This window comes from Mercenaria mercenaria, unplaced genomic scaffold, assembly GCF_021730395.1.
Source record: "Mercenaria mercenaria strain notata unplaced genomic scaffold, MADL_Memer_1 contig_4417, whole genome shotgun sequence".
Classification (NCBI taxonomy): Eukaryota; Metazoa; Mollusca; class Bivalvia; order Venerida; family Veneridae; genus Mercenaria; species Mercenaria mercenaria.
In genome coordinates this window covers 1-68,999 of record NW_026462644.1, presented here as the reverse complement: position 1 = coordinate 68,999, position 68,999 = coordinate 1, and the positions used below count along the sequence as shown (strand labels likewise).

Here is a 68,999-nt window from a genome sequence, read left to right as displayed (position 1 = left end):
CATTTACCAAACGCGCAAGACAGTTGCCCTGCGCATATAAGAAATATATAAGGTTGCCCAATTTACAAATCGTTGCGCAGATAACAAATTGGTTATTTGCGCTGCGCGATTTACCAAATGCGCAGATTGGCTATATGCGCGTAACATTACTACTGTGAGGAGACGTGCCAGACATTGTCTGAGATTGTGACACACTGCAAAATATTCCATAGTAGCCAAACAAGGAAATTCAGAGAAATTATGTTAGATGAAATGTCTGGTAAATATGGATACAGGACTAAACTATTTGATATCATTCCGGAACAGATAACACATCAGAAAAAAGAAGTAACTGTTCAAAATGATATGGTTGTTGTTAAAATAAGAGCTGAAATAAGACTTTTCTCGAAACACATCACAATTAGTCTTAATAGTCATAAATCGATTGTATATGTTATAAAATGATGTTTTCAATGCAAAATAATCATTAAATTTGAAAAAAAGAATTTTGACCATATTTTGAGTAGATGCGCCTATTTCTGCAGCAATTTCTGCAATGTTTTGTCTCCAGAATGTGTGAAAATGCACAAAATGCATCCATTTGAGTCATATTCATGACGGCATGAATGATATTTGAGAATCAAAGTGAAAAATAATGCATACCAAAATTTACAATGAAGCGACCATAGAGCCTAAATTTAGCCCAGAAAATGGGTAGGGGGTGGCCTCATTCAAATGTCTATATTTCTCTAAAATCTCGAATTTTCACAATGAAACTTGTTAACATGTTCGGTATTACATCTTTCTTGAAAATAGGGATGAAAATGTTATGAAATTTGATAAAAGATATTTCTCATAAGTTATAATGCAGTAATTCGGTCAAAAATGTGCTTCCAGAAAGAAGTCCCTAATAAATAAATCCTTATTTTTCCATTTTTCGAGCATTTGCGCGTAAATCGGGGGCCAAATGAGCATTATTTCGCTCGTGGAATGAATTTTACATAAAATAGAACACTTTACATGCTAATATTCGCATTTTCGAGTTGTTTACTTGAAAACAAAAGTAGGGTGTTTATTCTGCGGACCGCTTTCTGAAATGCGGTAATATGAGGATACCTGACTTCAGTTGACTTGCATTTCACTGCATACTACTCAACACCTCTTTTTCTTTTCGTTTTCTTGAAGCAAATGTATGGTTATCTTGTGGAAAATAGGTCTACGACGGAGTGAAAATCTAGAAACTTTAACAAAATTGTTCTGAAGTAGCTGAATTTTATATGAAACAAAGAACAATTTATTTTATTGGTATATAGCCTACAAACAAGGATAGTTCTGTTGCTACAATTAAGACACCAGTGAAACACAAACAAGATACATGTAATACTGCAAATAATTGTATTTTTGAAACGCCAAGGAATCCGAAATACATGTGTTCTTACTTCAGCACATATAAAGCTGGTGTGTGTTTTGAAAATTCAAAATTTCACGGGGTGTTGTAAAGAACTTTGTCCGCGCGTTGTACTACTTTACGACGTAAATATTTATTACGTGACCAAAACCAATAACACATGGTTCCGATTCAGCGCTACATTTCTCCATACATGCGCCGTAAAAGTGGTTCAATACTTACATGGAATAAAAAGATATGAGAGTAAACAGATCGATGCAATTTATTTTAGATATCCTTAGGACAGCGGGCACATTTCTTGCCAGGCATATATATGTTTTGACAACACAGAAAATGAAGTCACTCGACCTTCAGCTATTTGCAGAAGAAAAGACTGAAAGTAGATATGCTGAACTTGAAAACAAAAGACGCCTTTGGATTGGTCGATAGTCAGGGGTCACGCTTAGGGATCACCCCGTCAAAATGTATGCGCGTGGACTTTTTTTTTTTTTTTTTTTTTTGGCTTATGGGGAGTCAATTTTCAGCAGTTTCTAACAATTTGAAATTACCTGGGCTTTAGCACGACATGATAGCTTTTCATCTACGAAAACATATTGGAGCTCGGGATAAACACAAATCCCACAGGAGTTCATAACGGAGAAAGGGTACATAGAGATTTTTGGAACTTCGTCAAATCGCTCAAAAGGTCCTTTTTGATGTTGTCTGAAAGTGTCAGTATATGCCTCGGATGTAAGATATTTCCGTATTGGATAGCTGCAGACCTAGACATTTTAGAAATATTTTCAAAATGAATTTCGTTTAATAAAATGTTGATTCTACGGAAGCGTGAAAGGGCCATCAGACGCTAATACGTTTAATTACGTTTCAGATGCGGAAAGGTTATGCAATAAATGTGAACACTAATTAATTTTTAAATAAAAAAAAATGTGGTTTTGATCGCATACACTTGTAAATTTTTGTCTACGCGTTGAACTACTTTAATCAAGCGGTAAATATTTGTCATGTGACCAAGGCGAATGACAAACGGAAAACTACATTAATCCGATAAAAATGTAAGTCGTCAGATGCACCAATTTTTATAACGTGAAAATCAAGGATATAGATTTTTTTATGAAGTATTTGCAAAAAAAAGTAGTCACTCATAATTAAAAATACCATTAAGGCTCTTTTCTTATATATTACTGATATAATGCTAGTCTTGCCAACCCTCTTGTGGTATTTAGTTGATATGCTGCTAGTCTGGCCCAATTATTTTCAAGTGCGCACACAGTACTATTAAGTGAATCAGTTGGATTTCACGACATGTAGAAAATATTGAGCCTTCAACATACTGAATTTTTAATCTCACATTGATTTTTTTTTTTGTAAGATTTTTAAAAATGTGGTACACACTTTTGTAAGATTTTCAAACATTTGTTACACAGGTTTGTAAGATTTCTAAACATTTGTTACACAGTTTAGAAAATAAATATTTAACATTTTGTCTGTTTGTTATCTTTATTTTATGCATTGACATCTCACTTTGGAAGATCCTGCCATGATTGTCTATCGAACCTGCTTTCAGTCTATTGATTTGATTTAGAACCTTGCCAAAGACAAAAAAAAAAAAAAACTATTGATTTTGGTGTCGAGGTCAAAGCGACCTTTAAAGCCTTTGTCTGCTTTTACTGATGATCAGACTTCATATATACAGACACTGGTTTCCTATAAGATTATGATTTGAGTAACCTTTACTGACTTTTGTCTGGATGTTGGTTACATATTTGGTTCATTGAGTTTAAAAAAAACAACTGGAAGCATTTAGTGAAATATTGCAAAATGATAGAATCTTTTCTTGCCTGGCTTCTCCATTAAAATGCATACTGGTTCAGCTACGCTTCCCTACAGTCCTCTCAGGGCTTTGATTTCAAAACGTGGATTTTTAAAGGGTATCAAATACATCACTTTAATATGTGTACAACGGTATGTAAGAAAATTTGATATATCACGGCGTTGAAAACACTTGTAGCGAATAAAAGTAAATAGTAATACAGACTAGGAAAATGGAATAAATAACATTTTGGGTTTTGATTTCTATTTTAAGAACTGACGACTGTAAATTATATATTTTTAATAGAAAAATATTAAATACAATAAGCAAGTTATACATGAACAACCAAGTATTTAACAATAGCTGATCGCAGACACTATACCATTTTCTGTGAAGTATATTTAGCAACACCTGAAAGAGAGTATGGTATGGAACAAACATATTAAACAAAGTTATATATATCATGCGTTTAATACAATCTATCTTAGCAGCAGCAGCAACAGCAGCAGCAGTTCGCATATGACAGACATTGGTCAAGTTGTCCTTAAAACCTAAATTTTCCAACAACAACAACAACGAAAACAACAAGAACAATTTCCTTCATTTTAGTCAGGTATCATAATGAACAGAATAAAATAGAGCAACCATAAGCATTTCCCGTACAATTAGCATAGTTAACTTTAATGATCACGGGAACAGTTATGTACAACAAAACAAATCTGTAATGCAAATTTATGATGAATACAAATAATAGAAGAAATACAACTGAACTTTGCCTAGCTGCATGTATATCTGCGTGCTTGAGATGTCAGTAAAGCATCTGTAAGACGCGCATCTGTAAGACGCGCATTTCATTCGTCAGGTAATTAAAATTACCTAAGACGCCATTCATCTGAGTTCAGATATGTTTACATATAATGTACGTAATACTACTGTTATGACCTCTTGAGAAAAAAAGCAACAGAATAATGTGTGTGAAGGATACCATAGCCTTGGTATAAAAGTCTAACATAGATTAAGCTGTTTCCCAGTTACCTCGGGTAAAATAATCATCTGTCAAACCTTGTGTCAATGTATTTTGAAGCTTAGAGTGTACATCAAAGAAGAAACTAACATATATTCTTACCTGTAGTTTTAAATAAATGTTTGTACTGCAAACATTACAACACGCACATTATTATTTTGGGTTATATTGTACGTATGAGAGCGAGGATTCAAACTCACACTTGCATGGTTACACTGCCAAGTTGCTAGATGATTTCCCTTTAATAGATCGGTTCCGAACAATCCTCACACAAGATACCATAAATATTATATTCTTCATCAAGTGATGTCAATAATTTTTAGAGGTTCTGACTTCAAGTGCGAGTGCCAGTTCACATTACCATTGCAGTAAAAACAGATCTATTTTATAATTTAATTTCATAATTCTTTACAATATAATTGTAAAATTGTTAGTCATATACATTTTCCTGCAATAAATATTTGCAGTATGTCAAGTATAGAATGGACAGTCCTTTTTCTGAACTTTTCTTTGGGCTATATAATTAATGTCTGAAGGTTGGTCATTTATCCAACAGTGATGGTCTGTGGGCCAGTTTCTGTAAGTCCTCTATTTCGTAACCCAGACATTAGGCAAAGACATTAGGTTCATCCACTTCAGCCATTAATACATTCATTCCGGGATTGTTTAAGACCGGATGTCGCTTTTTACCGTATGTCGAGTAAACCTTGTGTATGAAAAATGTGGAATTCTCTCTCTTTGAAAGTTTTATTGGTTTTAGTAGATTGTTTCAATACTGACTTTCAGATATGTTAGCGTTTGGCTTATGTAACTGTTTTAAATCAATTAAAGGCTCTCTGTAACAATTTATTCCAAATTTAGACGATTTCTACCAAAATTTAGTGGTTAAAATACCCCACCCACCCGAGCTACATTTTCGCCAGCTTTAATAACTCATAAAATTATCATAATAACTGTATTTTTATTAAGACATCATCAAATAATTGTGTTAAGATTCACAATTTTTTTTTTTGAGAAAATAATGTTATAATACTTTGCAATCAGTTTAGGTTATAGACAACGTGCATACAAATGTAATACATATAAATCACATGCTGTTTTTTGATAAATCGAGCCTATTTATGTTTCATTCAGAAAGATTTGGGGTACCAATAGTTTGCTTTTATTTCAGATGTCAAAGTAAGCTTACTTGTATAATTTTGCCTTTTGTTGATAAAGATACTTTAAAATGTATTATACGTAACTGCCGCCACTCAAAATTTCCACCTTGAAGACTTAGCAACATTGAAACCATTCCAACAATTGCATTTGTATGCTTTTAATTTGAATAAACCATGTTTACTGATCATGCACACATGACCGTTAAACTTTTGTTGGACTTAAACCTGTTACTATAGTATGTCGACAAACTACAGTAAAACAATGATGCCTCTTTCATCACTGTAAAGATAGCATGGATTAGCAATTTTTATGGCTACTGCTTCAAACATAGATAGCATATTGATGTGGTACAGTATGTGCACAGTCTGGATATGTTTGACTTTCATTCAAAAGAAATACAGAACATGAGAGTATCTAAGAATCAAATTTACGTTACCTAGGGTTTAAAGGTCACCTATTCAATTTTATATTTCATATATTATTATGCCAGGCTAATGCATAAATCATGCGTAATGGCATTGCAAAGCACCTACTCAGTCAGTTTTTATAGCATTACAAAGATGAAAAGAAACATACATTATGAAACATACGTTACCAAGATTACACAGAACATTAAAGCTAGATGGTTTTTGGGTTTCGATGGACTGTGATGGCTTCAAAACAGAGGTTATTATATTTCAATGTGTTTGTATTTTGATATTTATCGAAGGTAAGCTTGTATTCATTACTGAAATTATCAGTTTAATATTATGTGTTCAAAGTTGCTGATGTAATTCCTGATGTAAATAAACATTGCCCATTTTGAAGTTATAGAACATCATACATATACAGTACAACATGAGTAGTGAAACAAATGTCACTTTTGGTAAAACATGTTTTTTCAAATAGTCCTGTTTCATTGACCATAGTGATTTTCAAATATCACTTATACTGCGGGACGGAATTACTGAACTACGCAATTATATTTTTCAAATTGTGGTTGTGGTATCATTTGTCAATTCTGAGTTCTTACTAAAATTCAGTATTCTACTTTTAAAACTATTAACAAATACAAACAAACTAGTTCATTCAAAAGATGATGTATTTCAACGGTTACATATAGATTACCTCAGTATGGAACTATGTTTAAAACATTAAGTCTGGTAACTACCTTTATCTAATTTCGGTAACGTATGTTTCAGAACTACACAAGAGGACACATTATAACATCAATGAACACCATGTAACAGAAATATACTCTAAAATTTGATGTGAGAGGTTGCGAGAATAAGTTCATCATACATGCATAGATACATACAATGTATGTGCATACTTACAGAGTCTACACCATTTGTATTGGACACGCCAGTGGTGCATTGATGTCTTTAAGACATATTTGTAAAAACTATTTTTAGTAAAGTGCTTTATTCCGTAAAAAAATATCATTAAGCTACATCCTAAAATGGATTAAAATATACGTTACTTTGAATATCAATTACAACAATACTAATTAGCATTACTCATACGATCATACAACAGACAGATACGATACACGACTTCTTTATTCAAGGACTTGCTCAATATATAGCTGTGAAGCTCTGTACTACCTGTTCATAATGTCAAGCAAATGCATGACTATAGATGTGCACCACCAAAAGGTACATCAATATATATGTATCATACACTGCTTTGATAGGTTTAAAACTGCATATGGTCGTTTCCGTTAATGTAATCAGATAGGGCTTTGTCCTCTTAAAAGAGGTCGTAAATACTTAGCTGAATTGTGACAGAAAAATGCAATTTGCAGTTAAACATAAACTTTATAAATCCTTTCAAATGTTTAAAAAAGCATAACTATTAAAATTTGTATAATGATCTTTTTTACTTGACTTTTAAAAGAAAGTGACAATTTGATTATATGTTCCATTCTCCATTTCTCATTATTTCACTGTAGTTATAACATCTATCAGGCAGCCATTCTGATACAAATTGATATTACATTGTAGCTACATTCAAAATCTTTTAAATGAAAATTGAGAGTAACATGTTTATTTTTAAAGAAAAAAAAGCAGCATTTGAATTATTGTAACGTCTCGAACGGTATGCATTTTGAAAATGGCGCCGTCGTGATTAAAACAAGAGAAGTAGTTCATATTGGTAATATAGTTTTCAAACAAGTACTGATATAATGAAAGATCGTAGGTGCAATAGAAAAAATATTGTTTGTAAGAACTTATTGATGAAACATATACTTTGAAATGACCATGTATATTGTATGAATGTTTTGTACAACGAGGTACCTGTATATGTGTACAAGTTGAATAAACTATATTCTGTTCTGTTCTGTTCTGTTTATTAGATTTATCTGAAACTTATTTGATTTGTTTTATAATACTGAATATTTGAACAGTAGTAGCTCATCAATATTTGTACGTGTAACCGATTCATTTTGTGAGCGGTAAAATCCTCTGTAACATGTTTAAATCAATGGCAGGTGATTTCTGTCATAGCTTTGACTTTTGAAGATCTATACGTCTTCCATATGTACATGTTTGATCTAATTTAAGGCAGTTATTTGGAAATTTGGAAAAATGATGGCCATCTTAATTTGAATAGTCTGTGTAACTAAATAACCTATTTTGTTGGTAGCTTAACAAACTTAAATTTGGGTGATTTAATTACTACGTATAAAAACAACACAGCACTTAACACCCGCTGTTGTGAAGTAAATATAATCTGAAAAGTAGATCCCTCGGAAGCACCGAGAACAATGCAAACAGTGAAAATTGCAGACTCGGTTTGGTTGAGTCTGTTCATGAGCAGTAATGGAAAATGCAACACTGCTCACGCCCCCTAGCACCGGCTTAAGCAGTATTCAATCTTCAAATCTATATGAGTTGAAATCAATGATCCCGAAGGACCAGAAAATATAACAACACTGAGATGAAGTCGGGGCGACTTTTTACGGCCGCCACACAGCACTTAACACCCGCTGTTGTGAAGTAAAGACTTATATTGACTTATTATTCATTCATTTTATTTTCTTTATTGTAAATATGAGGATTCAGTTCCTTTATAAAGGATTAGAAGTTCTTAAGATTCCTCGCGTAAGTATATGTACTAATGTGGTGGGTGGCGTACATCAACCCCATTTTTTACATCTTATTCGGTATATAATACATAGCTTAGCATTATTTGACAACCAAAATAAATTATTGATTATTCCAGGCATTAAAAGATAAGATTTATTATAAGAAATGTCACATAAATTTCTTTTTACCATCCAAATCAGCGTTATCCCTATTCAATCAATAGACACCAACATTTTTAAAATCGTCATTAAATTTTACTGACATGTTGCTCAGACATCCACCCTTAAAAGTTTCCTGAATGAAAGTATAACATCATGGTGTAGCTCAACCTTTGCCTAATTTCTAGGTTACTACTTTCATTTTTTTTTTTGCCTTGGCCCACGGACCATGATACAGATCTGCTCTTCCGTGATTTAAAATGTTTGAATTATTTTTTTGGATGAACTTGTGATGAACTGAAACGCTCTGTATTATCGATTCAATAAGTTAACTAATTTTGAAACATCCTCAGTTAGATATAGTTCTAGAGATCAATCAATGACACAAATAATAATCCTACCTTGCGTTTACCTATACACCTGTATAACACAAGTTAAATGGGACAATGAAATAACTGTATGGTTAAAAAATAACGGTAAATCATTTCATTGTAATGCCAATTTTCATGGTAATTACTGAAGAGTTTTTTCTTCTTTTTATATATGATGTGTTATCTGATACAAATAACATTAATATATCTTAATTTCAGCTTTAATAGTGAATCTGAATTTATTTTATTAGACTTGAAACATTTTCTGCTGACATATAATATGCATCTATCTGACAACTTTTTTGCACTGAGATAATTCCTTCACGCAATTATCCAGTTATAATTGGGGAATGGCTTGATAGGTAGGACTATCTGCAAGAGTGGCTATATGGAAATTAAAAAGGACTTTCTTAAAATCTTAAATAATATGCCTCAAGACTTAAGTATTATACTCGGTCTTAAATGTTATATATCAACAACCTGTGTTAATTCTTTCGTTGGCTTTTATAATTAAAATTTTAGGTACTATCTCTATATCTACAAAAATGGAAGGTATCAAATGATAACATATGGCTGCAGCCATATCAACAAACTGGTAGTTTAGAAAGAAAGGACGATTGTCTTGTCACACTGACGGCTAGTTTCTAAAATCAGGAGCGTCTGATAGCTCCTTGGAGACCATAAAAGTTCATTGATTGTCACAGTCTATTAGCTATGCAAGACATGTCTTGCTGTGGTTAGTTTTGCATTTATCAATACATCACGCTATCGGGATGATATTGTTACGGCATTTTCCTGTATTACGTAAATTCTCTTATGTTTGCGATACAAGTCTAAAACACCGAATATGAAGTATGGAAAGCAATTATTCATTTTGCAGCACAGCTTTTAATCACCTACAAAATGTGCCAATACTATTCATAATATCAATCTCATGAAAGTATCTAATATTGTTTTAGCATCAACAGCTCCAGAACATAATCAGAATAAGAACCAGAATACCAAATAAGAACTCAAGCATTCTAAGTTTTTATGCCCTTATTGCCGCGCATTAGGTTCGTTTGCAAAAATGTGATAGAGTGGTGTGCAAAATGTTTGCACTGTGCAACTTTTGCGCTACGCGACCTTTGTACCGCGCAACATTTGTGTAGCGCGATCTTTATGCCACGCAAGCTTTGTGTAGCGCGATCTTCACGCAAAATTTATTTTAACATATTTGCGCAAAGACTTTGCGCACGCGACCCGGTTGCAGACAGTGTCTACGTTGCATCTTAAAAACTGAGTAATGTAGCAATACTACTACTACTACAAGTTCTTTGTAATTATACTAATTAGTGCATTGCACTTTAAATTATAAATTAACGGGTATAGTTTCATGTACTTGAATACAAATTTTACAAAGAATACGTTACTGATAAAGGAACTGTATCAGCTTTTTCCCAACCTTCGGGACAGCTTGGATAAAAAACCTCGCTAACGCTCGGTTTTTCATTTCACACTATCCCTCGGATAGGAAAAAAACCCCGTCTTACACAGGCAGACATGTAAGATCCTTATAACATTTCACGTTGACATCGATAATTTGTTAAATAAAATAATTCAGCAAATGCCTCTTACATTTTTGATATTTCTGCATGGTTTTATTCCTTTAATCAACAGAAAATAAAGTTTTCATCATTATGTTAGTTTTTTTGTTGTTTTTTTTTTTGTCAAGTTCTATCGTTTGGTTTTTACATGAGACAAGATGAAAGCAAACGTTTTATTCAAAGCTCAACGTCATATTTGCCTCTCTGACTTTTAATAGCACAAATCTACGGTGTTCCGTTTGGACAATAGTGACTTTTTATCTAATACTAAACCGCGATGCACGATGGTACGATGACGAAAACGCTATTGCGATGGCACGATGATGAAACAACGATGGTACGATGGTGAAAACGCGATGGCACGATGATGAAATCGCGATGGTGCGATGGTACGATGGTGAAATGTCGATGTAATATCGCGTTTTCATCATCGTGCCATCGCGTTTTCATCATCGTACCATCGTGTCATCGCGTTTTCACCATCGTATCGTCGCGTTTTCACCATCGTGCCATCGCGTTATCATCATCGTACCATCGTGGTTTCACTATCGTACCATCGCGTTTTCACCATCGTACCATCGCGTTTTCACCATCGTGCCATCGCGTTATCACCATCGTACCATCGTGGTTTCACCATCATACCATCGCGTTTTCACCATCGTACCATCGCGTTTTCACCATCGTACCATCGCCTTCCGGTTAGAAATGGTAGTCCCGTACACTTGTATTTTTGTCAACAATAGATGAATGTATCTCAATGTATTTTGTGAGACGAAATTTACCATTTAGATTCTGCTGTTTTGCAAAATGTTTTACAAAATGTTCAGTGCTCAGTTCATTAAAACAGTAAAATCTTCAAGGCCACGTCCTTTGTATTTTATGTATGCATGGAAGTAAATAAAAAAATGGGTGTAATAGTCACATGGTATTATTCAAACTCAGCTTATTCTTGTTAGGATGTAGAAGGTACATAGTGCAATGCGAAAATGAGATTATATCAAGCCTGTATTTTACTGACACATATACTTTACCACTGCGCATGACCACCGGAAGGCGATGGTACGATGGTGAAAATGCGATGGTACGACGGTGACAACGCGATGGTACGATGATGAAAACGCGATGACACGATGGTGAAAACGCGATGGTACGATGATGAAAACGAGATGACACGATGGTGAAAAAGCGATGGTACGATGATGAAAACGCGATGGTACGATGATACGATGGTGGAAACGCGATGGTACGATGATGAAAACGTGATATTACATCGACATTTCACCATCGTACCATCGCGATTTCATCATCGTGCCATCGCGTTTTCACCATCGTACCATCCTTGTTTCATCATCGTGCCATCGCGCCATCGCATTTTCGTCATCGTACCATCGTGCATCGCGGTTTAGTATTAAATAAAAAGCCACGATTGTCCAAACGGAACACCGTACGTAGTATCTCAATGTATTTTGTGAGAAGAAATCTACCATTTAGATTCTGCTGTTTTGCAAAATGTTTTACAAAATGTTCAGTGCTCACTTCATTCAAACTGTAAAATCTTCAAGGCCACGTCCTTTGTATTTTATGTATGCATGAAAGTAAATAAAAAGGTGGGTGTAATAAACACATGGTATTATTCAAACTCAGCTTATTTTTGTTAGGATGTAGAAGGTACATAGTGCAATGTGGAAAATCATACACCATTTTTAAACACATTTTTAGACATAGTACCAGACATCAATCAATGACAAGAATAATAACCCTACCTTCCATTTACCTGTACACCTGTATGACACAAGACTTTAGTTAAAAGGAAAATGGTTAAAAAAATAGTGATAAGTCATTTCATTGTAATGTGAAATTTCATAATAAATACTGAAGAGTTTTTTTCTTGTTTTTTTTTTGTTAGTGTTGTTTATAATGTGTGATATTGTACAAATAACATTATATCTAAATTTCAGCTTAAAACAGTGGATCTGAATTTATTTTATTAGGCTTAAAACATTTTCTGATGTCATACAATGATCATCATGTATTTGACAACTTTTGTCATTTAAAGATAAGATCTTCCCGCAATAATCCAGGTATAATTGGGGATTAAATATTGTTCAATGACTTGACAGGTAGGACTGTCTGCATGAGAGGCTATATAGAAATTAAGTAAGAAGTTTCAGATAATCTTAAACAGCCTGCTTCAAATGATCAAATCAATACTTAAGTATTATATTTGGTATTAAATGTTATATATTGGCAACCCACATTATTTTTGTTTTTGTTTTCGCAATTTCAAATTTAAGGTACAATCTCTTAAATGTATGTCTTTATTAGGAATGTATATCTCTGTGAAAGCATTTGTAAGTAATTCTGGATCTTTGACCGAATACCTCAACTGGGAAATAAAAAAAAATGGGAGAGAACCTTATGATAATAGTGATACAGACAAAATTCGATGAAGATCCATCAAGTTGTTCGTGCGATTAAGCAGATAAAAGATATTTCTGTTTCTAGCTCTAGTGGACCCTAAAAGCGGCCAAGTGAAAGCACCCCCCCCCCCCCCCCCCCCACCTCTCCCCCACAATGATGTTACAGACCAAGTCAAGTTGATGAAAATCCATCAAGCGATCGATAGAAAGAAGTCGTTTAAAGGTATTTCTGTTTTTAGCGCTAAGGGACCCTGAAAAACACTAAGTGCATCTGAACAGAATTGAGAGAGGACCTTAAAATGATGTTACAGACCAGGTCTGATGAATGTCAAAAGAGGTCTATGAAAAGATGTTGTTTTAAAGGTTTTTCTATTTTTAGCTCTAGTGGCCCTTTTTAGGGCTCCCCTTAAAAATGGGACAGGATCTTACTACAGACCAAGTGTGATGCAGATCCATAAAACACTGTATAAGAAAAAGTTGTTTATAGAGTTTCATTATTTTTAGCTCTAGCCACCCCTAAAAGGGGACAAGCTGAGTTATTTAAACAAATCTTTGAGAGGGCTACAGACCAAGTTCATAGTAATGCAGACCAGTAGTTTCAGAGATCTTCAAGTTAAACTTTTGACACAGGATGACGGATGGATGCCGGACCATCCACCTATACTAATAACTTACCCATAGTTTGCTTTAGTTTGTTATTTACATTAATTAATCTGTTAAAAACTTTACACACATACGATTACATATGACTATTACCCAGAATTCTTCGATTATGAATGCATGTATTAATAAGATACTAGTAATGCAATTATATTTGGATCTGTTTTTCACTAATTTCAGGCAGTAATGTGCAAAATATATATCATTTGTATTACTGGTAGCCTTTCATTTCATTTTTTGTTTGTTTTGTGTATTTCAGTAAAACATGGTATTATTTATGTACTGTTACAACGTCAGATGAATTCATTAGAATGTGTTAATACCATCAGACTAAAGACTTGTTTAAAACTTAGGCGTAAATGCTATATTTGGCACAAGCTGAGTTTGATAACCTACAATTGTAACTATAGTCTAACTACTGTGGCATCGGAGTGTTCCAGTCAATAGTTTTGTTAACCTCACCATTTAAGTTGAATTGTTTATATTTACAATGGCCAGAAGCATTTTGTAAATAACATTGTTGTAAAAAGCATGTAATTTTGATGTAATGACCTAAATTGTGCAAAGAAGTCTCACTTGGTATACTGTTGAGACACTGAACAATTGCAGAACCAAGAGCACTTCTAGTGGAATAGTGTTTGCATGAGAGCATTTTCTTTAGCAAAGGAAACAGGAAAAGGTCAAAGGGACGTAGGTAAAAAGACTAAGGTAGGTACTCGACATAAATAATCTTCTCGTACTAAAACTGTACAGTTTGATTTTTGTGGACAGACACATTGTTAGAAATAAGCTGTATGCCTTTATGCCTTTAAACCTAATCACTTTTGCATTGATTTTGATAGAATTTTTTTTTGACAACTGTAAGTACTTTTTTTTGTTGACCTTGCCTGTGATAGTTTTACTCTCTTTGAAAGAAATGTGTACAATGGGGCTACTAGAAATGACAAAACAATATACAAACCTTTCTTGATTGACACTTTTTGTCCATTTTGCATTGATCGGCCTTGTCCGACTTACTCAGCCATTGTTTGTTCTTTATGTGTTTCAGGGGCTCAAAATAATGAAAAATTCGGAAACTGTCTTGCGATTACAATTTTTCAAGCAGTTATTTTGCACAATTTGAACACTTAGACTTTCATCAAGTCCGACCAGGAAGCCCTTTGTCTTCTGGAACGATTGGGGAGAAAATGGCAGATGAGGTTTCATTAATGGATATATCAGGATAACCATGTATGCACCAATGTGAGATATAGACGATACAACGAATACATTCTAAGAGGGCATGCTATTGAGACAGTTGACAGTGCCAAATACTTCCAAATCAGTTCGGATCTGTCATGAAAACACATATCGATAAGACAGCCAAAAAAACTCTTTAAGACCTTTGGATTTTCACTGAGGAGCCTAAACAGCTGCACAAAGGTAGTGCGGGAAAGAATGCTGAACAGATTAGTCCTCTTGAGCTTCACGTTCTACCACAGACCGGATAAAGACCATTGGTTTATCTGTAACAACTACTGGGACCTTACACTTGGTTATATCGCTACAATGCTCAACAACCTAGGCTGACAGTCTGTAAAAGAACTGATCTATCTATCTCTGTAAGCATAATACATCCACTATGGATATCAGGCACACCAGCTGTCATGAACACTAATATCGGCCTCATGCTGTTCATATACGTTTAAATTTAGTGCAAATTTGTTACTATATTTGGTAACATATGCAATAACAAGATGGGTGGATAAGGTGTCGGCCGCTCAATCCAGGGGTCGTGGGTTCGAGCCCCATTGGGGTCACGACCATAACTTCTCATATGACACCAGTACAGGTTTTTCCAGGAAGCGGACTCGAGCGTGGTTCCAATAAGCTTCAAGCTTTCATCACAATCGAGCTAAAACAAATTAGTATAAAATATGTGCATGAACTTAGCCAGAGCAGCCAGAGTTAGGGTAAGTGTTAGGGTTGGTTTCTGGCTACTCTGGCTGTTCTGATTGCTCTGGCTAAATTCCCACACCTGTATAAAATAATAACATTTATTTCAGAAATGTATCAATGGCGGAAATTTATATCAAGTTACGTATGTTTTCGTATTTATATATTTTTTCGCGAAGTTTCAAATTTGATTGATTTTTCCTAAGTTGTTCATTTTTCTGTGTGACAAATTTCAGAAAACTGGCCATTTAGATAACATTGAATATTGATAATCGTGCTGATTAACTAAAACACTAGCAAAAGGATTATATTACAACAAGGGGAAACAAAACCAGGTTTAGAAATGAGCTAACAACGCAGGGGTAGAATTATTACCTGAATATTGAAACATCGACACTTGATTCAAGCCTACACTGAACGGTAACCAGGGGTATCAGTTGTGCCTGCCGCGACCAACATAAAATCTTAGTTCAGGGGCAATGAAAGACTTTCAAACTGACGGATAGTTTCGTCTGATCATTTCAGTGTGGCAGATACTTGGAAGTCATAAAAGTTTGCTTTTGATTAGTTTCATGTCATACTGCATCGGTTATGGGTTCATTTGACTGATATGCAAAGACATACTATACATTGCGAGCTATTACGCAGTAAACATTAAAAAGCAGTAAAGTTATCTCCAATGTAAACATCAAAATATATAGGTTGGCAGGACAAACGGAAACTGATTTGTCAAGTTGACAAAAAGCTGATTGTAAACTTTGGCAGACAATGTATTAGTGCCGTTAATTTTAGACATTAGTAGTTCAGCATTGTGTTAAACATGTGTTTCTTTGTTTTCTTAAGACACTGATTTGAAGAAATATACTGTCCCAAGCTTGGTAGAAAGCCTGATTAATATACATGATCTTATACATTTATATTGCATGTTCAGGGATGTCAAGGTAATCTTTTGGTTTTTCATAAACATTATTTGATATCGTTCAGTTTTAGGTCAAAGTTCCTATAAGCATTTATTATCTGAGGACACAAATGCAACATTTGTTATTTTCAGTGTTTCATAATCTGTTTGACATAGATTAAGCTTCAGGTACAAAACACTCTGCAAACATGTAAAGGCAGGTCATGATAAGACATAACTTTTATCTGGTACAAGAGGACAAAATATATAGGCTACACCAAATATCCTGATAAAAAAGCCTTCCTCGCAGAAAAAAAAAGATTCTAAAATCCAGTATGCTGTTTGCTCTTTTCCTTCTTCTGCTAAAAGTTAAAAAAATTACAAAGGTTAAATGAGATGGACATTTTAAAACGAATATTTCCAAACGATACTGTCATGCTTTCAAAACGGAATGCAAAATATACATTATGTCCATAACCCTCTACATGACGTAATGATTGTCAAAAAAATTCTTCCTTCTGGTTAACCTAACAACATTAGAGCCTGTTAATTTCTTTTAATACATTTTCTTGAACTTGGCAGGTAACAGCAAGGACCTGAGTAGATTTACGACCCTTGATAATTATCATAGGTAATGACAAGAAGGTAATATAACATGGTGGAAAGCTAATATTGTCAATGAAAGTTGAATGAAAATTAATACCAACTAACCTTCCTTTAGCAATATGGTTCAAGTGTCAATGCCCTATGATATAAATTATAATGCCCCTCATAATAAGTTTAATTTTTTATCATTCATGTGTAATAAGGACCACTAGTAGTATCTTATGGATTTTTTAGTTAATATCTTGACTCACACAATTAAAATAAATTGTCTTGTCATTACGTGGTGACAGTTACTAACGTGGGCATTTGTCACAACACAAAAACAGTTAGTTAGTTTCACAACAATTGTGTACTTTAAACTTAGGGCTGGGTACCGCCTTGAAAAAAATACCACGGTACACCACGGTTTTTTCCTAATTACCGCGGTATATACCACGGTATATCACCATATTTATCGTAAGACTTACAGCTATGGTAGTGGTCATAAAAATATTGAAAAACTCTCAGAAATACTTTATTTACTATGAGCAACAACAAAGACTAGTTACTTGACTAGAATTAAAGAAAAAAATACACTGGAATATTAACTTGACTAGTTTGATTAATGACCATTTAGTTAGTATTTTACTACATATTTTTACTAGCGTGTATTCGTCAGAAGACGCCATATTGTCTCTAGGGAAGCAATGGGTCACACCTGTTGTGAAATTTTTTACTCCTGTCTTTATTAGAACAGAACAGAACAAAAATTCTGTTCCTGTCTTTATTAGACTGTCAATGGAGTGATTGACACCTAATTTAATTATCAAAGTGACTTTCTTTAATGTCCGAGTTTGTAAATTTCCATGTATATAGGTCGCGCTTGTTTGAAGTTTGATTCGTGCACCCGTTTGATAAACCAGTAACGTTTATGAAGGCTTCGTCAGGTCGTTTTCAAGCAAAAAATAATAAATTTAGACTCAACATTTTCCATTCTATTTATTTCTTTTTTAATAAGTGCAAATAATACAAGAAGTCGGGACTCGCCGAATTTACCAGACTCAAAGTAAAAACAAGTGCGCCCATGACGTCATTCATCTATACGGAATAATTTGGAGGTTTTCGAAGGTTTTGATTGGGGATCACGCGGTCGATCATTCATGTTTAATTGCACCATTGGGTGGTTATTTTTGGAAACTAATAATAGTAGCATGGGAATTCCAGAGATATAAATCGGAAAATCATTCATGGTGTCAATTGCTGTTACGGAAGGCTATATACACAATGTAAATTAAAAATAAACAGAAGTAGGGATAATGTTGTTAAAATACCGGTATTCCCCGATGGTACCGCGGTATCGTACCACGGAAAGATGATACCACGGTTACCGGTATACCGGTAATACCGCGCACCTCTATTTAAACTACTTTTATATACATGCGTATAAGTTTTAAGAAATGAGAAGACACCGTTGAAATTGTCTATATTTGACTAATATTTGGGTACTATATTTCTGTAAGAAATATGCCACAATAATTTCACTTGAATATTTTACTAAGAATCTGTAACTTAAATTTGAGTGATTTCCGATTACATACTTATAACGCATTTACAGCAACGTTGTTTATGTGAAAGGTAACTCATCACGTGTAAACTGCACGATTATCTCGCATTCAGCAGACTGATCGGTTTAGCAGTGCGAGTTGGCAGCGGTCTATGAATACTGCCGGAAATGGTGTCACTTGAGGAACCTGTTATTTCTCGGAATACATTTTCCTCGCCAAGCAAGCACCTTAATCCAAGGAAAGCGAATATTAGCGCCTCTTTGAAATTGATCGTATCCTCATCTGCTTTTTCCACTTTAAACCCTTTACCCTCTAACTTTTCGTTGATTAATTCAATTAGAAATTTATTCAGCGCTCCTCCTCCTGTAAAAAGAACGCTTGGGACGCTGACGTTGTTAGGCATTAGCTCTTTGGCATCAATGCATGCTTCGGCAACCTTTAATGCCACGTGTTCTGTGCATGTGCGCAACAAATCTTCTATTTTGTATTGCTCCCTCTGAAGTAAAACAATACAGTACATTTAGTCATGTATAGTATCTTCGACCTGAAGGTAGAATATTACAGTAAAGCAAAAGTAGCAATGAAATGCATATAATAACTACAGCAGCTGAATGCTTATCAATAGCAACTCAATGCATGTAACAATAGCGGCTGAATGCATGTAACAATAGCGGCTGAATGCATGTAACAATAGCGGCTTAAAGCTTGTAACAATTGCGGCTAAATGCATGGAACAATAAAAGCTGAATGCATGTAACAATGGCGGCTGATGCATGTAAAAATATCGGCTAAATGCATGTAACTACAGCAGCTGAATGCATGTAAAAAAGCGGCTGAATGCATGTATGCAATAATTTATAATACCAATTTAGAAAAATGCGAAACAATATATATGTGCTGATATTGCCGTTTACAGAACTAAGTTGAAAGAAATGTTAGCGATGAAAAAAGGAACATACTAATTAAAGTCAATTTCTGGTCATCAACCAATCAAAATAAAGAACGATTTGGGTCATAAAACGACTAAAGAGACAAGAATGTAATTACATCAGGAACAGACTTTCAGCTTCTATACTGACTTTAAATAACCAAACGATTTCAGTCATTAGAAAGTCGACTTTACAGTTAAACTATAATGCACAAAATGGATGCAGCGTATATCTACTTACATTTAATAGCGGATATACTTCTTTTTCAATGTAATCTCTCCACAGAGATTTTGGAGGCGGCTGTCTGAAATAGGACAAGTCATTCAGTTTTTCAAGAACCTCACCAACAACTTCTCCACTCCGTGCTAGCTGACCGTCTTTGTCAAAAAGGAATTTGCCATTTATCTGCGAAGCGAGACGGTTAAGCACGATATTGCACGTGGAAACGTCGTAACCGCTGTGTCCTTTGATACCGATATTTGCTATTCCTCCTAAATTGACACACATCTCATTGTTTGTAAATAAGAAACGTTCTCCGCACGGGACAAGTGGTGCCCCTTGACCACCAAGACAAACATCTTTGGTACGAAAGTCGCAGACATATGGAATTGTAAAATGCGTTGATGTCGTCTGCCCATCACCAAGTTGAAAAGTAAATCCGTCAGTAGGCTGATGGAAAACTGAATGTCCGTGTGATGAAACAAACTGAACGTTCGCTAAATTGTTCTTTTCTATAAATTCTGATACAGTTCGCCCAACAAATTGCCCGTAATCCACGTGCAGTTTAATGAGATCCGCGCCTGAAAGTTTTGCAGCATCTCTAAGCCTGTCAGTCCACTCTGTGGTATATGGTACAGTCTCGGCAGTCAGTATACGATAGCCCCACAAATCGGAGCAGACGTCACCCGTGAACTCAACGCAGCAAATATCCAAACCATCTAGGGACGATCCAGACATACAACCTATCCCGACAAATGTCGCCATCCTGCGATTAACTGTTACCTAAAATATTTTCGTTTTCAATGACATTCGCAAGGCCACTCACATTTAACACATTTATCATTCTACTCCTCAAAAGTACACATACACCGTATTCGTAGTATGCCTTCACAGTGATTAAAATAAATATGGCGCGTAGATATTATCCATCCGCATTATATATAAATGTATGTTTACAAGAAAGTAATTGGTTTTCCCTTTGACTTTGAATAAAACAACAGCTGCCTGTGGGCTCAGCCGTTAGTGTACGTGTCACTTGACAGTTGTAATTTTCAATCCGAGTCACTGTTCGCTATGTCATGTATTATAAACCATCTTTTTTTCTTATCACGCGTGACCTTATACTTGTATATAGATATAGCTCTAATCTATTTAGAACAGTTAAAATCTATTTCCTGTTCTAGCTATATCAAATTCCGTCATTAGTATACAGTGATTATGTTATACAATACATACTAGTATCTGACTTGAAAATGACTATATCCTATGTTAACTTTTAGTTAATTTGGTTGTTCTGTATGGAAAATCTAGTTGAAAATCGATCGAATTATACGTCGATGTAAAGTTCCCTCCAAAAGTTTTACAGTATAGTTTATGACTTTATCAACGATCCAATGAATTATCAACACTTTAGGAGAAATCATTCACATATGGTAATTAAATAAGATAATGAAAAAGAAATTAAATATAAGTGTTATCATTTGGAAAAAAATCTTCACCATCGAGTATTTGAATAGCAACTTTTATATCTTGTTTTTTTTTTTGTTTTTTCTCAATGGTTTATATTTCAATGGTTTGATATTTGAAACGTTCACTGGTTCATACAGTAGGATTTTCATTTTATTATACCGTTACGGAACTACACTTGATCGCGAAAGAATATGAATTGTGTATATAATGCAGGGGCGTAGCTGGACCGAAATGAAGAATATAGAAACCGTAGCTAGTGAGTCCGGGGAATGCTTCCCCGTATTTTTAAGCTATATAGCCGTAGGTGTTTTTGGTGATTTTATCGATATTTTCCTCTCAATAATGGGTTTTATGTTGCATATTGTGCGTAATAAACCAGTTTAATTTTCATAGACCATTGTTCCAACAAGCACTGTATCATGTCGCATATTTCTGAAAGATCGTTCAGCATTTGCAGAGGACACAGGCATGATTAGCTCAGTTGGTAGAGCATCTGACTTGCAAGCAGAAGGTCGCAGGTTCAAGTCCTGTATCGTGCTGCACATTTTTCCGCTCCTATTACATTGGTGTCAGAAGTGGGATTGCACATGATTTAATTAACTTTTAGTCTGCAACTTTCAGAAACTACAAGGAGACCATGCCAGAGGCAAAATCATTTTATTGATTTTATTAATACAATTTATTTCATCGTGTTGTTTTACAACAACTTAAGTTTGTCTTTCCAGATGCTGACCATTCAATCACACAAATAATATTGTTGATTGGATATTATTATAAACCTTATTTCGGGTGACTTTTGCTGCCTGCCTTCCGGAGTGATCATTCTTAAAACAGAAAGGAAGAGACCTCATACATTTTACATTATTTCAATATTGTGTTAATTCCATTGTTAATAAAGTGTTGATAAAAAGCCACTAGTTATAAAATATTACACTTACAGATGGCTGAAAACCAGATACAGGTGGACGCCTAGGTCCTCCAGATTAATGGACCAGACAATTATGACACTTTGTCTCAAAATTCAGACTATTCAAGACCTAGTTCTCCTATTGATGACGTTACTGATACTGTATCTAGAATGTTCAGAATTGTAGAGCAAATGAAAGAAGCTATTATCTCTATGGGAGAGGCTGTAGAACAAAGACTAACTAGTATCGAGACCAGACAAGACGTTCAGACCATGGTTACAATCAAATACCAGTTCAACGTAGCTCAGGTAATAATGTAGTAAACGTAAAACCATCTACCTTTGACGGTACTGATGACTTGAATGAGTTCTTGATTTCGTTTCAAATTTTAGTGATTTAAACAACTGGGATACCCGATCCAAGGGATTATGTCTTGCAAGTTGTGTTAAGGGAGACGCACGTTCCATGTTGACTAAACTTGAGACTGAAGACCGCTGTGATTTCAAACTTTTAATAGACCTGTTAACCCAACGATATGGTCCTGGATATTGAGGCTTGTTTGGGAAGCAGACCCCGACTGCGTTTCAACTTTGTGTAGACATGTTGTCACATTTGGATGTAGTTCTCTGCAAGTAAGAGCTAGAGCATCACCTATTGTGCTGGGTGTCTCAATATCCGCAGACATAGTGTGTCGAACATTGTCTCTTAAATTTCTCAAAATTCTGCCGCAAATACATTATATTTTGTCACAACTTGCTGATCTGTAAGCTGACCCAATTTTCTTGACGGTATAAGATATTGAGCACTGATCTGTCACCATCCTCAATTAGTATATCTACAGTTTCATCGACAGATGGTCAATAAACAGAATGTTCATATTCTTTTTCCAGTAATCGGAAATGGACTCACCTGGTCCGTTTTGCCGATATTAATGGAGGAGATTGTTTCGTTCTCTGGGTCTGTCAGGCTCTACATCAACCGTTTATTATATTATATATATTATATTATACCAAATTTATATAGCGCGCCCTTTTCATGATTAACATGTTCAAAGGCGCTTTACAAAGCTCAAAGGCAGCCACTAAGGGTGCCAAATTTATCATCTACTAGTACAGACACGGAGCAATATCTGACCAGAGGGACAGAGTGACGACAAAGCCCACAGAACAGAGAGAGAGAGAGAGAGATCATTTTAGATACAGGCCTGTCCGGCTCGGCTAACTTATCCTAGCTCTTTGCGAATAGACAGTCTGGTTCTTTTACGTGCCCGGTGTATAGCACTGATACACGCGAAGCCGTCTTTCCTTGAAAGAACCAGTACTGGCCTCTTAGTTAGGTGGGAGACACTCAAGAGCATCTCAAAAATTTCATGTGCCTGGACCGGGAGTCGAACCTCTGTCCTCTGGATTTACAGTCGAGAGTGTTACCACTAGACCACCGGGCCATGGTTCCATATCCGATTCCAATGGATAATTACGTTCTTCCGTTACACGGTGAGCAACAAACCTGCACGACTTCTCCTTTCGCAGCCTCGACTAAGTCACAAGATTTGTTCTGCAAATTTGTGACAATGGCACCAGCCCAAACAACCCATGTTCATTTGTCACAACACTTATCCTAATTGGGTGTGCTAGTTGTAAGAACTTGCCTTGGTATTTAAAAATGATAAAAATAAATGTATAAAATTGTTACAAATTATGCTGAGTCTTAACAGAAACATGTATCATACACAAAAATATGCAAAGACCCTCATAAAGACATATATTCATTTATAACAAGAAATATCTTTAAAAATGATGGTCGGCGAATTGTAATAAGGAAAGAAGTTTATGAATTTTTCATCTAACATTCATCTTTCATCTAACATTTTTCAAATTCCAAAACTAAACACTGCACTTTAACAATTTAAATGGTTCTATTTTAATTTTTCGCAAAGGTTTCATAGGATTGCAATTTTGTTTCGTTTATCCTTAGACGAATAATTACAGCAGTAGTTTGATGAAGATTCATGAAGCGGTTCATGAGAAGAGGTCATTAAACGTGTTTATATTTTTAGCTAAATTGGTCCTTATCCCCATTTGTAACAAAATAGCAGGAGACCTTACGATATTGTTACACATCGAGTTTGATAAAAATACATTACATTTTAGTGGTTAATGCGAAGAAAGGCATATCTACTTCTAGCTATAGTGGTCCCTAATAGGGCCCAAGTTCCTATATAAATAAATTTGGAAGAGGACCTTATAATGATGCTCCAGACCAAGTATGACAAAGATCCACCAAGCTGTTCATGAGACGCTGTATAAAGGCATTTCTAGTTTTAGCTCTAGCAGCCCCTAAAAGAGGTTAAATGTCCCAGCTGAACAAAGTTGGCTGCGGGCCTAATAAAGATGCTACAAATCAAGTTTGATTAGAATACATGAGAAAAATCAATTAAAGGATTTTTTATTTATTATTTTTATTTATTTCTAAAATAGGCCAACTGATCCCTCTTTAACAAATGCATATTCGCTATTCATGAATCTTTGGACAATGACGTCACACCTATAAAAAAGTGAAGGTCAAGCAAAACATACAATTGTAATTATTTCAATATTTCTGTTTCATAAGCAAAGTTTGACCGTAGTCCTATCACATAGATAAACTGTATGCAGCGTACCTTCATTTCAGAGTAATGAGATTCAGTCGTTATATAGCATATATATAATAAAACAGATTTCAACTGAGTTCAATATTTGCATACCATACTAAAGAAAAATATTCATATATAATAAATCAGTTAAATAATTTATAACAAATATATCAAAGCAACAATACTCATTTTAATATGCAATCTGAATAAGTCACAAAAGCAAGAAACCTTTTCATATACAGACGACAATTGTAACAAGGAAAATCTTTTAAAAAGCACTTCTCTACATAAAAGACTCTTATCACACCCTTATTCATGTGATACGCAGACCGTATTCAGCTCTTTCTTTAATTTGATATATGTTGGTATTTAAACAGGTTTTTATTATATTTATTAAACTTACTTATCATTTTGAGATATATCAATATTCTTGCTAAATATACTGAGCCAAAGTTAGCTTTAAAACTGTGAACAGCGTCGTTTAGGATAAACGCTTTGTCTACATTTCACTCAGCGTAGCACAATCAACAGAGTGAAAGAAATTGACACTCTCGTCCAATCAGGCAGAGTGTTGCATAAATCTTCCATTTTGATAAATTATCTATAATGCGTTATCAAGTAGTTTGATTTGCAAACTGAAGTCACGTGGCATAGGTAACGAAAACGAATTTAGACGGCGTCGCCGAAAAAAATTACGGTTAATCTATTTCCTTATTTATTGTCCGGAAAATAATTATGATGTGATTTCGGTGTGCATTTATGACAACTTAAGGTGGGCCGATGGTCTAGTGGTAACACGCTTGACTGTCAATCCAGAGGTCCGGGGTTCGAATCCCGGTCCAGGCACTGGAAATTTCTGAGATGCTCTTGAGTGGCTCCCGCCTAACTAGAGGCCTGTACTGGTTCTTCCCAGGAAAGACGGCTTCGCGTGTATCGGTGCTATACACCGGGCACGTTAAAGAACCGGACTACCTATTCGAAAGAGCTAGGCTAACTTAGCCGGACACGTCTGTATCTGAAAAAAAGTTCTCTCTGTCTGTTCTGGGGGCTTTATCTCACTCTGTCCCTCTGGTCAGATCGCTCTGTGTCTATACTAGTAGAGGATGATTTCGCGCCCTGTGTGGCTGCAGTATATGTAAAGCGCCTTTGAACGTGTTTATCATGAATAGGGCGCTATATAAATCTGGTATAATAATAATAATAATAAATAATAAGAAATGATTCAGATATAAACTTCTTAAAAGACTAAAATTGGACTAAACTCCTACAAAGACGCAGTCTCAAAGACATGCAATCTGGAATCACATTATAATTATATTCGGGCAATAGATAAGAAAATTATTTGTATAACTTAAATTTCTGTATTTTTATGTCTTGAGTGCCGATACATATCTCTCTTGAGATTCAGCACAATTTTTGACAATTTGCATCGCCCCTCTTCGGAACCATGGCCACATAGTCAGCGACGGTAAAGCTAACGCGGAGATCCTGATAAACCAGTTCCAGTCAATTTTCAAGAAGGACGACAACGACCAGCCATCCCCTCTACTCTCCAACCACATAGACAAGAGCATACCCACACTGCATATCGGGGAAAAGTGGGTACTGAAGCCACTGAAGCAAATCAACATTAGAAAGGCAACGGGCCCAGACGAGATCCCTAATAGAGTTCTCCAGGCTTGCGCAACAGAAGCCACCCCAGCCATCACCGCCATCTTCCAAATGCCAGTCGACATCGGCGAGCTACCCAAGGACTGGAGAAGCGCCAACATTGCGCCGGTCTTCAAAAAAGGAGATCGCCATACTCCAGAGAATTACCGCCCATTGTCCCTCACCTGTGACCTCTCCAAACTACTGGAACATATTATCTGCCACCATATGCTTGACCATCTAGACAAACACAGTGTCCTCACTCACCTTAATCATGGCTTGCGTTCAGGCTATACCTGCGAAACACAACTAGTCGTCACTGCTCACGATCTCCTAGGCTACTATGACAAGAACAAACATGTCGACACAATGATACTGGGTTTCAGCAAGGCATTTGACACCGTCCCCCACCAACGACTTCTCCTAAAGCTCAAGAACTATGGTATCCGTGGCCCTCTCCTTGACTGGATTGCCAACTTCCTCCAACAGCGTGAAATGTGCGTGGTAGTAGAAGGTGAGAAGTCCCGACATGTCCCAGTAGGATCCTGTGTACCCCAAGGCACGGTGTTAGGGCCCCAGCTGTTTCTCTGCCACATCAACGACCTGCCCGAGAGGGTGAAGTCTCACATACGCCTGTTCGCAGATGACTGTCTGTTATACAGAACCATTAACCCCTTCAAAGACCACGAACTCCTTCAACTTGACCTCAGAAATCTTCAACAATGGGCACAAGCCTGGGGCATGAAGTTCAACGCCAAGAAATGCTATCTCCTCAGCACCAAACAGAAGTCCAGCTATTTTTATACCAGCGACGGCGAAATTCTAAAGCAAGTTCAAGAAAACCCCTACCTCGGTATTACATTCTCTGATGATCTGGGCATCCCGATGATCTGAAATGGAATAGAAAAAGTGAAAACTCCACAGGTCGCTCAACACGACAAAAACGAAAATGTTGCAGGCTTGGTTTGATTGAGCCTGTTCATGGACGGTAGTGGAAATGCATGCTACCGTCCACGCCCTCTAGCCCCGGGTTGAGCAGAACTCAACATTTACACATGCTACAAGTACAAAAATAATTAAGAGACATCCGCAGATGTGTTCATACGGCGGTGCACATGGAACATTCTATGATACACTTGCATGTAATTCCATGAAAAGCGGCGTATGGTCCCCAGTTAAAATAATGGGTTTGCCCTAAACGAGAAAACAATGAGCAGAACTAAACAAACTGGAATTAAGAAAGGAGATCAGATGTTATGGAGCGTGCATATCACAGGAACTGCCAAAAGACAAAATTAAAAAGCAGGCACCATATCCAAGGGGTGATTATACAATACCCAAAGCTATGAAAGCGGAAGTACTGGAACCACCCAGGCCGAAATGTACAGGCTGAGAAACTAAACAGTACCAAAAACACTCACATATCCAAAATCACCAAACGCGCCTACTCTACCCTCGGATTCATGAGAAGAAACCTTAGGCACTGTCCTTCTAACTGCCGGAAGAATGCCTACCTAGGCCTGATTCACTCCAAACTGGAATATGGGTGTGTAATTTGGGACTCCTACTATCAAGGCGAAATCGACAGGCTAGAGCGCATACAGCGATCATCCGCACGCTTCATCAAGAAGGACAGATCCAGACAAGATGGATGCGTGTCCGCTATGCTGAAAGACCTGGAACTGGTCCCACTACAAGAGAGACGACGCCACTTGTGGCTGACGTTCTTATACAAGGTGTTGGAAGGGCACGTACCAGCTATCAATATTGAACACTATTTTAAACCCCTTAGACCTAAACCAACAATTAGAGCAATACGAGGAGTATGTACATAAAAACATGATTGCAAACCAGGTGAAAATAAAACAAAGTGCTTCCAAATAATCCAGGAAAAAAGTGACAATTTCAAAAACTCTTTCTTTCCAAGAACAGTGATTGATTAGAATAAACTCAGTGACAATATTGTGAACCAGAAGACCATTGAAAGCTTCAAACGTGAACTAACATGATCAGTCTAATTTTCGCGCACACCTCCCCGTTGAATAAAAGCCAGTATTGGTTACTTCGGCGTATCAACTCAGATTCAGATTCAGATTTCATTATTTTTATTTATATGTCTTTGTGTCTGTCTTTGCATGTCTTTGTGTGCCTTTGCATGTCTTAGCAGTGTTTAGTATGACTGCTATATATAGACTACAGTTAATGGATTTTAAGAAAACATATGCTTTATTTCTTTCAAATCTCGGTGTTTACTTGATTTCTGCTGAACCTAAGGAAGGCGGTCTCTGACCGTCTTGGGAAAAGTCCAGAATTTGGCATCTGCTACCTAAAGGTAGTTTAGTAAATTTCACGATATATATTCCTTATGATGTTGAGTGAGGCGCCCCCTACTTCCTGTAACCATCGAAACATTTTCTAACTGTATTTTGTGAACACTGTATCAGTCTTGGAGTTCCATAGAATATTTTAGGAAGGAAAAGGTGAAAAACTCGAAGTCCATTCTATCAGCCTTTTTCTTGAAATTAAGTTATTTTTCCGAAATTCTACTAGGGAAAGATTGTCACTTTCTGTTTGGTGCCTGCGAATAGAATTTCCTTTGAAAAATAAAAATCCTTTGACAGATAGAGAAAAATAATGATTAAAAGTTGAAATGATACACTAATTGCAGGGTTTTCCCTTGGAAATTTTGATAGTGGGTCATAATGACCCCTTCATGTTTGACTTTGGGGGTCATTTTCAATTTCAAGGGGTCATTTTTGTAACGTGTTTAAAAAATTTAACAGATCATGAAATAAAAAAATCCAAGAGAAAACACTGTAATTGTGTAACATGTTGCTGAGTTTTTTGTCACTACTATTATTCAACTTGTCTTTTATAATTTCAGCTTTTTTTCCCACATATTTCTTAAAATCGGACTAGTTTCAACCATTTGCGTGACTGCCGAGTAAGAGTAGTTTTGAGAAAATTTTCGCAGCCCAATACGTGTGATAAGCTAGCAAGACATTTCGACCCCAAGACATTTCAACCCCAAGAGACAATTCGACCCCAAGACATTTCAACCCCAACTCCTTGGACATTTCGACCCCATTCAATGATATGCCCAATGTTAAAATATGGTTATTTTCGTGAAAATAAGATTTTTTTTACGAAAATGAGCCATATTTGTCTAAATTTCTTTATTTTCTAAAATTCTTTTTCTAATTTCTTAAACACTATATTAGTACCTGCTTTCATATGAAAATAAGTGATTTTTATCTTACAATAACGAAATAATCATCATTTATATATATATTTTTTTTTTATTAACGAAAATAACGGGATTTATGTATCAGCGGCGTTTATTACGTAAATAATTTAAGAACAAATCGTTCTGATTATCTATCTTAAAATAACCTTCATATAACATATTTTCTTACTCGGTGTTTATTTATATTTTCAAATCATCTTAAAGACTATTTTAGTACACAGCTATAATTATTAAAACAAAAGAAAAAGATTTTTTTTTTAAAATCATGGGCCGATTTCGCTTAAATTTTAATTATGAAAATAACTTTAATAAAGTCACATCTTTAATACCTCTTTATTTATTTATTTATTTCAACCAAATATAAATAATTATAATGTAACTCAAAGAATTTCAAGATGTCACCATCTTCATTACATTGATATTTAAAATAATAATAAGAAAAATGTGATCTTTTGATTTGATTATCTCACCTTGATTAATTATTTGTTGATATACAGCACGTGTATATTTATCTGCAGTGCGCATTGCAATTAACAATCAATTAAGCGATTGTGGTGACATCGGATATTTATAAACATGTGTCAACATTATCATTAATTTCGGCGAAAATGTAAAGAAAACAATAGGAAATTAAACAACACATTGCTTATTTTCGCATTTAATGTTATTTTTGTAAGGGATTTTTTAAAAATATTTGCTTTACAGAATACAGAATATGATTTTTGTTATTTACAAACTGCTCTTTTCTTTTCTATGAACGACATTCCTTCCAGTTGTAAAATATCAAACACGAAAAACCCGTTACTGCAAAATATAAGAACATATGAGTACTGTTCTGTTAAAAACGGGGAGAAGATTATTATCATATTTCATATCTGTAAGGAAAACGTGGCAGCCGTATTACTTTTTTCTATATTAAATATTATAGCAAATACACGCGATTTAAAGTATGATTTTAAAAGTATGATCAATAAAATTCTTTAACGCAAAACGATTTTATAAGAGACTGAAATTCGGCGACCACGCGGGAAATTGCCATAATTGAAATACACCCGTATTTCTTTAACAAATGGTATTTTTGAAGTGATTTATGACTGAATTCAAACATATATATCAGTTATTATTTTTCAAAAGGAAATTAAAATACTTTTGCGCGTTACGTCTTGTACATGATTGAAAATCGGCGTGCGCACTGGAAATTTGTGCATTCGAAATTTCCATGTCCTAGATTCTCTAATGTACACAGGTATTTCTTTAATAAATCGTATTTTTAGGGTTTATGATAGAATTAAATCATATCTCAAATAAATAATTAATTTACAAAAGGGAGATAAAATGCACTAAACGTTTTTACACGAAGTTGAAAATTTGTTGAGCGCACGGGAAATTTGCGCACTCGTAGATGAACAACAATCGCCAGAATTTTGTTACCTTTTAAATTAGATAAAAGCTTATCATGTTTAACTGCACTTACCTTAAGCTTGTTAGACATTATTTGTCACATGTCACTTGTGTGTGCTTACAAATATACTGATTAATTGATATAATCAAAAGGTGTGATAATCCAAACAAACTCTATCAGGACTAATCAGAGGCCGCATATATTCAAAGGACATTAATTGTGCTTTGGCAATAAATGCAGTAAACGTTTTTATATTCATATATAAACATGATATAATTCTTTTAAAAACTGATTTTTCATAATATATTTTCTTTTTAAATTATCAAATTAAACATGAAGAAATAATTCAATTAGTTCTAATAATAAACTTTCCGGTCAGCGCGGTTTATTCCCTCACATGTATTTTGTGTATGATTCATTTAAAAAAAGAATATTTATATACACCTATATATTAATATTTTCTAAAATATGCAAAATGGAAGAAATATAAAATGAAAACATACAACTATTTCTGAGGGGTCGAAATGTCTTTGGGGTCGAATTGTCCAAGAAAATTAAATTTTGGGGTTGAAATGTCTTGGGGTCGAAACGTCTAAGATTCTGTGATAATACAAGGCCGGCATTTCATCTTGCCGTTTTATGTTTGTAGATTCCGCTTCGTTTGAGGACGAGGCAGTGACAGGGCTTTCCTCACGTGCAGAAGACAGAAAAATAATGAATAAAAGTTGAAATGAAAAACTAATTGCAGGGTTTTCCCTTGGAAATTTTGATATGGGGTCATAATGATCCCATCATGTTTGACTTTGGGGGTCATTTTCAATTTCAAGGGGTCATTTTTGTAACTTGTTTAAAAAATTGAACAGATCATGAAATAAAAAATCCAAGAGAAAACTCTGTAATTGTGTTACATGATGCTGAGTTTTTCAGGGAACATCCTACAAGACGATTTGAGCGATATCGTCGCTGTAAAGTCGGCCACTTCGCCTAATTATCGCCTCCAGGCAAAATCCGAATCGCTGAGTTTTTCTGAGTGTTGTGATCGGTTTACTTAAAGTTGTAAATCTTTATTGTAGATTAAATTACCGATAAATCCATAGTCAACCCCGCCTACTCGCCTGTCAAACTTCAGCCAATCGTATCGTTAATATCCCACATTGTTAATCAATAATAGATGATATCTAGGTCAAGTTCGAAACTGGGTCACGTGCCGTCAAAAACTAGGTCAGTAGGTCAAATAATAGAAAAACCTTGTGACCTCTCTAAAGGCCATATTTTTCACATCATCTTTATGAAAGTTGGTCAGAATGTTCATCTTGATGATATCTAGGTCAAGTTCGAAACTGGGTCACGTGCCTTCAAAAACTAGGTCAGTAGGTCTAAAAATAGAAAAACCTTGTGACCTCTCTAGAGCCCATATATTTCACAAGATCTTCATGAAAATTGGTCAGAATGTTCACCTTCATGATATCTAGGTCAAGTTTGAAACTGGGTCACGTGCCTTCAAAAACTAGGTCAGTAGGTCAAATAATAGAAAAACCTTGTGACCTCTCTAAAGGCCATATTTTTCATGGGATCTGTATGAAAGGTGGTCTGAATGTTCATCTTGATGATATCTAGTTCAAGTTCGAAACTGGGTCACATGCGGTCAAAAACTAGGTCAGTAGATCTAAAAATAGAAAAACCTTGTGACCTCACTAGAGGCCATACTTGTGAATGGATCTTCATAAAAATTAGTCAGAATGTTCATCTTGATGATATCTAGGTCAAGTTCGAAAGTGGGTCACATGTCTTCAAAAAGTAGGTCAGTAGGTCAAATAATGAAAAAACCTTGTGACCTCTCTAGAGGTCATATTTTTTATGGGATCTGTATGAAAGTTGGTCTGAATGTTTATCTTGATGATATATAGGTCAGATTTGAAACTGGGTCAACTGCGATCAAAAACTAGGTCAGTAGGTCTTAAAATCGAAAAACCTTGTGACCTCTCTAGAGGCCATACCCTTGAATGGATCTTCATGAAAATTGGTCAGAATGTTCACCTTGATGATATCTAGGTCAGTTTTGAAACTGGGTCACGTGCCGTCAAAAACTAGGTCAGTAGGTCAAATAATAAAAAAACTTTGTGACCTCTCTAGAGGCCATACTTTTCATAGGATCTGTATGAAAGTTGGTCTGAATGTTCATCTTGATGATATCTAGGTCAAGTTTGAAACTGGGTCAGCTGCGGTCAAAAACTAGGTCATTAGGTCTAAAATTTGAAAAATCTTTTGACCTCTCTAGAGGCCATATTTTTCAATGGATCTTCATGAAAATTAGTCAGAATTTTTATCTTGATGATATCTAGGTCAAGTTCAAAACTGGGTCACATGAGCTCAAAAACTAGGTCACTTTGTCAAATAATAGAAAAAACGACGTCATACTCGAAACTGTGTCATGCGGGAACAGGTGAGCGATTCAGGACCATCATGGTCCTCTTGTTTAAGATACAGCCTTGAAACTAGGATGGCATGTACAGTTTTGCACACTAATCTTAAAAATGACTTTCAGTGACCATGAATTTGACCTACTGACCTACTTTCTAATGTTTAAGCGTCAGTTTGCCATTTGAAACGTGGCTCATATTACTCAGGTGAGCGATTCAGGGTTATCATGACCCTCTTGTAGATAAAGTCAAATATCTCTGTTACTATCAAAGCTTTTGACTTGAAACTTGAAATAGTTATTAACTATCACAGTTTACACCAGGAGAAACAATCCCTATAACTCTTATATGAATTTTGACAGATTTATGCCCCTTTTTAACTTAGATTTTTTTTGTTAAAGTTTTTGATAAAGTCAAATATCTCTGTTACTATCAAAGCTTTTGACTTGAAACTTGAAAAAGGTATTTACTATCAAAGTCAACACCAGGAGAAACAATCCCCATAACTCTGATTTGAATTTTGACAGAGTATTGCCCCTTTTTAACTTAGAATTTTTTGGTTAAAGTTTTATATAGCGTCAATATCTCTGTTACTATCAAAGCTATTGACTTGAAACTTAAAGTAGTTATTTACTAACAAAGGCTACACCATAAGAAACAATCCCCATAGCTCTGATTAGAATTTTGACAGATTTATGCCCCTTTTACTGGCAAAGCTCTAATTCAGAGTCGAGCACTGAGAAAAGTCGAGCGTGCTGTCTTATGGACAGCTCTTGTTGTTTTTATTGGTGCAATTTTTTTTTTTGGTTATTGCATTTTGTGGTATAATACATGTATTTTGTGATAAACCTAGTAGAACGTTACCGTATTTTAATCATTGCAATCATTGGGTTCATTCTAGTGCATTTCAGATTGAAAAAGTAGTCATTCTTTGACAATTTGTAGGACCCACATAGGGTATTTTCCTCAAAAATGATAACTGCCTTACTTTAATGAACATTGAGTGTAATTCAAGAAGTACTACAAAATTGGTTAGAGTTTGGAAGTTTCCACTGCAGTCAAAACTCTGATCCATAAATAGATAGTATGACATTTTGACACTTCACCACGCCTATCATGTAATCGGGAATGCAGGAATCAAATACACACAGTAGCCCACAAATCTTAGAAATACATGTACTGATGTTTTCGCCTTTTATGTAAGGGTGAAGCCATCATAAAAATGTCACAGTATGTTAAATGGGTCTGCCCTAGCTGCACACAGGTAGGTGTTGATCATAGACGGCTAGACGGAACCTCTAAGTTTGAGAACCCTTAAATGTACAGGAAAAAAATGTTTTGAGAAGTTTTTGTTTTTTTCTGAGGCCGTCAGAAGGTCGAGTAGATTATTATGTAGTCCAGACTAATCAGCATAGATCTATTAACAGGAATGCTTATAATTATGCTGTAATGTTAATAAATTTGATTGTCAGCTCCCCGACAAGACCGTGGGAAAATTGGGTAAATACAAGATTTTGAAGGGGTGTAAAGCATTTATTTTTAATTGAAAAGAACAACTTCACATAGATTCAACAATGATGAACAACGGTAATATTCTGAACATGTACATAAAAACAAATATTTCTTTGAAAATGATGTCTTATTCTCCATTAATTACGATTTTTGTAATAAGCATAAAGAAATACAAGTCCTTCCAACATGATCGAGTCTGATAGGATATGACAAAGCCGACACTTTATTTTGTAAACAGACGATTCCAATGCGTAAAAAGGGCAGTTACATATTTTGTAATTGGGCAGTTTTTTTATACTATAGTGATTAAGAAATTTTAAATGTATCTTCTAACTTTAAATATATCTTATACATTTAAGTAAAGTATTATATAAAGCATTATAACATTGCATACAAGTTTAATGTGTTTGTATTTCTTTACTCAATCAAAGATTGACCTGTTGCCCCCATGCCAGTTTTGTATTACTCCATTTTCCCACGGTCGACTCAAGATGCAGTGATGTTTATGTTTTGAGCGACAGTGAGTTTTATCATTATGTGTTTCTAGCCGTAAAACAGATGTAACACAGACATGTAAAGCTTTCAGCTGCTTGTCATTGTACCTTGGGCATTACAGGTAAACTATTTTTAGATCACGTTATCTCGATTGCGACTACATGAAACTATCAGTTGTGAAAAGCGTAGTATGTTAGCGTTGAAGACACAGTTTGCGTCTGCAAGATTGCCAGTATCCGAATATTCGAGTAATCATTACTGCTGTGCTAGGAGTACAGTAACTGGACGTCTAGACACTCTCGTTTCTATTTATTACCTTACCTTGATTATAGTCTTGCATTGTTCAGAAGATACCACAACATTTACTATTTTTGTTGCAGGAAAGGATACTACTTTGTCATCATCATGTGTTTGCACTAGAGGCAAAACGTTATAACACTGCAATATCCTTGTCACAGATTATCGGTGACTGGTCGAGTGATTATTCCAGCCACAAATGAGGAATGGGTCAAACATTGTCAGAACCAGTTACCACAAAGGAGACATCAAGCTGCCAGAACACTGCAGTGAAAGTGGGTGTCTCCTGCATGCAGGGATGGAGAATAAGTATCCTTGAACTTGTTGATACCATTTTTAGCTCGTCTGATTTTTGAAAAAAATATACAAGGTATTGTGGTCACTTGGGCGTTGGTGTCGGTTAAAACTTTTGTTTAGGTCCACCTTTTCTCAAACACTGTAAGAGCTCTACAGCTTTGAAACTTTGCACACTTGTTTATCATCATTAGGGGACTATGCAGGGGTCTAGCTAGGTCCAATTTTTTGGGAGAAGTCACTTCTCCCTCAAGCTGATTTAGGAAGAAGTGGGGAGACTTTAGAGAGAAGTGGGAAGACTTTCCTACCGCAATGCTGTTGAGTGATTCGAAAGGTGGCTGTAATTTTCTTGTTTTAAGATTAAGAACATTGATGTGATTATTCATTTTCTTAGTTAGGTCATTTCCCATACAGTGGTTATTGTTTCATTACAAAATTCTGAAAAAAGTCGTATTCAGAATTCAAGCCGATGCTGTAAATCTAACCCGCAGATTTTTGGTTATATCTTGTATGAAGTGTTTATTATTAAGGTTTAATAGGAGTATATCATCAAAACACAGAAATATTTGATAAACGAACAACATCTTTACAAATATTTTACCTGACCATTACATGTTCTGCTGTACTGTCTTGTACGACAGATACTTAAAATATTCTGAAAAGTTGTCCCCCTTTGAAAATGAATGCCATTTGTAAAGAAATAAAAATAAACAATTGCTGAAAACTGTGCCTAGTTATGTGAAATTTCAACACTCGTACGCTATTGCAAATGGATCAAAATGAACATGTGTAACAGTTCTTTGAAAATGGTGAGTTTTTAAAGGCGTTTAACTGTCCGGAAGTGAGGCCCATTTAGGCAGTCCTTTTCCAGAATTCAATGTTTATATCAGTATACTGACACTTGTTTCATAGAGTAATATACATGTTTTACATGCTGAAAATTTTCATGTGAAACAACTCTTTCTTTCTATGATTTGGTGTTGTTTGATTTTTTTTTCTTAAAACGTAAGGCTAAGCGTTAACACTGAGTCACCACCTCAGTGAACAGTATCTCACTCGAATAAAACTGAAAGTAAACTGTGTAAACTAGAAATACATATTCAAATCAATTCATCAATGGAAGTTAATTTAACGTAGTTAATACATTACATGTCGTTCTTTTACCATAGATAACAAATAATTGTGTACAATATATTCCAATTAATCGCATGGTTAATCAGCAGCTTCTTGACGAAACATTGTTTTTTGCACTCGAACCACAGGTACCTTGCGGCTGGAAATACAGCCAACATGATTTGATGTTATTTCTCCTATTTGAAATTCTTTACATACACAGTCACCAAATAACTAACAACATTCGATTTAAATGCTTTTTAGCTCGACTATTCGAAGAATAAGTAGAGCTATCCTACTCACCACGGCGTCGGCGTCGGCGTCACACCTTGGTTAAGTTTTTCGTACCAGTCCACATTTTGACAAAGTCTTTTGAGATAAAGCTTTGAAACTTTCAACACTTGTTTACCATCATCATGGCCAGTTATAGGCAAGAGCACATAACTCCATCAAGGATTTTGGCTGAATTATGGCCCCTTTTGACTTAGAAATCATGGTTAAGTTTTTCGTACCAGTTCATATTTTGACAAAGTCTTTTAAGATAAAGCTTTGAAACTTTCAACACTTGTTTACCATCATCATGGCCAGTTATAGGCAAGAGCACATAACTCCATCAAGAATTTTGGCTGAATTATGGCCCCTTTTGACTTAGAAATCATGGTTAAGTTTTTCGTACCAGTTCATATTTTGACAAAGTCTTTTAAGATAAAGCTTTGAAACTTTCAACACTTGTTTACCATCACCATAGCCAGTTATAGGCAAGAGTACATAACTCCATCAGGGATTTTGGCTGAATTATGGCCCCTTTCGACTTAAAAATCTGGGTTAATATTTCATACCAGTTCATATTTTGACAAAGTCTTTTGAGATAAAGCTTTGAAACTTTCAACACCTGTTTACCATCACCATGTCCAGTTATAGGCAAGAGTACATAACTCCATCAAGGATTTTGGCTGAATTATGGCCCCTTTTGACTTAGAAATCTTGGTTAAGTTTTTCGTACCAGTTTATATTTTTTGTAAAGTGTTTGACATATGGCTTTGAAACTTTTATCACTTGTTTAGTATAATAGTCTCTATCTGTAGGAAAGAGGAAATAACTCTGTCATCTATTTTGGCTGAATTATGGCCCTTTTTGGACTTTGAAATTGGTTCTGTTTTCATACAAGTCCATGTTTTGTCAAAACTATTTGACATATGGCTTTTAAACTTTGAACACTTGTTTATCATTATGATTTCCATCTGTAGGCAAGAGTACATAACTATTTTGACTGAATTATGGCCCTTTTTGGACTTTGAAATTGCCTCATATATTGCCATTTAGTGCAAGACTTATCGAAATATCTATTTATTTCTTTTGTCTGAATATCCGTAGAAATATTTTGACCCCATTCTTCAATCAATTCTTCGAGTAGTCGAGCGCGCTGTCATCAGACAGCTCTTGTTTAAAGTATCCAGAATTTTCAAGTGATATTATAAAAATGACATTTTTTTAATATCATCGGCAAATTCGTAATATTTTAAAGAAGCATTTAATTCGAAAGTTGCGGGTTATTTGGTGACTATAAATGTACAGGATTTGAAATAGGAGAAATAACGGTCAAATCACGGCGGGTAGTCAACACAGCAGCTTTATTTCCAGCCGCAGAGTACCTGTGACTCGAACATGTTGACAGTAAACGCAAAGTGTCAAAGACGTAACCACGTCGCTAATTGGCTGAACATAAGCGACTCTGGTGTATCGGATAATTTGATTCGCTTTCACATTTCTCGGGAAAATCTTGCAAGTACCTGAAGTAGGCGGAGCTTAAATTATGCTATCGGGGTGTATTTGTGTATTCAACTCTCAATTTGACACCGTGCAAATTGCCAACAGCCCGGAAAGCGGTAATTAGCAAGTTCGGATATCAAAGAAAATCGGGCAACTTACATTTCACTTTGAGGTAAGATTAGAGCGAAATTTGAAGTTGCAAAGCGCCTATTTTGCTCAAGTCGCCCACTCGCGAGAGCTCTGCTATGTAGGCCAAGAACCATAACTCTGATAGGCATTTTATCAGAATTATGGCCCTTTTTGTACTTAGAAAATTTCTGTTACTTGGTTAAAAATTTTGTTTAGTCCACCTTTTTCAAATACTATAAAAGCTACAGCTTTAAAACGCTGCACACTTGTTTATCATTATTAGGGGACTATGTAGGCCAAGACCCATAACTCTAATATGCATTTTATCAGAATTATGGCCCTGTTTCAGTTTGTGCATTGAAATTGGAGTTTTTTTGGTTAAATTTATTGTTTAGGTCACCTTTTCTTAAAAGCTATAAAAGCTACAGCTTTGAAACCTTGTACACTTGTTTATCATCATTAGGGGACTATGTAGTTCAAGAACCATAACTCTAACCTGCATTTTGTCAGAATTATGGCCCTTTTGTACTTAGAAAATCTGAACTATAATTCTTTTCTTACATATTGTCCAGCACTTGCAGACAAGCGATGGCACCCATAGTCGGTGCTCTTGTTGACTTAAATAATCTTATCTGAAATAATTTTGGTATAACATTTCTTACATTTGGAGCTGAGACTAACCGGTAGTATTTATTTTACATTTTAACCTTTTAAGATGTAGATGAAAGTTTTTCTATTGAAATTGTGTGTTTGCAGTTTTTCTGTGAGCCACCCACATGTAAGTTTCAACTAAGTAATTTATTTTACTCCTTGACAGAGAATTGTACATTTCTGAATTATATTTTGAAAAACACTGTTTAGTACCGTACTCGGTATAGGTGAAAAAAAACTTCACTGAGTGAAATGCTCATAAAGTTTTTATAGCCTTAACATTGTGTAAGATATGGAGGATGCTCACTGTCAGTTGTTGTCACTACCTGGGGACAAAGATGCCATGTTCTTTGCTGTGTTTGATGGACATGGAGGTAAGCATGCATTTTTCAATAGAAATAAAAACAACAGAATTGGAATGGTAGTATATTAAAAATGTCATTGCTGTCTTGCTGAAGACATCCTTTGTGGCAGCTCGCCAAGTCCAGCTTTTGAAGAAATTGTAGGTTATCTTACTGAATAACTATTGATAAAGTTTTCAGTAATAAGTTGTCTTATATATGTACATTTGTAAAAATCTGTTTAAGGACAAGATTTTAATGCTTAGTGGAAATGGACAAGGATCCAGTGTTTGCTTGCATTATGAGTATACTTTGAGCATGCTTCACCTGATTATCAGGTGTTTGTTTATTATCAAGTTGCGTGGTTCTGATTAATTTGAAACAAACCAAATTAAATACTTTATATTTAAATCAAGTTGATGCCAAGAAGCCCTATGCCACATTTTGTCAGAAATTCAGAAAATTTATTCAAGTAATATATTTTTAGAGGATATTTGCCCATTTTTAGAATGATTGTATTCATGAAATATAGCCTAGACATTATAGTCTGGATATTACCTAGATGTAAGCATTCCATTTGTCTTAATTTATGTCTATCATGTTTAGAACTGGAGTGTACTTGAAAATAGTCTAAAGTGTGAACCTCAACATTTTTTCCAGTAAAAAATAGAGTACTGTCAGTATTTGTTAAAAATTGTATGTTGTAAAACCTGTCTGTGATACAGATATTTTGATACGTTATTTTTTGCGGAGTGTTTCTGGAAAGTAAGGTCTGAAAAACTTTTGAAAGGTTGAAAAAAGTAAAAAATACACAAGTTTTTACAAATGGTTTTGGCATGTTTCATCTCCATGTCATGTACATTTTAACTCATTGCAAACGAGAAGATACAAAATGTATTCAAGATTTTCATTCCATCTGTGAAAGAGAAGCTTCCAGAACATGTAATAAAGTATGATTTTCTTTTCTTTTTACCCTGAATAAGTGAAAAGTTATTAATAAAATTTATATTTTTGTAATTAAATGAAAGTCTTGCCTGTGTGAGAAAAGTTATATGCGATTATATAATTATGTTTAGAGGACCAACAGACAAATCCTAAAGATGTGAAAAACACACGTGGTATGTATGAAGTAACCAAATCTGTCAGTTTGTCAGAATATTTCTCTCACGTTCTGGCCCATGTTCCTCAAATGTTCCCAGTCTAAATTTAAGGCTTGAACTTTTCAACTATTAGTTGCTTACCTTTGTGGACAATGCATACATTTATAATGATAAAATTCTGCATATCTGTTTGTAGTAATTTGTGTTATATCAAATCGAAATTTCACCAAAATTTGTTCATAAGAAATAGATCAGATTGTGATGCAAATTTATTTATTTTAAGCCCAAAACTGTTGCTGAATGTGAACTGATTTTTATGACTTAGCTGAATAAAGGATATAGTAAAAAGCTAATATATTATACATAATTAAATTGTGCACTGTTACATACTGATTCCCAAGTCTAACAGTAGACACTGTAAGGAAATTTAAATGACTTATACAGCCTGTAACTTTTTCTGATAAGCAACAAATTCAGAAAGGTCTCCATGGTCAAGTGGTTAAGGTCATTGACTTCAAATCACCCTCATCATTGTTGGTCCAGAACCTCACTTGGGATGTAGAATTCTGCCATCCAGTTGACTTACGGAAGATTGGTGGCTCTACCAGGTATCTGTCAGTGCCTGAAATTCCCAGAGGGACATCTGGGGATCTCCCTCCACCACCACAATTCAGAAAATTGCCATGTGACACAATAATTGTATCGGTGTGACATTAAACCCAACAAAAACAAATATGAACTCTCCATCTTTATATCCCTGCAAAATATTTTTAGCAATGACTCTTTCACAATAACAGTAATTCAGTTAAAAGTTCAGAAATGCCAATGCACCCTAAAACTTCGTTATTGCTAAAATCAGAGCTATGTAATGAATACTCAAGTGTTATAACTGACCTGCCAATATTTATTGCTTACAAGTGTAAAATTTATACAACACTAGCAATAAAACTTGTTTCAATATTTACATAGGATGTTACATGTACTTATTATCACCCTATTGTATGACTTGCTTAGCTTTGAAGTATTAGTGTAACAAAATATTAGTTATTTGTCCTTCTGTTTTATAAATAAGCTTGAAGCATTTGATGTAAGGTCAGCCAATAGGAACACCTAAACATCTCATGACATATTAATGAAGCTGAAGTAGGAGTCATTCATTATTCCATAATTAGCATTTCAAGAAAAACCTATACTGTGAAAGGCCAAGACAATAGAAATACTGCTACAATGTCCAGTACATAGGTTGTAACAAATAGTAATATCAGTGATACAATTGAAGAGAAAATTCACCTTTACGACAACCGTAAGAAGTAAAATGGGCATTCAGTATTAAATTTAAAAGTATCCGAGTGTAGCATGTGATGAAAATAGATCAGCTAAGGTCTGTAAATGGCACCTAACTTGATTGTTTTTCAAATCTAGTGTAGATATAGTTTGTCAGATATAAAGAAAAGTTTAGATTCTGTAATACAAAGACCAGATGCAAAATTTTCACTTGTGGCATAGGCAATTGTGAAAATGTAAGATATGGTGTTCTTGAGTGAAAGATATTTTAATCTTGCATGTAAAACAAACAACTTTTATTTTTATTTCATGTTTTGACTAAATTAACCCATTTTATAGTTTCTTACCAGTGAAAAATATATTTGATATTTTTCACTGAAAATAACAGATATATTTCACTCTAATATTTTGATAATTCACTGAAAACATGTAATAAAACACTTTTGCTCTTTAATTTTATCCTCCATTGTTCAGTAACACTCACTTAAACTTTGGACTGAGGTCATCGAAGAATAATAAAACAAAAAAGTTATGAGTGTCATAGATATTAAATATTAACAAAGTACTTATAGTTGTATTATTTCAGTTTTGCCCTGTTTGTTCTTAAAGTAACAGTAACCAAGTCTCAGTGTTTGACTTATTTTTCTAACCTAGTTGCCTGCAGAGAAAATTAGGCTGAACATTAAGTTACCTGTCTAAGTATTATTAAATGCAAATAAAACTAAGTTATTGTTTATAAATTTGGTATGTAAAGTGTTATTGCTTTCCAACTTTGCAGATGACTGTGTCTTTATGTTATCAATTTTAATGCAGGTAGCAAGCAGAGTATTTGTGCTCCCTAAATTTTTTTAGGTGGGTGGAGGGAGCAAGCTTTGATTTGTCCTTGTCAATATGTCTGTCCCTCCATCCATCCTAATTTGTGTTTTGCATATCTCAAAATGTGACAAAGAGTCATCTACTAGCATCATAGCATGTAGTTGTGCACCTGGGGTTTTGTTTAGAATTTCACTCTGTAAGACCAGAGTTATGGCCATTGATTTAGTCATAAATATGCAAAAAGAGGCTAGGACTGTTGCATTACACATATCTCAAAAAGTATTTGACTTTCAGTCATATAAATCATTTGGAATATAATTCAGCATGTGAAGTTGTGCAGCTAGGTTTTGTTTGGGATTTCACACAATAAAACCAGAGTAATGGCCCTTGACTTAAAAATATGCATAAAATGCATAAATGTTTGTGTTGTATGTATCTTAAATAGAACTTGACCCGGTGTCATTTAACCTTAAAGAAGTATTATTCAGCCAGTGAAGTTTTAGGTTTTGTTTGGGATCCTCTCAAAGTTCCAGAGTTATGGTCCTTGACTTAGTAAAAAATATTCTGAAATTGCCTAAAAGTTTGTGTCTCATGTATACATCTTAGGATTGTTATTTAGCATGTGAACCTGGGGTTTTGTTTGGGATTTCACTCATTGTGATTTATTGTCAGACCAGAGACTTTGTCAGAAAACTTTCCACAGAATGTATATATGATATTGAAAAATGATTAAGTGTGTGAAACTATGTGTTAGATATTGGTAAAATGACAAGCAAAATGTTCATTTTCTCCATTATTTCAAAAGCATGCAACGGTTGATCTCTTTTGCACAATATTTTTTTCGCCTTAAATGTCTGAACGAGTGGCCTTAATATATAATTGACAGCCAGTCCTAAGAAACACAATTCTTTCCCGTCAGTGTTAAGTTTGGGAAGTAGTAAACATATTTCCTAGTCTTAGAGTAGAAATGATCTGGCAAATGTGGCATAGAGCTCTTATCTGAATTCCTCTGACTTTCTGTGGACAGATGTATTAATATGTATGTGCAGTGTAATAATAACACATATCTTACATAGCCTGATTTTAAGCATATGTATTTATTCTAGCTAAATATGTGTATTTGTCTTTGAAATATAACAGCACATTTCTTAATCTCTTCTGTGACTTTACCGGGATTATGCTTTAAATCTGAATAGATATAAAGGTGACAGATCATTACTTAGTCTAGTATTTGATGTAGTGAACAAACCATACTATAGAAGCCTAATTCATATTTATAGCAACCAGTTTTTCACTTGTTTGATACTACATTTTTTGCTCAGCCGCACAGAATGTTCAGGGAGAGCTGTTAGTATAGGTTGATGGTCTGTCGTCCATCATCAGCAATTTACATAAATATCTTTTGAAACTGCTAGTCAGAATTACACCAAACTTGGTCTGTAGCACCCTGGCAGGATCCTCTCACAAATTTAATCAAATGAGGGCACTTGGCCTCTTTTTAGGTGCTGCCAGAGCTAAAAATAGAAAACCCTTTACACTAACTGTCTTCTTCTCATGAACACCTCGATCTGTAGCATCATTGTAAGGTTCTCTGTCAAAATTATTCAAATAACGATGCTTGACCCCATTTAGGGGCTACTAGAGCTGAAAATAGATAAGCCTTGAAATGACTTGTTCTCATGAACCGCTTGATGGATCTTCATCAAACTTCGTCCGCAGCATTCTTATAAAGTCCAATGTTAAATTGCTTCAAATGGAGGCACTTGGCTGCTTGAAGGGGACACTTCAGCTGAAAGTAGAAATATCTTTAAATGACCTAACTGTGAATCTTTATTGAATTTGATCCATAGCATTCTTGTAAGGATCTCTTGTATTTGTTCAAATGGGAGCAATTAACCTTTTTTATGTTTTTAATACTTAACACAGTTGTAACCATTCATGATTCAGTGTGTCTTCCATATATTCAAGGTCAAAAAGTCAATATCAGATGAGCAACTTGTTACAATGGAGGTGATTGAAAAGTGCTCTGTTACATTACATTAAAATACCCTTTTCATGATATGCATTTATTATTCTCTTGGCATATTATTTGCTTTGAAGGGTTTTCTCTTGTATTTGCACTTTCAGTAGTACTTCTTATTAGTTAGGGCTAAACAAATTTTTTGAAAGCAAATTGTCCTGCAGGACGAGCTGCCTACATTTTTCACTCATCAAGCGAAAGTTTGTACTCGTCCTGCAATTAATTATTTATGAAAACAATTTTTGCAGACATCTTTTTTAAACTCCAATAAAAATGGTATACAAAAAAATTCTATTCTGGACTGTTGAGGGTGTAGCTAATGCAATCCTGATGCGGTAAACGGTGTGGGACAGATTATAGAGTTGCGAACAGCAAATCACTTTCCATTTTAGATCTCTTAGCTATCAGGCTCCTGCACAGCTTGTTTTGCTTGGATTTATTATATTCTTGGTAAAAAATTGCACTCGGCCTGCATGATGAATACAACAGCAAGTTCCGCTTGCCTCGAGCCAATTTCAACTCGTATTTACATTTTAGTGTAACAGAAAACAGAAAACATAGTTTTGATGTTCTCTTGTCAGAAAGTTTAATATTGGATGTTAATAAGGATAATTAATTTGATTTTTGAAGAAAAGTAAAATATAGGAAGAAAGCTTTTCAGTGGAGAAGAAGGCAGCTGCTCTATTAAATTATTAAGCATTGGACCTTTAAATTGTTTCACTTATAATGCGTCAAGGCTATCAAAATGCCTGATTGCCAAGATTTATTTTGTTTTTTGTTGTGTTAAATACTGCCTTTTATTTTGAGCTCACGGCCAGTTTTGCAGTATCCTTGTTGAATGGTCGAGAACAGTGCCTGTAATTATTAACGTTTAAACTTTCAAATGCTACATTTTCATTTTGCTCTGGCATTGTCAGATATACATGGATTGTAATAAGAAATTTTTTCAGGATTTTCATTTTGCAGCTTATAATGGCTTATGCACAATTTCAGCAGGATGAATATGCTATCAGTAATGTTCCAGCAAATTGAATATTTGCCATTCTTTAAGTCTAAGTTTTAGACTTATACAATTATTAATATGGGCCCAGAACAGAACAGCTGTTTAGCATTAATGTATTTAGTATTAAAATAGTAGCTTTTTTGCACCTTTGAAAGGGGACGTACATATTATGTGAACACCTGCAGCAGACAGGCAGCATACAGTAAAGTTGCCTGCACTCTAATTTGAGAAGTTCTCATCCAATGTTCACATATTCATAAGCGTAATATCTCAGCGAAGTTCCATAACCAGTCAGAATGGCCCAGTAGCTTTGAAGTTATGACCCTTGATTTACAGTGTCAGCTCAATAACTTAATGTTAACAGGCATAATATTATATAGGCAGTTATTATGTTCTCTAAACTTGGTTAGAATGTTTACGGGCATAATGTCTCAGTTAAGATTGACAGCAAGATAGTCCCAGTTGCTCTTGAGTTACAGACACAGCACAACACAGTGCTAGCTCAACTGCCAGAGCAATTTAATCCAATGTTCAGCAAACTATTGGCCTAGTATCTCGGCCAGTTCGATCACCAGCTGGATAGTCCCAGTAGCTCTAGAGCTATTGCCCTTGAATTACTCAGAATTGCAAAAATTGACAGTGTCTGCTCAATGACTAGAGTATATTTATTTGGAATGAAACTAAATTTGTGCAGAATGTGTATCTGTATAAAATCTAGGTCACATTTGATAAGCAGCCATATTAGATTAGTATCACCAAAGTTATGGCCCTTGTATTTATCAAATTTGCGAAAGTTGACAGTGTCACCTCAGTCACAAGAGCATTTTTTTCTCTGATCACAGAATGTGTATTCTATAGAACTTGGGTTATGTTTGCTAACCAGATGGTTTGGATAAGTATCTCCAGAGGTAGTGTCCTTGAATAAGTCAATACTGCGAAAATTGACATGATTGTGTTTGTTTAATAATAAGACTAGTAGTAGTACTTTAAAATTCAAGATTAATTTTGCTGTGAAGGGTTTATATTGTGACAGTTTGGCTGTTTTGTTCCCTTGTGATTTTATACATGAACAAAAGTGTATATTTTTAATTTGCAGGAGCAAAAGTGGCACAGTATGCTAGCAGTAATCTGCACAAGAAAATTATTATGCAACCAGCTTATGGTAAGTACTACTTAATGCCAAGCTGAACCTGCTTCTGTAAAGTATTTAACCTAGATCACACATAGTCCTAGGCTGGACACATAGATCTTGGTAGATCAGAGCATGCTCACGAAGAAATAGATCGTTTTTCCCATGCTCTTGGCCGCAATCCATGTAAAATTGAGTTTCTGTACCTTCTTGTCACAGTTTGCATCTTCATATTTTTCATATCTGAGAAAATTGTGTTAGCATAATATTATGCTTTAGTGAGAAGCTAGGTGATTATGTTTTTACTGAAAACAAAATTAACCCTTACCATTATTTAGTCACTGATTTTTCCAGAATGGATAAGCTTTATTTGAATATTTGGTGCACAAATGATAGTAATGTCATATTTGCTCTTTGTCTCTTTCAATGTTAGTACATGTATCTGGGATTTGTACAATTTTAGTCAACTTTATTTGCAGAAAAACATTTGATTTGCATAAAAAAGCCTATTTTTTTTACCCTGTGGATTTCATACAATTTTTATTTACAGCACAAAACCGTATAGCAGAGGCCCTGAAGGGCGGATTCCTCCAGATAGATCATGATATGACTCAAGGTATGTGTATAGAATTGTACAGGTATGTGTAGCAAGTAGACCAGGTATATTGTTCTGCCTGATCAGTAACTACAGAACACTGGTCAAACTTGATAGGATGATTGTCTGTGGTGAGTCAATTGTTTATGGTGTCTGTTGGACATCAAGACTTTAAAGGGTTTCTGGTTATTAACTGGAAAATATATAGATAACTTGTTGTTTTTTTTTGGGTAAGTAGGTCAAGGTCACAGTGGCATTGAGACTGAAAATAAGGAAAAACTGGAAAATGGATAACCACTATTGGTTTGTGGGTCAAAGGTGACAGTGACATCAAAACTGAAAAGACTTTGGTCAGGATTCATAAAAGTCAAAGCCACTTGGGAAAGATATTGTACTAGTGTTGGTTAATGTTTTATGTCCATTAGACAGTAACTTTGACTGCTGCCTTTAACAGAGAGAAAACAGCTTTTGGTTTAGAGACCTGAAAGGTCAAAGTTACTTGAAATAAGTTCCTTATCCAGTCCCAGTTTTACTTTTTTATCACATTCTTATGTTACCCCATTATTGTGTCTTAGTATGCCACATAGCCACATACACATACTTCTACCCCTCCCCCACAACATTCCCCAGCTGAAAGTAATATCTTTACATATTTTTGTTGTTCCTTTCTCTTCGAGTTCCTTGTATTTCACCGTATTATGTTTTAGTCTCTACCACAAACACTAATCTTCTAATCTTCTACACACATACACACGCACACGTGCTCATGCATTCACACACACCTAAAAAGTGAAAAAAATCTATATTATTTTCCTGTTGTATGGATCTGCTGCTATGTAATTTTCACTTCTCCATTGGCAAACAGTTTTTAAATATTCTGCGAGCTGTCCTCCTGACACCTGTTGATATATGGGTAATGAATATTTAAACAAGTGGGATTGTTTTTAAAGTAAGTGATAGGTCTCCTAGTACTGTAAGGAAATGAACATCTGTGGAGGGCCTGCTGTACTTGAACAAAGGCTTTCATACTGTAAAAATTCTAATATATTACGCTAGCGCGTATATATGGCTTGCATAACAATAACTTCACATGAAAATTGCACTCGCTGTTTATCCGGTTATGGACATCTAAAAAATGTCATCAATATTTCAAGGTACTCACAGAACATGACACTTTCTCAAACTGTCAGCACCTTCTCAGCAAACTTTACATGTAAACAAACATTTCATAATTATGGACACATCAAAGAGAAGTTACTTTGCCTGTTTGTTTAACAATGTATGGCCAACTGTATTGATCAGTAAAATTCGGCTGGGAAGAAAGAAATAACAAACTGTATTAACTGCATTTTATTTGAACAGCCCCTGAAAAAAAATGTTTTTACTGATTTTACACATACATGTAGCCCAGAGCCACGAAATTTTGCATTTCACAAGTTTTTAATATATCTCCTGGCCCATTATCCATCGCTTTTGAATTTGTACGACAATTGACCTACATCCTGAACACATGGCTACTTAAATGATTAATTTAATTCTAAAAATTGAGAAAAAAAAATAGGCAATTAAAACCAACTTAATTGTATATCACAATAGGTTTGGTACCGTACCTGCTTTTAGACCCAGCGAAAAGCGATCTTCAATAGGAGGTGCAAGTAATGTAAACACCAGACAGCTGACAAAATTTGTCCGATTTTAGGCGATATTTATTTGCTATCAAACTGGGAAAAATGTATGAAGCTCTACCTTGGTGTATAATACGCATCCCTTTGTGAAAACGGAAAAAAAAAACACCATAAACAAAGTGCGTAATATATTCAAATATTTACGTTAAATCTCTGCGATTATTGAAAGCTATGCCTCTCAGGCATGCAAATTTATATTAAAAATCAATATGAATTTATTTTTAAAAGAGATTTGTAACTTACAGTATAGGTGTTGTTATATTTTCAGATGAAACAATGAAAGATGAATTGGCAGGGACTACAGCTATTTCACTACTCATCAAAAACAAACGACTTTATTGTGTAAGATACTTGAAAACAGTTTTTTTCACCTTTGCATAACAAATGTTGGTGAGGTTTTTTGTCGCCTAGTTCTGATGTCCACATACAATGAGATAGTTGGAACTGATGAAAAATCAATATACCTTTCCTGTAGGAATGCCATCAATTAGGCTAAATGTTGATGTCTAAAGTAGTGCTTAAATGAAAACATGTCTTTTACCTACTGTAAAGCTTTGAAAGTCATTTTCGCTGTGCATCAACACTTTCATACATCCCACATTTACCCTATAACTTTCATTAATCTGAAAAATGGAAAATGTTTGAATTTAGTTTGTTAGAAAGCTAAACAAAAATTTGAAAATGGGGCAAATACTGGGTTTTTAAGACCATGTAAATAATGCATATCACTGACTTGTAAGTTGGCAACATGTCAGATATGTAGCTGCATAAAAGCAGTCAGTAAACATACATCAGCCGAAAGTGTTTGTATGTGCTAAAATCTTGTATTACCTGAGGTTTAGCTGGAAATTATGGTACTGCAAACACACTAATTTACTCCTATCTTATTGTCTTAAACAGTACCTGACTTTATATGCTGTGCATGTATTGGAAGTCAGAAGAAAAAATAGATACAGAAGATTTCTAGTAAACAATTTATGATGAGAGGCAAATAATTTATTTCAACATCATCTGTTTTCATTTTAAGTAACATAACATTCTAAAAACCTTAATCCTGTAAAATGATAGGTGTCTATTTTTGATCATGATTGTGACATGCATCTGGTTCTGTATTGTAACACTTTATTTCAGGCAAATGTAGGAGATTCTAGAGCCGTAGCTAGTGTACGAGGTAGGGCAGATGTGTTGTCACATGACCACAAACCAGGAAATGAGGGTGAGACTAGAAGAATCATTGCAGCAGGTGGTTGGGTGGAATTCAACAGAGTAAATGGTGAATATTTCACTCAGTAAAACCAGTAGATCATAAATAAAGTCTTTGAAACCTGTCCTAGTGTTTTGACATGTAGTTCTCGAATTCTATGGTGTTTTAAGTAGTTCAGTAAATATAAATCATATTTTATTGAATATCCTTAAAATAAGATTTTTTTCTTTCACTAAAGTTTGGTGTGATTCAGTAACAGGGTTTGTAGATAATATTTATGTCCACCCCTCTCTCCACTTCCTTCCCCTTTGAAAAAGAGAGCCTGTTTTTTGCTCTGTCTTTCTGATGGTTGGTCAGCCTGTCAGTAGGCTATTTGGTTTCTAATCAGTAACCAGAGAATGCTTGATCCTACAATACTCAAACTTCGCATTGCCTGAAGTCAGTAGATGAGTCCTGTTGTTGTTTCAGGTTATTTGGTCAGTGGTCATGTGCACAGCATATAAAATTACACAACTAGTTGTCTCAGACAGGCCATCATGTGGAACTGTATAATATTTTTAGCTCGACTACCTGAAGAATAGTCAGACCTATTCTACTCACTCTAAAGTCAGCCTCGGCGTCACACCTTGGTTAAAGTTTTGGGTGCAAGTACATTTAAAGGCATATAGCTTTGAAACTTATTTTTAGCTCACCTGTTACAAAGTGACAAGGTGAGCTTTTGTGATCGCGCAGCGTCCGTCGTACGTGTGTCCGTGCGTAAACTTTTGCTTGTGACCACTCTAGAGGTCACATTTTTCATGGGATCTTTATGAAAGTTGGTCAGAATGTTCACCTTGATGATATCTAGGTCAAGTTCGAAACTGGGTCATGTGCGGTCAAAAACTAGGTCAGTAGGTCTAAAAATTTTGTGACCTTTCTAGAGGCCATATTTTTCAATGGATCTTCATGAAAATTGGACAGAATGTTCATCTTGATAATATCTAGGTCAAGTTCGAAACTGGGTCAATTGCGATCAAAAACTAGGTCAGTAGGTCAAATTATAGAAAATCCTTGTGACCTCTCTAGAGGTCATATTTTTCATCGGATCTGAATGAAAATTGGTCAGAATGTTCATCTTGATGATATCTAGGTCAAGTTTGAAACTGGGTCATGTCCGGTTTAAAACTAGGTCAGTAGATCAAATAATAGAAAAACCTTGTGACCTCTGTAGAGGCCGTATTTTTCATGGGATCTGCATGAAAATTAGTCAGAATGTTCATCTTGATGATATCTAGGTCAAATTTGAAACTGGGTCAACTGCGGTCAAAAACTAGGTCAGTAGGTCAAATAATAGAAAATCCTTGTGACCTCTCTAGAGGTCATATTTTTCATGGGATCTGCATGAAAATTGGTCAGAATGTTCATCTTGATGATATCTAGGTCAAGTTCGAAACTGGGTTAACTGCGGTCCAAAACTAGGTCAGTAGGTCTAAAAATAGAAAATCCTTGTGACCTCCCTAGAGGCCATATTTTTCAATGGATCTTCATGAAAATTGGTCAGAATGTTTACCTTGATGATATCTAAATCAAGTTTGAAACTAGGTAATGTGCGGTCCAAAACTAGGTCATTAGGTCAAATAATAGAAAAACCTTGTGACCTCTCTAGAGGACATATTTTTCATGGGATCTGCATGAAAATTGGTCAGGATGTTCATCTTGATGATATCTAGGTCAGGTTCGAAACTGGGTTACGTGCGGTCAAAAACTAGGTCAGTAGGTCAGATAATAGAAAAACCTTGTGACCTCTGTAGAGGCCAGTTTTTTCATGGGATCTGCATGAAAATTAGTCAGAATGTTCATCTTGATAATATCTAGGTCAAGATTGAAACTGGGTCACATGCCGTCAAAAACTAGGTCAGTAGGTCAAATAATAGAAAAAACTTGTGACCACTCTTGAGGCCATATTTTTCATGGGATCTGTATGAAAGTTGGTCTGAATGTTCATCTTGATGATATCTAGGTCAAGTTCAAAACTGGGTCACGTCCGGTCCAAAACTAGGTCAGTAGGTCAAATAATAGAAAAACCTTGTGACCTCTGTAGAGGCCATATTTTTCATAGGATCTGCATGAAAATTGGTCAGAAGGTTCATCTTGATGATATCTAGGTCAAGTTCGAAACTGGGTTAACTGCGGTCCAAAACTAGGTCAGTAGGTCTAAAAATAGAAAATCCTTGTGACCTCTCTAGAGGCCATATTTTTCAATGGATCTTCATGAAAATTGGTCAGAATGTTTACCTTGATGATATCTAAATCAAGTTTGAAACTAGGTAACGTGCGTTCCAAAACTAGGTCATTAGGTCAAATAATAGAAAAACCTTGTGACCTCTCTAGAGGACATATTTGTCATGGGATCTGCATGAAAATTGGTCAGGATGTTCATCTTGATGATATCTAGGTCAGGTTCGAAACTGGGTTATGTGCGGTCAAAAACTAGGTCAGTAGGTCAGATAATAGAAAAACCTTGTGAACTCTGTAGAGGCCAGTTTTTTCATGGGATCTGCATGAAAATTGGTCAGAATGTTCATCTTGAAAATATCTAGGTCAAGATTGAAACTGGGTCACATGCCATCAAAAACTAGGTCAGTAGGTCAAATAATAGAAAAAACTTGTGACCACTCTAGAGGCCATATTTTAAATGGGATCTGTATGAAAGTTGGTCTGAATGTTCATCTTGATGATATCTAGGTCAAGTTTGAAACTGGGTCAACTGCGGTCAAAAACTATGTCAGTAGGTCTAAACATAGAAAAACCTTGTGACCTCTATAGAGGCCATATTTTTCAATGGATCTTCATGAAAATTGGTGAGAATGTTCACCTTGATGGTATCTAGGTCAAGTACAAAACTGGGTCACATGCCTTCAAAAACTAGTTCATTATGTCAAATAATAGAAAAACCTTGTGACCTCTCTAGAGGCCATATTTTTCAATGGATCTTCATGAAAATTGGTCAGAATTTTTATCTTGATGATATCTAGGTCAAGTTCAGAACTAGGTCACATGAGCTGTAAAACTAGGTCACTATGTCAAATAATATAAAAAACGACGTCATACTCAGTTCATGTGGGGACAGGTGAGCGATTCAGGACCATCATGGTCCTCTTGTTTCTTTTTCTGGGTCAATTACCAACCTCACAGGATCAAGTCCATAACTCTGACATGTATTTTTGGCAAATTATGCCCCCTTTTGGACTTAAAAAATCCTGCTTAAAGTTTTCCATGCAAGTTACTATCTCTAAAACTAATGCAGAGATTGATTTGAAACTTCACATGTGTCTTTGGGGTTACAAAACGTGATAGCATCAAGTCTCACAACTCTGACATGCATTTTGGTCAAATTATGCCCCCTTTTGGACTTAGAAAATTCCAGTTAAAAGTTTTGCTTGCAAGTTACTATGTCCAAAACTAATGCAGATATGGATTTGAAACTTCACATGTGTCTTTGGGGTTATAAAACTAGGTGATAGCATCAAGTCCCATAACTCTGACATGTATTTTGCAAAATCATGTCCCCTTTTGAACTTGAAAACTTCTGGTTAAAGTTTTGCATGCAAGTTACTGTCTCAAAAGCTAATGCAGATACTGGGTTCTCTCTACAGATATTTTAACATCTAGGGTGATATTCCTGCTTCTGAGACAACAAGTCGAATAGTCGAGGTTGGCTGTCTTACAGACAGCTCTTTTTAGTATTTATAGTAATATTTATATGATACATCATTTTATAGAATTCAGAGGTGTGTACTTCAAATATCTTAAATTTTATATTGTTAAAAAGTGATTTTAGATATAATTCTAAAACTAATTTTATGGTACAGTCTAACCCCTCCTAATGGTCACCCCTGATCGGCGGTCACCACTTCACAACGGTCAGTCTGTGATGCCCCCGTCAATTTTTACTCTATTTTATTACCTGCTTCAACGGTCACCGCTCATCCGCGGTCAGCGGTCAACGACTTTGCCTCCTGGCCACCATATTTACCCCTATCAGCGGCCAATCATTTTTCCAAAATCTCGAGACCATTCGAGCACAAAGGACGTATCCGAAAATATGAACATTTGTTTCTTTAGCCACGGATTGTTTATTTCGTGACAGTTTGATAATAATTACTGATAATGATCTCTTAGTTGGAATTCTATATTATGTTAACAAGGATTTTGTAAACGGAAGTATATGACTTTGGATGCCCACTTCGCATTCGTTGAAGATACAAAAAAATGACATGAGCTTCTCAATTCAAACTGATAACAAAAGGTGTGATCGTCTTTTTGTTATGATCAAATGGCCAGTAAATATTGGCAATTAGCGTGTCACCTCGTGTCATTTTGTTATTCACAGTTTGATTTGGTAAAAGATAATACTCGATCTTTAATTAGTATCAAGAGATTTGTGATTTTATTTATATTTCTTTCTCAAAATACTAAAAAAAAACAATGTTTTGAAAGAAATATAAACCACCCGATTCTTTTACGGAACGTAATGGCGATCTTAGATTTTAGTCTAGACAAAAAGCGCGTAGAGTAGTTTCCATTTACCGAAATGGCGAAAATAATTTTTTTCCAACACACGCCGTAGCTGTCGATTGCGAAGACCATTAGAATTGCGAAGTTAAATGCACGTCAATGTATTCTGGTAAAATGATAAGAGTAAAACGATAAAAGAAACGGGCCTTAAGTTATGATTGAACACTGGTCAGAAGTCTGAAGTATGATTGAACACAGGTCAGAAGTCTGAAATATATAAATATTCTGGCTGCCCCTCCGAACAGCGGTCACCTCGCTTAAGCGGCCAAATTGTCTGTTTCCCCTGGCTGGCTGCTTAAGAGGGGTTAGACTGTATATTTTTATGCCCCACAAGCTGGGCATAGTAAAATTGCACTGTCCGTCACGAGTCCGTCCGTGCGTGCGTCTGTGTAAATTCTTGCCCGGGCTGTAACTTTGCCATCCATAAAGGGATTTTGAAATAACTTGGCATAAATGTTCGCCATAATGAGACGATGTGTCTTGCGCCAGACCCAGTCCCCTAGCTCCAAGGTCAAGGTCACAGAGGTCAAAGGTTAACAGAGTCTGTTTCGTGTCCGGTCCATAACTCTGCCATCCATGAAGGGATTTTGAAATAACTTGGCATAAATGTTTACCATAATGAGACAATGTGTCATGCATAAGACCCACCCCCTAGCTCCAAGGTTAAGGTCACACTTAGAAGTCAAAGGTTAACAGGTGTCCAGTTCATTACTCTGCCATTCATCAAGGGATTTTGAAATTACTTAGCATAAATATTCCCCTTAATGAGACAACATGTCATGTGCAAGATCCAGACCCCTAGCTCTAAGGTCAAGGTCACAAATAGAGGTTAAAGGTTATCATGGTCTGTTTCTTGTCCGGTCCATAACTCGGCCATCAATGAAGGGATTTTGAAATTACTTGGCATAAATGTTTCCTATAATGAGATGATATGTTATGGGCAAGACTTGGACCCCTAGCTCCAAGGTCAAGGTCATGATTAGAAATCAAAGGTTAACATGGTCTTTTTCTTGTCTGGTCTATAACTCTGCCATTCATCAAGGGATTTTGAAATTACTTGGCATAAATGTTCCCGATAATGAGACGTGTCATGCGCAAGATCCAGACCCCTTGCTCTAAGGTCAAGGTCACACATAGAGGTTAAAGGTTAACATGGTCTGTTTCATGTCCGGTCCATAACTCGGCCAGCAATGAAGGGATTTTAAAATTGCTTGGCTTAAATGTTTCCTATAATGAGATGATATGTTATGCGCAAGACTTAGACCCCTAGCTCCAAGGTCAAGGTCATGATTAGAAATAAAAGGATAACATGTTCTTTTTCTTGTCTAGTCCATAACTCTGCCATTGATGAAGGGATTTGAAAATAATTTGACACAAATGTTAACCATATTGAGAAGGTGTGTCACGCTTATGGCCCGGGTCTCTCAGGTCAAGGTCAAGGTCAAAAAATGATTCATACCTAAACCATTCTGGCATATTTTGTGCAGACAACTGTAGCATTCTTGGACACACTTCCGGGGCATTTGTCACCAACAGTGACAGCTCTTGTTTATTGCTGAAACATTTTATTTATTCATTATACAAAGCATATTTTAATTGATAAGTGTGGCAATCTATAGGTAATTCCTTTCTCTGACTATCTACTATGATATTGTATGATACCTACATCAGTTACTGAATCGCCCACAACCACTAAAAACTGGACATTGAAAACATTAAAAAAAACAAAAAACAGCCATGGCTGAATGTAACTTACAATGTTATATATCTTAGAAAGATGTGTTTGTAATTATTTAATTTCAGGTAACCTAGCATTATCTAGAGCTCTAGGGGATTTTGTTTTTAAGAAGAATGACAAAAAGGGACCAGATGAACAAATTGTCACAGGTAGGTAAAAATACTGTTTGGTACTGCCAAAGACATTCTTAGTATGTAGTTAAGACTGAAACTGAAATTATATGTGCTAATTTGTTGCTTATTGGGAACCCATAACTATAGGCTTAGCACAATAGATAAACTGTAGTTTTACCAGTTTAATACTTACCAAGATGATAATTTGTTTACATATAGTGCAATATAAATGGATATAAAGCTTATTGGTTATTAGTTGTTATGGCAAGCTCAAAAAGTGTTTGATATAGATTCATGAAACCTTGCATGAGCCTTAATCATGATATGAACTTGCGCACCTCCTATTTTTCATCTGGCTCCGCCCCCTATTTTCAGAGTTATGGCCCCTGAAATAGTCAAAAATGCACATTTTCACCTTGTGACATGCCTAGCTCAAAAAGTATATGATATAGATTCATGAAACCTTGCATGAGTCTTAATCATGATATGAACTTCTGCACCTCCTATTTTTAATCTGGCTCCGCCCCCTGTTTTCAGAGTTATGGCCCCAGAAATAGTAAAAAATGCACATTTTCACCTGGTGACATGCCTAGCTCAAAAAGTATTTGATATAGATTCATGAAACCTTGCATGAGTCTTAATCATGATATGAACTTGCGCACCTCCTATTTTTTATCTGGCTCCTCCCCCTATTTTCAGAGTTATGGCCCCTGAAATAGTCAAAAATGCACCTTTTCACCTTGTGACACGCCTAGCTCAGAAAGTATTTGATATAGATTCATGAAACCTTGCATGAGTTTTAATCATATGAACTTGAGCACCTTCTATTTTTCAGTTGAGTCCGCCCACTATTTTTAGAGTTATGGCCCCTGAAATAGTCAAAAATGTACATTTTCACATTGTGACGCATCTAGCTCAAAAAGTATTTAATATAAATGGTTGAAAACTTGCATAAGTCTTTATCATGATATAAACTTGCACACCTTTAACTTTTTGGCAGGCTCCACCCCCTATTCGTAAAGTTATGGCCCCCTGAAATAGTAAAAAAATGCACTTTTTCACCTAATTATGTGCCTAGCTCAAAAAGTATTAGATGTAAATTCAGGAAACCTTGCTGGAGTCTTTATCTTTATGTTACCTTGCACATTTGGCATTCTTTTTGAGAATCTTAGTTCTTATTACAGAGTTATGGCCCTTGAAATAGCCAAAATAGTGGATTTTTTTGTTTGTGATGCTCATAGCTCAAAAAGGATATGGCCTAGAATAATGAATCCTTTTCATAAAATGTTTGTTGAGGCTATATCCCATTAAGACTGCAAACATTTGAATTATTGCCCCTTATCTGTGACAAATTTACCAGTGGGGGGCACACCCTGTGTCCTACAGACACATTCTAGTTTAAGATACAGCCTTGATATTTGGATGACATGTATAGTTTTGCACACCAATCTTAAAACTTACTTTCAGTGACCATCAATGTGACCTACTGACCTACTTTCTTGTTACTTAAGATACAACCTTGAAAATTGGATGACATGTACAGTTTTGCATGCCGATCTCTAAACAGACTTTCAGTGACCATCAGTGTGGCCTACTGACCTACTTTCTTGTTTTTAAGCTACAACAAAAAGATTTGGACCACCTGTAATATTTTTTTTACAGATTTCAAAAGTAATCTTGCATAATCTTTACCTTGACCCACTCTCCTAATTTTTGTTTGTTTTTAAAGCTTAAGCTAAGAAATTTGTTCAAGCAAGCAACTCTACTTAGGTGAGTGATATAGGGCCATCGTGGCCCTCTTGTTTCATTTTGCATTACCAGAATATGCAAAACACTTACTCTAAACTTGAGAAAAGATTCATATAACATATGCACGGAATCTGCATGCAGCTAAAAATGTCTTCATTACAGTATGTAACAGCTGAACAGTTTGTCAGATTCAAGTAAAATTATAACAGCTTATCATGATAGTTGTGATTTTAATGTTTCAGCTTACCCAGATGTACAGGAGCGAGCATTAACAAATGATTATGAATTTGTTGTTCTTGCATGTGATGGTATTTGGGATGTTTTAACCAATCAGGAAGTCATTGACTTTATCAGAGCTAGAATTGCTCAAAGAATGGAACCAGAAATTGTAAGTTGTGCAAGTTACTTTCTTACGATTTGACACTTGTTGTCATAATTCACAACTTTATTATATAATTGGGGAGAGTATGTGTAAGCGATATGATAACTGAGTCGGTAGAGCATCTGACAGGTATTATGAGGTGTTGGTTCAAGCGTTGGTCTTGCTGAACATTTTTCTCCCTAATTTTATAATGAAGGTCTATTCCATGACTTGCTTAGAAAATGGCATACAAAATTTTGTCTCTATGCCTTGTAATCTGAACTTTTTGCCTGCTCATGAATAGGGATCTTATATGCATGTCACCTACTTAAATTAGTTCATATTTGACCTTTATGTATAACTTAAACTATTCATTAAGTTAATTGTATGCTTTCTGTAGCAATGTAATAAAAAGTTATTTTAAAAATGTACAAGAAAAGCATTAAAGATTCCTTGTATGCATGTTAATATCATAAAGCATGTGATTTCTATGAACAGATTTGTGAAGAACTGATGACAAGGTGTTTAGCCCCAGACTGCCAGATGGGTGGCCTGGGTTGTGACAACATGACTGTCTGTCTTGTATGTTTTCTACATGACAGACCGTTTGAGGACTTAATCCGCCGCTGCTCACAGCCCAGTCTAGGAGGACCTGTACCGCACCTCAGTAACTATAACATGGATCTAAAATAGTTGACCAGTGATTATTAGAATTCTGTATTCCTAGCTCCGTGATACTGTCGGAAGGATATTGTTGTTTTTTTTGTATATACAGTGTGACCATGAGTGACATTGATATTTTGGAATATTCACACCAAAAAAAGAAGAAAGCATTGAACTTGGTTTGAAGATATTATTACAGTATGATTCATGGAATAATTAATCCAACAATAGAATATATGAAATCCAGGAAGTCATAATAGTTTAAAGAGAATGTTGTTTTTGTGTGTAAGATTACTAGTACCATGATGTTTGCCCAATGTTTTGGGGAATGATAAAATGTTGTAAACAAATCATATATTTAGTGTATAATGCTCTATGCAGTTGCATAATGGGTATTTAGTGAAACAGATAATACTAGTCTCAAATTATTCATTCACAGAAAAAAAAAAAAAATTAGTTGTATTAGATTTTTACTGTAATTTTCGACTAATTAAACTTACAAACACTAAAAAACTGTGTGCAATGGTGTCAGTCTGAAAATCATGAAATATTTCAAACATTACTTTAACATCGATCTTTTGTTTCTGCAGCATTGATATCTTTGTTATTATAAACTTTTTTTAATTATAATATTATAAAGTATGTACTGATCTATCTGGAACTGTCATACACAGTTTAGTATTTGTTGATATTCACTGTATAAGTATTTTAATATGCGAGTTTTATTGTTGATTGTTTTTGTTGTTAAGCCATGGACAAAGTCTCAATAATACATTGTGACTGTTAAAATTTCTTGTTAACCTTTTTTGAATATGAACATGAATTAAATATACGATAGATTTTATATAGATGTTACTTTTGTACATATACAATATGTATTCTCAGTATGAACATATTGTATCTAGTTTTTTGTTTGTAAATAGTTAATACAATAATTTCATTCTGAGGCAACAAAATATGTAAATATGAATGGATATCTGTCTCAGTGTAAGAGAGTGATGCATTTTCATGGAATTTTTTGCACTTTATAGTGAACTGCAATACGATTGAGGTGATATGAGGAATGAAAACAGAATTTGAATACCTGAAAAAGTGTTTTATAAGTATGTTTTCTCTTTTATTTTGAAATTCATGGTCTGCATAAAAGTTGAAGAATGACTTTAAATATGTAAACACTCAAAAATTCTGATTGCTTTGAATTTTTAGAAACAAAAGTTTTGTAAATGTGTTTTTTATGCCCCCAGTGTGGAATATTCAGAAGGCATATAGTGTTCAAACTGTCTGTCTGTCATTCCGTCTGTCAGTCTTTCCTGTTTACTCAACTTCTACCATTTCCATCCAACTAAAATGAAACTTGCTATATATCAACTAAAATGACATGTGTATATTTTTGGGACTTTCTTGTGAGATTATTTTTCTGCATTATGCCTTTTCTTTAACTTTACAATATTACAGTTTTTGTTTCATGGGCATGAAATTTCATGGATTTTGTCAGAATGGCTATTTTTGGGAATGTGTTTTTCATGAATTTTAACTTTTCAAGATAAAATGAGTGTGAGTTTCACTTTGAGTTGGGAGTTTAAATTTTGAATTGACATAGCCCTGGAATCTGTGAAAAATAGTCCTCCACAGATATTAATGATTTCACAGTATATTTGTATCTTGTGTCCTCAACTTCTACTACAATTTCCTTTTCATATTCAAATGAAATTTGGTATACATCTTCAACATCAAATGGACATATGCATATTGCCTGTACTTTCATGTTTTCTTAAGTTATGCCCCTTATACCAGGTTTTTCAAAGAGGAAATCCTGGTCATTAACTTGGCAGTGTTATTAGGCGTATAGGTAGCTTAAGGTAAGACCATCATTTCGATTGCTATTAAGGTCAGTAGGGTCAAGGTCACTGCTACTAAAATAGAAAAAGTCAGTTTCTTCTCAGTAACTGGAATGTTGTATTGAAATATGACTTGGACTATTGGTAGCTTACAAGAAAATCCAAGGTTGGGATTGCATGTGGGGGTCAGTGGGGTTAAGTTCGAGGTCGGCATAATTTAATTAATATGCATTCCTCAAAAAATTTCACCAGAGTGCAATGGTCTATTGTATTTACTCTATCAAGCATTTATAGGGGGCATGTTAAGATCATTCTTGTTTTGTTTTTATTTGTGTGTGGTGGGGAGGTAAGGGTATTGCAGACCTTGTTACTAGCTTTGAAGTTGTGACAGAAGGACACCAATCGTTTTGTGTGTTGTATAACACTGACTAAGTGCATTGCATGTTGTGTTTGTACAGAAACACTCAGTTGTAGCACATTTCTCACCTTTTGCACAGTACAACATACTGTAGGTTGGGGATATTTCAAGATTTGATAGACAACAACCAAAATAGTGATGTTAAGCCTTTGTCACTGGTTATTCTTTTGAAGATAGTGTTACCTGACATTAAGGACTTAAATTCATAATCTGCCACTCTGTTCTTGAATATTAACTAATCTGCAGTATATCATTATGTTTGAAAATTCTATTAAAAAAATAATGATCTCAGAGATTTTTGTGAGTTATTGTTTGGTATGATAATTGCGTGTGAAGTGTATGAAATCCTCTACATCATATTCCATTACAGTGTGCACCAGGAAATCCTTTGTCATGTAGAATGTAGTATCTTACAAGTGTTGTTGGAAATCCTCTTAAATAGTGATAACTAGAAGTGTTAGATTTATTGTTAACAAACTGAATATGTTATGATGTTATGTAGATATTGTATACTGTATATAGTTGTATCTATCCTCTCATCTATGGTTGATTGCTAATGTTTTTCTTACAAGTGTTTAGTTAAGCATTTTTTATTTAATCAAATACTGTTTCAAAGAATTTTCTTCTGCTTTGTGTCCAAAAATAATCAACTTGTGGTGATTGTATAAGCCTGTAGAAGGTCAGTGTGAACAAGTCATTTCTTCATATGTGTAGATTAGCCTCTAAGATGCTGTTAAACTCCATTTTAACACATGGTAGACACACGTTACCATACTGTAAACTTGGAAAGTGTTTTTATGTCCCCAGGCATATAGAGAGTGAACTGTCTGTTTGTCCATCTGTACGAACTAGATTGCCTACAACACACATTAATGACCCGATTTAGTTCATACTCACAATCAATAACCCTTGTGGCAAGACCCTATAAATAAACAAAATTTGTAGTCCTGTTTGGCGCCATATAACCTATACTGTGTTGGTGCGCCGTAAAACCCAAATAAATAAATAAATAAATAAAGAACTATAAATAAATGTCCTTTACCCTGATATGACCTTTACCTTCAAGCTTAAAACCTGGATAAACTACATTTTTGGTCTTACAGCCTACATTAATGAACTAATTTAGTTCATACTCACACTCAACAAACCTTGTGGCAAGACCTACAAACTGACCTATACATAAATGACCTTGACCCTCATATGACCTTCACCTTCAAACTTAAAACCTTAATAAACAACATTGTTGGTCCTACTGCCCGCATGAATTACCCAATTAGTTCATACTCACATTCAACAAACTTTTTGGCAAGACCTACAAACTTACCTATGTATAGATGATCTTGACCTTCATATGATCTTCACCTTTAAACTTAAAACCTAAAAAAACCACATCTTTGGTCATACACCTGGGGCATGAGGTGTTTTGAAAACACAACTTCTGGTTTTTATTATTAAATAGACTTTATTTGTTATTGAGAGAAAATGTAAAGATGCTCTGGGGAATTCATGTAAATGTCATGAATACATGTCTCAACATCACTGTAAAGAACAATGATCATGCTTTTTCTTTGGCACACAGTTTAAGTCGACATAATTTTATGAAAATGTGTGATATATTTTTGTATAGAGCCATTGGGAATTAGCTGAGCAGTAAGAAAAGTAATATTAATGGAAAGTTGCTTGACTAAACACTCGGTTGAAAAGCACACCTTATCCACCAACAGCGCAAACTTCTCCAATTTTAGGGTAAACTCTTGTATCTATTGCCCCAGGCTTCAATTTGTCAGACATATATATTTGTATATAATCTATGTATATTTTTAATGATAATTTATATTGAAACGTAATTTTATTTTTATTTGAGAAAATCTAGAAAAATGCAATCTATATTAAGTTCAGGTATTTCAAATGGAAGGTACCTGTGAAGAAACTGTTGACTAATGCAGGATATTTCATTGTAATGGAAGTAAATTAAGCACAGGTTAATATAAGTTAGATATAATAACGATTGAATTGTGTTCTAGAAGGAGCATCCTTGTTTTTCATCTAGTTGTTTTTCCACTCAAGTTAAAATTTATATTTAAGCTAAGCTCAAACACTCATGAAAGATTAAACCACTGTTTAAGAGCTTTCATAAAATAGGGTTTGAAATATTTAAATTAAGACGCTCCAAACAGATCTTTTTTTTTTAAAGTTTATCCTGCATTTTTGTTGTGTTACCTCAGTGGAAAACAGTTTGAGACTGAATCTGTTACAATACCTTGATTTTCCAAGACTGTTAACTTCTCATAAAATACATTTTTAGCTCGCCTGTTCGAAGAATAGGTAGAACTATTGCACTCACCCATTCGTTCACGTAAGCATCCTAATTTTGTCAAGCTTTTGTTTGTAAACTTTTACCTCATTAACTATATGTGGGAATGGATTGAAACTTCACACACTCACTGTGATGAACTGACTTTTCATAACTATTTTGCTTTCTTACAAAGTTATGTCCCTCGACTTAGCAATTTTGGTTAATTTTTTTAAACCTAAGCTGGTATCTCAGTATTCACTTATTGGAATGGATTGAAACTCCACACACTTGTTCACTGTGATGATCTGGCTTGCATTGTATAGGTTTCATAACTTTGTTTTGCATTTTACAAACGTATGCCCCATTTTCAGCTTTTATATTCATTCATTTACCTTTTTTAGTGACAAGGCTTTTGAATAGTTGGACATTGCTGTCCTCCAACAGCTATTGTTTGTGTGTGCCATCATACATCCTCAGCTGCTGTTTCCCCGCATTGCTCGCTCGTCCCCTTACTGTCTGCTCATGGGCACTTTAACTTCATTGTAAGTTAAATGCTAATACACTGTAATAAATTTAAACTGATAAGTGTGTTATATTTATTTGTAGGTTAGGTTTATTTATAGATTTTGGTTGCTCACGTGTCTCCGGTGTGGTGTGTAATGCACATTTATAGATTCCATGTTTACATTTAATCTTTCCTTGTATGCTTGATATCCCGTCCTTTGTTTACAGGTTCCAAAAATATGGAAGAAAAAACGAGTATTTAAATATAAAGCATTGGATTTATACCTTAAAAATCAGTATTAAGAACAAATGCAAAAACTGAAGTAGCCAGTTACACGATAGGTTAATAAAAATTGTAAACTAGACTTTATTTATATCAGCATAGACCAAATATGTAGGAATTGAGATTTAGCCTATGTCCTGTATGGTGTTAAATTATCTTGTTAGAAATCATGTATTCCTCTAGCTCTGTTTAAAGCTTTGTATACCTATCACATGCTTTAATTTGATGTTTATGAAATCAAAATTGCTTTAATGATTACTTCTCTCTTTTTTCCTTTTACTCTGAAAAAGCACTGTACAGTAGAGTGTACAAGTTTACAATCAGTACATTTCAAATTATGCTTGTGCTCCTGATAAGACCATATAACAGTGAAACTTTTGATATGATTTAATTACACTGTTTTACATGAAACAATTTGAAGAGGATATAAGGAGATTCCATAAATTGGGTTACATCCAAATCATTGAGGAGGATGTGTTTCTTGCATTGTTTGACCAGTATTGTAACCTTGACTACAATATACATGTATAAAGCTCTACTGTACATAGCAGAAGTATAAAGGACTAGAGGGACTGTAATGTCAGTATTAGTGATAGCAAAAAAATAGTCAGCAATAGCACAGTTAATATTATTGTTTTGAATATTGTTGTTGATATAATATTTTGTTGCATAGCAACACATTTTGAGTGCTCATTTTTTGTCTAATTAATCCTTTTTACTTTCTTTCGAAATAATCATTTCTTGTATGTATATATTTAAACCTCAGTTTGGCAGCAATCAAATACTTTTCTAGAATGTTTGTTTCTTTCTCAGAATTAAGTGGTATATCTTAAAGAATATATTTAAATGTTTTTATTTTGCTCGACACATAAGAATTGTCAATATTTGGTTAAAATTTTAACATTTTTACACATAAGTTATATTTTGAGTCACATCTGGATTTTTTGCAATTCGAGGTCATGAATCAGTATGGTAGCTCGAATGCTTGCCTATAGTTACAAGTGTATATGCAGACAGTTCATTACAATGTTTTTTAAACTATCAGAAAAAACTTTACTCAGCTTTGTAAGATGCATTTCTTAAGTTTTCACAAATTTTACTCCATATACTACCTTACAGCTGGTGATGGCCACATTTTCCCAGCATTTATCAAAACTGGTTCTAGAATTAAGCTTGTTTTGATATATTCCACAGAGCTGGTATTTCTATTCACACTGTGTATACAGATCTTACAGCAAAAAAGCTACCTCAGTTAAAATTTTCTGGATTGACCGCCTAAATTCCCACAACCAACTAGAGCAATTATATCCAAATACAACATGTTTTTAATTAAAGGCATATGCAATATTTCTTTCAAATTGCCAAACAATGCTTTAAATATTGTAATTATATTTATTTTTCAAAGCCAAAAGAATATACACAGACCATGTACCTCGAATATCTTCATGTGCATATTTTCTTGTTGAGATATATTCTTCATAAAACCATTGTGATAAATTTTGAGTTTATCTTGCCACTGGGAATTGAGAAATAAATGTTTACCAAATTGTGTTTACCTTTTATTCTCATATATACAATTGTAAATTTACAGCTTTTCCTGAATGTGATAACTACACTATTTGTCAGAGGAAATAAGACAATTTATCTTAAGTTTGAGGGCCTGTACCTCTGCAGTGTCTGAAGTAACCATGAAACATTATTTTATACTGCTGCTGAAGCCTTGTATTCAGGGATAAGAAGACATACCATACTACAGAGGATTATTCATGGTGATCATTTGAATCCCTTACAGTGTGAAAAGATTTTGGGTTAAAGGTTATTTGCTATGGACTTGAGAAGACCAAAGAAGTATATATCTCCCAAACTTAATTAACTAACAGGGCCCCATATCACAAAGATGGCTGACTGCACATTTCGTCTTTTGTTTATGCAAACCTGGTCAGGAGCTACAAATTCATTTGAAGTCATACCTGTGATTTTACCATCAAGTTGGAGAATTTTCCTGAATTTCTTTTACATGTTTGGTTGGTCCTTTGTCAACAATTTTTCTATGAACACTTTAAGACACATAACAAGTTAAGTGAAGAACCAACCAGGAAGTTCATGAGGAGAAGCTGTTTAAAGACACATCTGACAGTTTCCTATATGTATATAGGCAAAAATTTTCCTACAGACAAAATTTTTTTAAACTTTGTGTACTGACTGAGAATCAAGTTTAAAACGGAAATATGTATTAAAAATCATAGGTACCGGTGCTTGATCTTGAATTACCTGCCCTTGAAAATAGATTTTTCAGTGTTTTCCGACTTTCAATGGCAGACAATTCATGACCAAGGCTGGGTATCTATGATTTGCTTTATTTTATATTTCTGTTTTTGATTTGATTCTCTGTCAGTAAACACAGTTTAAAGAAGAAATTCTGTCTGTAAGAAAATTTTGCTACATGTCAATATTGACACTGTGGCAAATGTCCTTGACTATGAACATGACAAAATGATACCTCAAAGTCCTAGGTCTTACCCATGGACCGAATTTCTTTAAACTTTGTATACTGAAAACAAATGATGACTAAAACAGAAATATAAATTAAAATGCACAGTTTCCTTGCCTTAATCTTGAATTATATGACCTTTAAAATTGGATTTTTTAGTATTTTCTGATTTTCAAGGGTAGATAATTCAAGATCAAGCACCGGTACCTATGATTTTTAATAGATATTTCCATTTAAAACTTGATTCTCAGTCAGTACACAAAGTTTAAAGAAATTCTGTCTGTAGGAAAATGTTTGCCTATATACATATACGAAACTGTCAGATGTGTCTTAAAGTAGTTTTATATTTTTTTGCTCTGGTGTTCCGTAAAAGGGCTCAGGCAGAGTTTGATAGAGATCCATGAAAGGACTACAGACTTACGTCAAGTGATTCATGAGAAATGCTTTACGTTTTTTCTCTGGTGGCCTCTAACAAGGTCAGGCAGAATCACATGAAAGAAATTGACAGCTCCATGCAAGGATGGTACAGACAATATTTGTTAACATGCAGCAAGTGGTTCATAAGACAAGAGGACCATGATGGTCCTGAATCGCTCACCTATCCCCACATGACCCAGTGTTGAACCGAGTATGACGGCGTTATTTCTATAAAAAATTCTGACCAATTTTCATGAAGATCCATTGAAAAATATGACCTCTAGAGAGGTCACAAGGTTTTTCTATTATTTGACCTAATGACCTAGTTTTTGAAGGCACGTGACCCACTTTTGAAGTAGACCTAGATATCATCAAGGTGAACATTCTCACCAATTTTCATGAAGATCTCATGAAAAATATGGCCTCTAGAGAGGTCACAAGGTTTTTCTATTTTTCGGCCTACTGACCTAGTTTTTGACCCCACATGACCCAGTTTCAAATTTGACCTAGATATCATCAAGCTGAACACTCTCACCAATTTTCATGAAGATCCATTGAGAAATATGGCCTCTAGAGAGGTCACAAGGTTTTTCTAGTTTTAGACCTACTGACCTAGTTTTTGATC

At 34.9% G+C, this 68,999-nt stretch overlaps 2 protein-coding genes and 1 non-coding gene across 4 annotated transcripts; 2 read left to right on the top strand and 1 right to left on the bottom strand.

Annotated features, from left to right (window-relative positions):
• Nucleotides 1-18,046: 18,046 nt before the first annotated feature.
• LOC128553872 (anhydro-N-acetylmuramic acid kinase-like) lies at nucleotides 18,047-21,104 on the bottom strand. The gene is made up of 2 exons (XM_053535063.1): nucleotides 19,801-21,104; nucleotides 18,047-19,127 (listed from the first exon to the last, which is right to left on the bottom strand). The coding sequence occupies exons 1-2, from the start codon at nucleotides 20,542-20,544 to the stop codon at nucleotides 18,729-18,731; spliced, it is 1,143 nt and encodes a 380-aa protein (XP_053391038.1). The 5' UTR covers nucleotides 20,545-21,104; the 3' UTR covers nucleotides 18,047-18,728.
• A 611-nt stretch (nucleotides 21,105-21,715) lies between these two features.
• On the top strand, nucleotides 21,716-21,788 carry Trnaa-ugc (transfer RNA alanine (anticodon UGC)). Its single transcript has one exon. It is a non-coding gene; the product is annotated as a tRNA-Ala (tRNA).
• A 7,024-nt stretch (nucleotides 21,789-28,812) lies between these two features.
• Nucleotides 28,813-67,017, top strand: LOC123556518 (probable protein phosphatase 2C T23F11.1). 2 transcript variants are annotated; one of them, XM_045347290.2, is made up of 11 exons: nucleotides 28,813-28,919; nucleotides 35,896-36,121; nucleotides 40,060-40,143; nucleotides 41,187-41,228; nucleotides 47,430-47,495; nucleotides 48,013-48,078; nucleotides 50,011-50,084; nucleotides 50,874-51,015; nucleotides 57,307-57,390; nucleotides 59,346-59,491; nucleotides 59,963-67,017. In XM_045347290.2, the coding sequence occupies exons 2-11, from the start codon at nucleotides 36,019-36,021 to the stop codon at nucleotides 60,155-60,157; spliced, it is 1,002 nt and encodes a 333-aa protein (XP_045203225.1). In that variant the 5' UTR covers nucleotides 28,813-28,919; nucleotides 35,896-36,018; the 3' UTR covers nucleotides 60,158-67,017. The 2 variants fall into 2 exon arrangements, with proteins under 2 accessions (XP_045203225.1, XP_045203226.1); XM_045347291.2 differs by lacking the exon at nucleotides 41,187-41,228.
• Nucleotides 67,018-68,999: the final 1,982 nt, after the last annotated feature.

What these genes read in the sequence shown, in the direction of transcription:
- LOC123556518 (XM_045347290.2), top strand. Translation starts at nt 36,019, where the DNA reads ATGGGTCAAACATTGTCAGAACCAGTTACCACAAAGGAGACATCAAGC. An exon ending in AGATGTGAAAAACACACGTG is followed by an intron (nt 41,229 to 47,429) that starts GTATGTATGAAG and finishes TTTAATTTGCAG; the next exon opens with GAGCAAAAGTGGCACAGTAT. An exon ending in AAAACAAACGACTTTATTGT is followed by an intron (nt 50,085 to 50,873) that starts GTAAGATACTTG and finishes ACTTTATTTCAG; the next exon opens with GCAAATGTAGGAGATTCTAG.
- LOC128553872 (XM_053535063.1), bottom strand. Translation starts at nt 20,544, where the DNA reads ATGGCGACATTTGTCGGGATAGGTTGTATGTCTGGATCGTCCCTAGAT. An exon ending in AAGTATATCCGCTATTAAAT is followed by an intron (nt 19,128 to 19,800) that starts GTAAGTAGATAT and finishes GTTTTACTTCAG; the next exon opens with AGGGAGCAATACAAAATAGA.